This window comes from Lolium rigidum, chromosome 6, assembly GCF_022539505.1.
Source record: "Lolium rigidum isolate FL_2022 chromosome 6, APGP_CSIRO_Lrig_0.1, whole genome shotgun sequence".
Lineage (NCBI taxonomy): Eukaryota > Viridiplantae > Streptophyta > Magnoliopsida > Poales > Poaceae > Lolium > Lolium rigidum.
The window spans coordinates 273,442,259-273,510,252 of NC_061513.1; the positions used below are offsets into that span (position 1 = coordinate 273,442,259).

Below are 67,994 nucleotides of genomic sequence, written 5' to 3' on the forward strand. Positions count from 1 at the left end.
CCGTCCGCCAACGCGCGAAACGGAAAACATTTAGCACATAAAATGACGCGTCACACTTGTACATATATGTTAGGGGCAGATGCAAGTTTTCCAACAATTCTGACGCTCCGGTGATCTGTATCTTGGGAAACCCTAGGGCGGGGACCCCGTAGATCTACCCCTATAGCTTTCTCCGTGCGAGAGTTTACCAATGTAATTTTTTACTTGTTTTGGTTTATTTAGGACATATGTACATGGAAACCATAGGTTGGGCATACTTTACCATAAAATAGGCTCCATTTGAGCCGTGGCGAGAGTTTCCACATACAGATCCTGGATTTTACCAAGTGTTAGCCCATGTATGCGGAAATCGTCAACAACGGGTACATCCAAGGTTAGCCAAACCTTACATCACACTTGTACACATATGTTATGGGCATATGCAAGTTTTCCAGCGATTCCGACGATCCGATGGTCTGTATCTTGAAAAAACCCTAGGGCGGGGACCCCGCAGATCTACCCCTATAGCTTTCTCCGTGTGAGGGTTTACCAATGGACTTTTTTACTTTCTTTGGTTTGTTTAGGACATATGTACATGGAAACCATAGGTTGGGCAGGAGTTTCCACATACAAATCCTGGATTTTACCAAGTGTGGGCCCATGCATGTATGCGGAAATCGTCAACGCCGGGTACATGCAAGGTTAGACAAACCTTACATCACACTTGTACACATATGTTAGGGACAAATGCAAGTTTTCAAGCGATTCCGACGCTCCGGTGATCTGTATCTTGGGAAACCCTAGGCCGGGGACCTTGCGGATCTACCCCTATAGCTTTTTTCGTGCGAGGTTCACCAATGGATTTTTTAATTTCTTTGCTTTGTTTATGACATATGCACATGGAAACCATAGGTTTGGAATGAAATAGGCCCCGGATGAGCCGTAGCAGGAGTTTCCGGCGATTCGGACGCTCCGGTGGTTTGTATCTAGGGAAACCCTAGGGGCGGGGACCTCGCAAATCTACCCCTAGGGTTAGGGTTAGGGTTAGAGTTAGGGTTAGCAATGGACTTTTTTCCTTTGTTTTAGGACATATGTACATCGATAGCAGATGTTGGGCTCTACTCGGATCCCGTCGACCCGTCTACGAAGAGCGTCACTCGTGGGATCTACATAAGCCATCTACCATTTTTTTCTTTAAAAAAGTAACTATTTTTACATAATTCATACTAGTACATAAATAAAACAAACATAATATAAAGTTAATGACCGAGAAGAAAAAAAGAAAAAAAGTGTATGCCGAGGGTGGCCGTCGGCATAGGTGGGTGATGCCCTATGCCGGGGTGGCCCTCGGCGCCTCGCTGACGCCGTGACCGGGCCGTCACGGCCGGAGCGGGACCGGAGCACATGCTAGTGCTACGCCGACGGCCTTTAGTACGCCGAGGGTGGCCGTCGGCGTATCCCTCTCTACGCCGAGGGTATGTCTACGCCGAGGGGCTAGATGGGCCGCTGCCATGGACCGGACGTACGCCGACGGCCCCGACATTTGGCCGTCGGCGCAGCGAGCCATTCCTGTAGTGGAAGTTGAAATATTGCAATACATGGCTTCCGAGTGCAATATATATGGAAACGAATAGGAGTAACATGTGTGAAATTGGGGGGGAGGAAATAAAAAAAACGGTTTGCCGTGTGCGGGGAGAAGGACACACGGTAAATACTGCATATATGCCGTGCGGTATTGTTATTCCACACGGCAAAGATTGCATCTCTGCCCGCCAACACAAGCGCGCGCCCAAATCAAACTTCCGCGGGAAAACATAGCGCGAAATGAAAAAATGAAAATGCAAAATGTCTGCCGTGTGTGACGGCACGCACACGGCAAACAATTTCCGTTACCAGGTTGGGCCGGGGATGTGGGCCGAGCGTGCCAGTATGCCGGTGGTCTGTTTTGCCGTGCGTGTTCTCCATTCTTTGCCGTGCGGTTTGTTTTGCCGTGCGTTTTGCGCAGGTTTTGCCGTGTGCTCATTCTTTGCCGTGCGCTTCAAACTAATGTGCCGTGCGCTTTTTCTATGCCGTGCGCTGTCTATTTGGGCTCACGGCATTATATTCTTTGCCGTGTGTTGCCGCACGGCAAAATTTGGGCGCACGGCATAGACAAATTTTCCGGTAGTGAGCACGAGATACACACAAGAACACATCTTGTTGATGTCGAAGCCTCCTCGCGAAACCACCAAGGAAGGAACAGCCCAGGTTCGAAGGAACCGCCTGCCGCCTTGAGGAAGACCATCGTCTGCAGCACATGATGGTAGGGGAAGCATCATCGACCATTTCCAGCGCCGAAGAGGGACCCTTCCCTCTCATCCTGGCTCGAAGGACGCCGAACCGTCAGACGCTAGATGCACTCCCCTGAGCTATGGCCGATACTGACCACACACCAATCTGGTCAGAGCTAGAGACCCCTCGCCGAAGCTGACAAACCATCGAGGTTGCGCTGCCACACACCGAAGGAGCTGCCGCTGGGAACGTAAACAGGGACCGTAATCGCTGACGTGGAAGGAGCAGGGCACCAAGAAGTCTCGGATACCACCGCAACCAGCCTCCAACCACCAAAGGCACCCTCAACCGGCCAACTATTCCCCAAGCCACGCCCCCAAGGAGGAAACGGCACCCATGGTGTCGTCGTCGCCCAATCCGAAGGATTATAGGTTTTCACCCGGGAACACGACCGGGTGGGGAGAATCGGGACCTCAACAGCGCCTCAAGAGGGATACACGGCGCCCGTGGGCGTCGCCACTGCCATGGTCAAACCAGCCAACCAGGGATTTCTCCCAGACCCGATCTCACACCACCACCACCCCCCCCCCCCAATCGGCACCGAAACCAGCAGGCTCCGACTACCAAACCTGGTGGGGAAGAGGACTAGCGGGAGGGGAAGACTGACCTTCCGATCTGACGGATGGTCGCCGGGGCAGCCACCACGTCGCGACCGCAGTCCACCGCCACCTTGCCGCCCACGCGACCAAGGACGACGGCACGCATCCGCGGACGCCACTAGCCGCCATAGTCGACGCCGCCGCACCACCAGAGGCCGCCGCCTCTTCGCCCGAGCACCCACCGCCTGAAGAAGCCGCGCTTTAGATCGTCGCCGTCAGAGTGGAGAAGCCCCGCGCCACCACCTCACGCGCGGGAGCCAGAGATCCGCCGCCGCCGGCAACTGCACGGGCTTTGCCCGGCGGCTCGCGCCGACGGCGGCGGCGGGGGGAGGGGAGGAGGGGGGCGGCTTGAGCTAGGGTTTGGAATCGCCCTTCCGTCGCCCGCGGGGAGCGACGGGATGGGCCGAAACGTTTCAGTTCAGTTGCTCCTTTGACAGTTCAAGTCAATCATCGAGTCAACTCCTCCGGTGTCTTCATTTTAGATACGAGAGGCTAGGTGATCTCTCCACCTCCTCTCGGCGCTCCGCCACACCATCGTCTCCATGGCCTCGTGCAAGCTTGCCATCAGCGGCCTCCTCCTCTTCATACTCATGCACATGCCCCTCGCCGCCACTCAGCCGATGCCATGGCAAGTTGGCGACTATAGATGCAACGACGCCAGCGGCAACTACACGGCGAACAGCACGTACCGAGCAAACATGCAAAATCTAGCTAGCTCCCTCCCAGATTTCATCTCCACCTCCCGCTCCCTTTTTACAGCGGGCAAATCGGGCACCCCTCCAGACGCCATCTATGGCCTCGCACTCTGCCGTGGCGACTCCAACACCTCCTTATGCGCCGCGTGTGTCTCCTCGGCTATCAAGGTGGCGCAGGAACTCTGCCCGCTCATCAAGGAGGCGACCATATTCAGCGACCCCTGCATCCTCCGCTTCTCCAACGAGGACTTCCCGCACAACCCACTCGATAACAGATGGAAGATCTTCAGTGTCAACGGCAGCAACGTCAGCGCCGCGGTTGCTCCGACTTTCAGGGCGGCCGTCGGCCGGCTTGTCAACGCAACCTTCGAATACGCAGCCGGAGACTCAATTCGGCGGTTCGGCACGGGTGAGGTAGCGCTCGACGAGAGTTACCCCAAGATTTACTCACTGGCGCAGTGCACACCGGACTTGACCGCCCAAGAATGCCGGAGTTGCCTCTGGAACATATCTGGGGAGTACATGCCAAACCCAAACTATTTCGTTGGACGGCGGGGTGGGAGAGTAATTGGCGTGCGCTGCAACTTCCGGTACGAGACGTACCCTTTCTTCAACGGCCGGCCGCTTTTGCAGCTGCAGAGCCCGTTTGTACCACCGCCTTCATCGCCGCCACAGGCGGCCGGAGGTGAGTTCAGTTCAAAGGAAGAGTTTCATTTTTTTCAAGGACATTCAATCTGTAGGATACTTAATGAGCATATAATATATATACCTCAAATAAAGTAGCTCAATTTTTGTTTTTTCAGGTTTTGATTCATCTGCATATAGAAGGAGAGATAAGAGAACTGGAGTTCTAGTAGCCATTGTAGTGCCTAGTGTCGCAGCAGTACTGTGCACCTTGGTAGTAACATGTCTTTATTTCTGGAGGCTGCGGAAGAGACAAGCAGTAAAATTATTACGACCAGGTAAATACTCTGTATTCACTTCAACTCATATAAATTCCGTAGCATAATTGATAAATCACTTGACCGATCATATGTAGGGAAAGCAGGGTGTGCTTTATTTCCAGAAATAAACAGGGTGTGCTTTAACTGAATATGAACTCTGTCTGCTCAATTACAATTAAATACTGTAATCTTAAGGAGAATAATTGCTACCAACTTGTACATGTAAAAAAGCTACCTGGATCTAGATAGTCAAATAATTTCATCAACCTCAAGCTTATTTCATTTGGCCATTTATACTTATGTTAAGGAGCCTATTGTTCCACTTTAATTTGTTACCATGTGTTTCTCATTCTGACTGTTTCATCTCTTGTTACCGTAACTAGCAAGGTGGCCCTCGCAAATGCGAGGGTGTCATTTTTATTGGGTTCCAAGTGTTTGAAACAAAATTATGCTTTTTGGGAGAGCATCATCTTTATTGGGTTTGAAGTGTTTGAAATAAAGTTATGCATTCATGGGTATAACATTTTATGATATGAAATAATTGAGAACTTTATCTAGATAAAAATGTATCTAGCAAACAAACGCATCTAGATACATAGTTGATTCAATTAATTTAGACCATATGGAATGTTATGGGAAATAGAGTACCACATATGGGAGTTACAACTTTAACCAACCTAAATTTCTGAACTAATTATTATATATTAACTCATCCGCCAAAACATTCACACATGTTGTTTATAAGTAATTAGAGCTCTGAGTTCTAACATCTATGCGAAGTTAATTTGCACTGTCAATTTTTCTTGATAAAATTATATGAAAATAAGCCATCATCATTAATAGTTAAGCCAAATTAAACGTTTAAAATTGCTACCTTGGCCCGTATTTCTTCCTAACAGTTAATTATGCAGATTCAAAATATCAAACAATTTAGACTTCCACTGTCTTCATTGTAAAACTTTGACCATTAATTTTCATACCAATATGGTTCAATAAATTAATATAAATAAAATTAACACTATGTTAATGATATTAATTTAACTTTTTGGCGGATCCATTAACTTGTTTGTATGTCGGTAGTGTAAGGTAGAGATGTATGAACCCGTGAGTATTTTATAACACCATTTATTTTTATATATTTTTATTTTTATCTATGTTTTAACATATTTCCATGTTATCTCAATTTCAATTGATGGTTTGTACAAAATTTTATTTATTGAGTGAGTGAAATAATTTGCGCTCTTGTGTTGACTCAGTAAATCATAGAAAATTAAAACTGAAACATATTATGAGGAACTATAAACATTCTAGCATGTTCGTAATCTTGTAGATATAATTGTGCTGACATATTATACATTGGGATATATATTAAGCCTGCATACACCTTTTTTCTTAAATAATCTGAGTTGTTCCTACGGATCGAGCTAGTTATCCGCAAGCTATTTTCCCTGAAAGGATTCTAGTGTATTTCTTTTTTGTTCTGATTGGGGCTAGCTACCTAATTATCGGACCTTTATTTTGTTTATTTTTCTAGCATACCTTAATTTTGTAAATATATATTATTATTTGTATCTATATTTTAATATATTTCCATGTTATCTCAATTTCAATTGATGGTTTGTACAGAATTTTATTTATTGAGTGAGTGAAATGATTTGTGCTCTTGTGTTGACTCGGTAAATCATAGAAAATAAAGACTGAAAAATAGTATGAGGATTTTATAACCATTTTAGCATGTTCGTAATCTTTTAGATATAATTGTGCTGACATATTATACATTGGGATATATATTAAGCTTGCATACGCCTTTTTTCTTAAATAATCTGAGTTGTTCCTACGGACCGAGCTAGTTATCCGCAAGCTATTTTTCGTGAACGGACTCTAGCGTATTTCTTTTCTGTTCTGATTGGGGCTAGCTACCTAATTATCGGACCTTTATTTTGTTTATTTTCTAGCATACGTTAATTTTGTAAATGGACCCGGTTAGCTAGCTGCCTAGCATACGTTTCATGTTTTTTAATGGATCTAGCAAGGAAGTACCTTTTCTGAACGGAGTCCACAATCCGCACGGCACATGCTCAGCAATTTTTTTTTGGAGAGTCCACTCCTTTTAAAAAACATAGACACGTCTCCCTTTCTCTATATATAAACGTGTCAAACGGAACTACACTGTTACGTAAATAATAAGATTTTATTAAATCATAGCCACTAATTTTATATCTAACCGTTAAAATTATTTAGGTGATGTGGATTAATGTGGTGTCTTTATTTTAGACCTCTGTATTATGCTTTTAGTATATAATAATAGATAGACTTATTCGGGACTAAAGTCTTTAACCGGTATTTTTGCGGGATATTCACTTTGGCTCATAGGAGCATTTGCTCCCATTGTGTGAATCAACATTTCGAAGTGTCAAAAAATTCTAAACTAAAATTTTTCATGTACATCTACACATTTTATGTCCATACACAAGTTTTCAAAAAAAACTATAAAAATTTGTGGCTCCAGTAAAAAAGACAAATTTTGATGCTATGACACGACTACGTACAGGACATTTTTTTGTCTTTTTTGTACACGCCACATAAAATGTTGTTTCTCCATGAAAACTTGTGCACTAACATAGAATGTCACGATGTACAACAAAAAAATTATGTCAGAATTTTTTGACATTTTTAAAATTGTTTTTTAATTATTTTGTATAATAGGAGTATTTGCTCCTATGAGCCAAAACGCCACCTCCGTATTTTTGCCTGCTTCATTGTTTACTTGTCTCTTCCAACAGATTCAACTAGTTCAGATGACATTCCTAGCATAGATTCTCTCCTCATTGATCTCTCGACACAAGAAGTTGCTACAGATTACTTCGGTGAACACAAAAGGCTTGGTGAAGGAGGATTTGGCGTTGTTTACAAGGTACCCATCTGCCAAACATATGTATCTCTATGGTTTCTACATTTTCCAATTAGTAAATTCATTTACTTGTGCCTAGGGAGATTTACCAGATGGTCAAGGAATAGCGGTGAAGAGGCTCTCTCAGACTTCCAGGCAAGGAATAGAAGAGCTTAGAACAGAGCTACTTTCAGTTGCTAAGCTGAATCACAAGAATCTTGTCAGGCTAGTTGGTGTTTGCTTGGAGGAACGCGAGAAAATTACTTGTTTATGAGTACATGCCCAACAGAAGCCTCGATACATTCATCTTTGGTGAGTATAAAAACTGCAACAGTTTGAGCAATAGACCTTCCATCTCTAAATAAAGTTGATCTTTATTGTTCGTGCGTTAGATGCTGTGAAAGTCAAGGAGATGGACTGGAGCAAGAGATTCACGATTATAAATGGAATCATTCGTGGCTTGCAATATCTTCATGAAGATTCTCAACTAAAGATAATTCACCGGGACCTGAAAGCCAGTAATATTCTTTTAGACTGTGATTACAATCCTAAGATTTCTGACTTTGGCTTAGCAAAGATATTTGGAGGGGACAAATCACATATTGTTACTCACCGCATTGCTGGGACATAGTAAGTATCCTAAGCAAATCCTAGAAGGCTATTAATTGGTAAGATCAAGTAGTGCCCTGAACTTTCACATTAAACTTTACGCTCTTGTTTCAGTGGGTATATGTCGCCAGAATACGCGATGCGTGGTCAATATTCGACCAAGTCAGATGTTTTTAGCCTGGGTGTTTTGATTTTAGAGATCGTTACTGGAAGAAGAAACTCTGGATTCTACGACTCTGATCAAGATGTTGATCTTATAAACATCGTAAGTTCATATGTATATGCTCATAAAGTCTAACGTCTAATCTTTGTTACCAAGTGAACGTCTTATCTTTGTTATGTAAGACACACTACTGCAAGCTTTCACAGTAAATCTGAACAGTTCAACACCAATTTGTTGCAGACTTGTTACGATCCGTGCTCGGTTCAGAAAATAAGGAACAACCTAAATATGATTTTTTTTTCCAAATTAAAATCAACACACTACTGCACCAGGAGACGAGCAATAAGATTTCACAGTCTAACGTCTAATCTTTACATACGCAGTCGTCGGGATAAGGAAAACTAGAGAGCAGAAAAAAAAAGTCGATAGAGATAGAAGCGAGTGGAGAACTCTTGATATGTTTTGTCTCTCGTATCCTGATATAGCCTGGCAGGGGAGCCGCGTATCTGAAAACGTCACGTGTTGGAATATAGTCGATCATGCACACGCAGGCCGACATGTACCGATTTTTTCTCTTCTCACTCATTTACAAGAGTTAAAACAACAACCCTTATAAACTACTTTTACTCTCTCTTAACTAGCAATGCGAGACTAAACTTTATCTCCCATAACTCTCAAGCTGCCACAAAAAATAGGTCTTAGCATTCTAAAACTTATATCCTACATGGGCTATCTACTTGAGCTGCAGCCATATAATCCAACACGATGTCCACAGATTGAATCGGGTCTTGTCTCCAGCTATGGGAACGGTTAAACGGTTATTAGCAAAACCGCTAGTTTGATGTTCAATTTCACCGAATGGCACTTGCGGTAGAAAATCCACTATTCTGTTGTAAGTTTTCTTTTTTGAAAAGAAAACACTAAGTACAAATTAAACATGAATTGACACAGTTTGTGCTCAATGGGAGCCAATTTGCTTAGGTGGATCTAGGTCTTCTAGGGCCACTTGTCAGTCCAATTAGAAAATACGCATGTCCTAAAAAATAGAAAAAAAAAATAAAAAAAACTAGGAGGTAGTCTGCTTCCTCAAACCCTCCGTTGCCGGGTCCTCGGGCTCTTCCACCGCGCCCCCGAGCTCGGTGACAAGGTATTGACCTGTCAATGCCTACAGATTGTAGACTAGGGTTTTCAAGGAAGTAGAGGGCAAGTAGATCTCGAGGGTTCAGCCGGAAAAATACTCGACTGCTAAGAAACTAGGGTTGTGTTGACAATGAAATCGATCCTCTCTTTCTCCCTCGACTCCCCCTTATATAGGAGGCGGAGCCGAGGGTTTCGTGATGTATAAGTTACAAAGTCCGGGAGACTCTTTGAGTTCGTCCCGTAATAGTTACAAGTCATTATTCCTAATACAACTCTATCTTTCCAAACCATCTCGTAACTGGACTTTCGAGCTTCATAAACTTCGGGTCGTGGGTCTTCATTAAACCCCGGGTACCAACTTCGGCAGGCCCATTGGGGATGCCTATGTCAGTAGCCCACGAGATTTTGCTTGAATCAAAAAATCAGGGAAAATCTCCATCTTTACAATTAACATAAGATTTCTTCGAGTCGGTAAATAACTTTCATAAAACAATCATATATTGTACATGGATAACGGTAGATGGGGCTGGTTCATCTGACGGATCAGGTACCAGTTAACTGCTCTTGTGGCAATCCCGCAAAAACCTACTTCAAGATCACGTCCATGGACATGATCTCGGGATACTGGCGTAATTCGACATGTGCCGCTTAAGGTCTTACCAGGTGCCGAATTCCAGTTATGTTTTATCGGGTACCTAACACGTCCGTTAGAATTTTTCTTCGTATCTGTTGATATGGAAAAAACTAGCAGAACGCATTCAGGGGCGATGCCACGCCACGCAGGACGGATCCTGGGGTCTTACCTTAGCAAAGTATTAAGGCATTCAGAGATTAAATCGCGACTGAGGCGCTCTGAGAATATATTATTGATGACCCACAAGTATAGGGGGTGTATCGCAGTATCTTCGATAAGTAAGAATGTCGATCCCAACGAGGAGCAGAAGGTGTTGACAAGCAGTTTCGATGAAGGATTCACCGTAAATGCTCACAGACAAGTATTCAGGGGGTTTTGATGTAACGGATGAATAAAGTACGAGTAAGTAAAGTGCGAGAGTAATAATTGCAGCGAGTGGCCCAATCCTTTTTAGCATAAAGGACAAGCCGGTTTGTTTACTTATATTAACCAAACGTTCTCGAGGACACACGGGATTTTAGTCTAGTGCTTTCGCTACATACGGCTAATTAATCTTCATTGTTTTGATAAGTGTTGTGTGGGTGAACCTATGCTAATGTACCGCCCTTCCTAGGACTAATACATACTTGTGATTATACCCCTTGCAAGCATCCGCAACTACAAGAAAGTAATTAAGATAAATCTAACCACAACCTTAAACTCTGAGATCCTGCGATCCCTCCCCGCATCGATATACCAACGGGGGCTCGGGTTTCTGTCACTCCGGCAACCCCGCAATTGGCAAACGAGTACATGATGCATTCCCCTAGGCCCATAAAGGTGAAGTGTCGTGTAGTCGACGTTCACACGACACCACTAGAAGAATAACACCACAACTTAAATATCATAACATTGAATATTACTCAACCATACTTCACTACTAACATTTAGACTTCAGCCATGTCCTCAAGAACTAAACGAACTACTCACGAGGCATCATATGGAACATGATCAGAGGTGATATGATAATGAATAACAATCTGAACATAAACCTTGGTTCAACGGTTTCACTCAATAGCATCAATAACAAGTAGAAATCGACACCGGGAGAGTTTCCCTATCAAACAATCAAGATCAAACCCAAATTGCTACAGCGGTGACGAGGTGCAGCGGTGGAGACGGCGGTGATGATGATGAAGATGATGGTGATGGTGATGGAGATGGTGTCCAGCTCGATGATGGTGACGATGGCGTCGATTTCCCCCTCCGGGAGGGAATTTCCCCGGCGGATTCCTGCCCGCCGGAGAGCTCTTTTCTCTCTGGTGTTCTCCACCCCGCAGAGGCGGCTGTGGCTCTGTTCGACGTACCCCTCTGGCTTAGATTTTCAGGACGAAGGAGTGTGCGAAGAAAAGGAGGCGAGAGGGGCTGTGGGCCCCCCTCCTCACAGGGCGGCGCGGCCAGGCCTTGGGCCGCGCCGGCCTATGGGGTGGGCCCACCTCGGGTCCCCTCTTCTCCCCCTTCTGGCTCCCTTCGTCATCTGGAAAAATAGGAATTTTCGTATAATTTCCTTCAACCGTTGATCTTCCGAAATATTGTATTCCGACGGTGCTTTTTCCAGCAGTAATCTCGGCTCCGGTGCGCGATCCCCAAATAATCATGAAACATGCAAAATAGATGAAATAACATAAGTATCATCTCCAAATATGAAATATATCAATGAATAACAAGCAAATTATGATATAAAATAGTGATGCAAATTGGACGTATCAACTCCCCCAAGCTTAGACTTCGCTTGTCCCCAAGCGAACCGAACTTGGTAAACAGGACCACATGTTTATGGAGTGAAGAGTCGATAAATAAAATACGGACAAGAAGCATCATATTCATTCACACAAGACATTCTAGTAAACCACTTCCTCATATAATTCAACTTGAAACAAGTATAAGGTAATCACAAATAAAGGTGCATAAGAAATCATAGTTGGTGATGGCAAACTTCGTTCTTGGTCAGAGAACAATTAACAAATTATACTTATCTATTGAGCAACGCTCTTATGTTAAAGCTTATGGTAAACTTGCATACTCAATCATAATGCTCATTGATAACTTGCAAAGCTATATTCATTCAGATAAAACTTGTACTAAACAAGGAAGAGTAAAAACATGATGAAGCAAATCACAATATAAAGGTTTGATCACAACAACTCAAATGCTTGCTTGAGATGGATGGAAATAGGTTTACTGACTCAACATAAAGTAAAAGACAGGCCCTTCGCAGAGGGAAGCAGGGATTAAATCATGTGCTAGAGCTTTTTCAGTTTTGAAATCATATAAAGAGAATAAAAGTAAAGTTTTGAGAGGTGTTTGTTGTTGTCAACGATCGGTAGCGGGTACTCTAACCCCCTTGCCAAACAGACCTCCAAAGTGCGGCTCCCATGAAGGACGTCATCTCTACCAAGCAAGGTAGATCATCCCTCTTCTCTTTTGTTTACACATGTACTTTAGTTTATTTAAGGATGACACTCCCCCCAACCTTTGCTTACACAAGCCATGGCTAACCGAATCCTCGGGTGCCTTCCAACAATCTCATACCATGGAGGAGTGTCTATTGCAAAATTAAGTTGCTTACTGATGAATCAGGGCAAAACATGTGAAGAGAATTATTAATGAGAGTTGATTAATTGGGGCTGGGAACCCCGTTGCCAGCTCTTTTGCAAAATTATAGGATAAGTGGATGAAGCCACTAGTCCATTAGTGGAAGCTGCCTAACAAGACTGAAAGATAAAACACCACATACTTCCTCATGAGCTATAAAACATTGACACAAATAAGAAGTAATAAATTTTGAATTGTTTAAAGGTAGCACATGAAGTATTTACTTGGAATGGCAGAAAATACCATGCAGTAGGTAGATATGGTGGACACAAATGGCATAGGTTTGGGTTCAGGTTTGGATGTACGAGAAGCATTCCCTCTCAGTACATGTCTTTGGCTAGCAAGGTTAATTAGCAAGCATAAGAGTTGAGGGAAACAAACAAATATACATGTGATAGACATAATCATGCATCTTTCTTGCAAGCACAAACAATTTTAACTTCAGAATAATAAGCTATGAGCTAACAAGAAAGACAATGAAACAACTATATGTATTTCTCTTTTCTACTTAAACCTCAAGGTGTTGTTGCTATTGACCAATGCTAAGTTTGCCAAAACCAAATAGATTTACTCAATGCTCCCAAAGTGGTACCAATATTAAAATCAAGATCAATCATATACTAGAAATTGCAAACTAAAATAAGATGTGCAATATGTAAATGATAAGACTTCTCATTAATATTTCATAACGATAACTCACACCAAGGGATACATAGACAACCAACTAAAGGAGAGATACTTCCACACTCGCAACCCATCTTATATGATAACTTCCCTACTCATGATATGACACTACTTGATAGTAAAAAGTAAAAGGTAGTGATGATGTGATACCGCGGCACTCCCCCAAGCTTGGAACAAACCAAGGGGATGCCAATACCGATGATGAATTACTCCTTTGGCGGTGATGAACTCCCGTCTTCAGACTTCCAAGGAAGAGGCTCTCCATCAACAAACGACATCTTGGTCTCGGGAATCCTGAAACTGGCAAGCATGGCTTATGTGTTTAAATCTGTTTTCATACTCACAATTCTGATTCTGAACGTCATAGAGTTGAGCTTGGAGTTTGTTGGTGGTGTTGTGAAGCGAGAGGATGTCGCCCCATAGCTTTGCAGTTTCCTTCTCGTGTTCGAAGAATGAGTTCGTACACAATCTTGTGGAAGATATCCACTTCACGCTCGGCCATCTTCTTGTAGTTGAAAACTTCTTGCTCTAGCTTCTCCATCCTTGTCTTCCAAGCTTCCTTCTCCCTTAGGACCCTGGACATCTTTGATCTGCAGCTCCCCATCAACGAGCAGCAACTCCTTGGGATGCATCCTCAGCTCGTCCATGTACAAGTTGTCAAAGTCCTTGCAGGAGCTGTCCTTCGGAGTTTCTGACGAAGACATGACACTTCTAGATCTGAAGCAAATCCTGGCAGAAACAGCTCGAAACAAAACACATCGAGAAAACGATATACGGACCTCCAGGGGTCCGGGGGATTATGTAGTAAAAAATTTCACAACGAACGGAAAGTACCAGGTCGAACCGTAGTCGGAGAGGGGCGACGAGGCGGTGTCCTCATAGGGCGGCGCGGCCGGGCCGGGGCCCGCGCCGGCCTATGGGGGCACGCCCTCGTGCGTCTCCTCCACTCCGTTTCGATCTCGTAATTTTTCATATTTTCCAAAAACAGCAAAAACATTGTTCGGAAAGTAAATTGCGAACTTTTTATTACTCCGTACCGTTACCTATTCAAAGTCGGGTTCGGCGGACCGTCAATTTGACCTTTGATGAAAGCCTCCGGTGTTTCCACTCGAATAACATCAACATCTACATTATAAGAATCACCCGAGATATAATGCTTGAGCCTTTGTCCATTCACCACTTGCGTGGCATTGCCTTGGAGAGAGCTAATTTTAATTGCTCCCGAACGATACACCTCCTCAACAACATATGGTCCTTCCCATTTCGAGAGTAATTTCCCGCAAAGAATCGGAGACGAGACCGATACAATAGGACTTTATCCCCAATATTAAACTCTCTTTTGATAATCCTTCTATCATGCCATTTCTTAACTTTCTCTTTAAAGAGTTTAGCATTTTCATAAGCTTCACTTCTCCATTCATCTAGAGAACTTAATTGCAACAACCTCTTATTACCGGCTAGTTTAGGATCTTTATTTAGTTCTCTAATAGCCCAATAAGCTTTGTGCTCTAGTTCTAAAGGTAAATGACAAGCTTTTCCATAAACCATTTTATAAGGTGACATTCACATGGGGTTTTTATAAGCAGTTCTATAAGCCCATAGTGCTTCCTTCAATTTACTAGCCCAATTCTTTCTAGTTTTATTAACAGTCTTTTGCAAGATAGATTTAATTTCTCTATTTGATAGTTCTACTTGCCCACTAGTTTGAGGATGATAAGCGTAAGCAATTCTATGATTAATACCATATTTAGCAAGAGTTTTTCTAAAACCACCATGAATAAAATGAGAACCTCCATCTGTCATAATATATCTAGGAACTCCAAATCTAGGAAAAATAATGTCTAAAAGCATTCTTAAAGAGGTCTCACCATCAGCACTTTTTGTAGGTATGGCTTCCACCCATTTAGTAACATAATCAACAAGCAACAAGTATATGAGTGTTACCTTCTGAAGAGGGAAAATGTCCCATGAAGTCAAATCCCCAACAATCGAATGGTTCAATAACAAGAGTATAATTCATAGGCATTTCATTGCGTCTGGAGATATTACCAACCCTTTGACATTCATCACAAGATAAAATAAACTTCCTTGCATCGTTGAAGAGAGTTGGCCAATAAAAATCTGATTGTAGAACCTTTTGCGCGGTTCTATCTCCGGCGTGATGTCCTCCATAAGCACTACTGTAACACCCCAAATTTCAAAACAAAGAGAAAATGAATTTCCTTTTTCCAAAAATAAGAACCAACAAAAACTTTTCTTATATAGGTTGCTATGCTTAGTGCTCCGACCTAGTACTTGTGTTTTTGCCATGATGAGTGTTATTATGCTTATGTGATAAACCCTAAAACCCTAAAGTGATCAAGTGAAGATCACAAACCAAATGAAATTAAAAGAGAAAGAAATCAAATAAGAAAAACCCTAAACCCTAACCTTCTCAAAAAAAAACATTTGGATCTATTTTGAGAAACCTAAATTAAAGAAAAATACATATGTGGGCCTATAGCCCTAATATGGAGATTTTGAACTCTACTTTTCTTACTTTGCTAAAATGGTGGTGAACCCTTGCAAAACTTATTAAACCCTAAACCTCATCCATCTTGTCATCAATCCTTGAGAAATAAAATAAAAAGGAAAGATCTTATTTAAGAAAAAGGCATATGCAAGCCTATGGATACTTGTTGAAAATGATGAGCTTTGCCTTGTCTACCTTGAGTAGATGAATTGAAATACCTCAACACACTCAACAAAGCACTTACCAACCAATTCAAGTGTGAAACAAAATAAAATCAAACATATGCATAAAGGCATATGTGCCTATGGCTATTTTTGTAAAACTTTACCCTAGGCCTTTCTACTTTATTTAGAGGATTGGAAAACCTTCATAAACCTTATCTAGTACTTCTCAAACCCAATCCAAAGTGAAACAAAAGATTTTAAAAAGAAAGTAATAATGCCATAGAGGCATATGAGAGCAAAATATCAAATTTGTGAAATTGAGGATCTTGATCCTAAGACTTGTAGTGAATGGTTGGATCACTCCTATATACCATTTCAACACTCAACCACATCAATTGGGTCAAGCCTAGTCAAATTAAAAATCAAATGCCACATATGCATAGAGGCATAAGTGACACATAGACATTTTCACCAATTCTTGTCCTATGCACTTCTACTTTGACCAAATGCTGTGAAACCATCTCTAAACCTAATCTAACCCTAAATTGACCCTCAACCTTGCCCAAGTGAAGCAAGGGGAGCACATTACAAGAATAAGAAGAATTGACATGTCACCTCTCATGTGTTATGGCCAATTTTGCAAATCTTTGAGCTAGACCTTTTGGAATGGTTTCAATGGTTGGGAAATGTTCCTAAACTAGTAAGAATCATTTTGGAGTCAAGAAAAATCAAATCAAAAGGAGAGAAAATAAATAGGGAGAAAATCCCATTTTCACTCACATACACATGTAGCCAAATTATCAAATCTTGACCTAGCCACCTCCATTGCCTCAAAATGGTGTGAACCTTTCACCCAACTCAATAGAACACCAAATAAACCTCACTCTTGTCAAAGTGAAGCAAAGAAAAATAAAAAAATAAAAGCTAGAAAATCCCAAAACCCTCACATATGGCTCTATGCCATTTTTATAAAATTTGACCTAGACCGTTTTGGTCTTCACCATTAGTTGAATAATGATACTAAGCACTTATTACAACTTTTGGAATCAAAGAATCACAATTCAAATAATTTTCAAATGCAAAACTAGCTCACATATGATAATAGTCAAAATTGACAATTATAGTCTGATCACTACTTTGAGCCCTTGCCACTCAATTTTCCCAAACCAACTCTTGCTAACTCTTTGCACCATTTCAAGGTCAACATCAAGGTGAACAACTTTGGTAAAGATCACCATGCCAAAATCATTCTTGATCAAGAGCTATGCTCATTCAAAGTCTCAACTTTTTAACATATGCAACATTCTACACTTAGCCATTTTTGCCAATTCTTGAATTCTAATTTTTCCCCCACCACCTCAAACCCTCTCTGGTCATTTACAACTTATATCAACACTCACATTTCAAAAACTTTCACCTTTTGAATTATTTCAAATTTGGATATTTTTGCAAATTTGCAAAATCGGGCACTATTTGAAACTATTACAAATAGTGATTCTATTACACCTAAACTACCCTAACCTACCACATTGTGTTCCCTGGTCCCCTTAAACCTTAAATGGAGCATAGTGAGGCTAAGAGAGAGAGAGAGCAAGCTAGGTCATGCCATGCCGGCCATGTCCCCGAGCTCGTCGACCTCCCCTCTCTCCCCTTCACTCTCTGCCCTGGCCACTTCGCCACCGTGCGCCAACGCACCTCCTACGCCACCCTAGCATCGCCATTGCCACGCTCGAGGACGACACACGCCGGCCGACGCGCGCCCAGCACACGCCCTGGACGCCGCTCGCGTCGCGCATGCACGCCACGGACACGCCCAGTACACGCGCCGCGCCACCACCTCGCTCACCCCCTGGACCCCCTGCGAGCACGTTGAGCATGCACTCGACATCTGGACGCCGCCAGACAACCGCCAGACCGTGACCCGTGCCCACCGCCGCCGGAGAAGGAGACCCTGCTCCGCCGCGGGCGCGACAGACACGGAAGCAATGCGAGCGATTCCGACGCTCCCCGACCAAGCTGTCGCTGCCAGTAGCATCGCCTGGAACCGTAGAGCATCGCCATAGCCTCGCCTAGCTCGACCAGCCGCCGGAGACGCCGCGCCCATGTCGACCACCTCACTGCCCCGCAACCCTCATGTGATTCTATAAATAGGGAGTTCCCTGGACAGAACCAAGCACACCATCTCACTCCCCACCTCTCACTGCTTCTCCACCACCACTCCACTCACTCGATCGTCGCCGGAGCTGCTCCAATTTGGAGATCGGAGCCGCCAGTACCTGGTGGACACCGCCGTCGATTGGAGCCACCTCAGGACGAGCCGCTGGTACCTGGAGCTCCGCCATCGTCCACATCTACCCCGAGCACACTGCCACGCCTTGCTGGAGCCACGGTTAGCCCGCCGACCCCCTACCGCCGCCGCCAGAGCGTCGGGTTCTCGTCGGAGACGACGATGAACCACGGCCGTAGATCTGCGATCTAATCCTACATCTCTGGTTCACCCATACCGCTTCGGCGTTTAACACTCGCTGACATGCGGGACCCTTTGTCAGCGCGCCGCGCGTCGCTGGACCGTGGCTGGGCTGGCTTGGGCCGTTCAGTTTGAATCTGGCCCAGTAGTTTTTCCCGCCGGCCCTTTTATTTCAAACTAGAGTTAATTAATTCCAAATGATTTTGAATACTGCCTCCACTTTGAAATTCAATAGATTCAAATTGGCTAAACCAAATTTGGTGAACTTTATATTGTTGGAAAGCTATTGAAATTGTCTATCAAATGCCACTGGTCCCATGGCCAGATTCTGTGTAGAATTAATGTGATAAAAATAACAAGACAGGGACTTTCCCCTATTCAAATAATTCTTAAAAATCAACCAAAATAGATATTAAGTTAATTCCAACTCTAATAGCTCACATTTGACTTACACTAATTGTCTATGCAATAAAATGGTGTGGTCACTTTGCATGATCATGCCCTAGTTTAATTAATGGATAATTTGACTAGTTTAACTAGTTGATATTGTCCAAAACTATTAAAGTAAATTGTGTGAAGTCTTATACTTCATTTAAACTTGTCTCACAGGCATTCATGGGATGTTTTGTACCTCTGGTCCAAACTCTCTTAGATGAATTGCTTGAGATTTAAATCATATGTAGTGTTATTAAAATGATATGAGGTGAGCTACCTCATTTAAATCATTTTCTCAAATGATGATAATGAATGGTTGACCTAGGTCAATACCCATATCATGTATGATTGTTTGAGAAATTAAATCTTAAGAAGATTTCAATGAGAGGAAAGTATTCCTCAAGAACAATATGGAAACTATCATTTACATATGTAATGAGAGGAAATTATTTTTCCTCAAGCAACACAACCCATGCACCCTAAGTAGATTATTTGTGTGCATAGAATAGTTTGTGTGTTTATATGTGATATGTGGAGTAGCCATTGAATTAGTGAGTAATTATACTTGTATTCAAATTTAGACGGTAGCCCCGGAGAGTACGCCGAAGAAGAAGGATACTACCAAGAGGAGGAGGAGGAACAGTTTGAGAACTACCAAGGCAAGCTAGACTATTGCAAGTTATAATGTTGCAAGCTAATATTCTTGCAAAGTGCAAAGTTCTACCAAGAACAAGGCACACTCATCTTTTCTTATGCTTCATGAACCCATCCCAAGTTTTCGCTTTCAAGTTTTCCAATTTGAATATTGAAGTTACTTTTATAGTTAACTTTGGTTTAGGTCTAGAATACTACAAGAGTATCAAACTTAGCCTAGCTAGCATTACAAGTAGTTAGCACCCCTCATGACTAGTTGCTAGTGCTAATATTAAAACTGGACTACTCTAGATGGGAACATGTGACTTGAAATGAATTTGAAATTTTGGAATGATGGTGCATTCCATTGAATGAATTTTAAAGGTGAATATGACCAAGAGAAGATAGTGATTTTTGATTAAAAACCGATATTGGTTTGGATGCGATACCTTTCCAATTTTTGAGTACCCCCACAATACCTGATTATGGGTAGGGCTTAACTAGGAAGTTTATGTATCTTAGTATGGGTTCCCTCTAAACAAGCGTCATCGGGGTTATGCCGAAAGCTGCCTCTACAACAAAAGAAATGATGAGAAATGACGTGAAACGAGGTGAATGTCCGGCCCAAGCCCTGTGCAGTTCCCAGGTTGACAGTTGGTCTTCACTGGGAGGCCAAGCTCATGGGGAGAGGTGCCTATACTAGGATATGTAAGTGAAAGGTTATGGTTGATGATCCGCGTACTGAGTTACGATTATTCAGGGTTATTCCTGACGGATGAAATCAAATGTTGTGGCACAAGTGTGCAACCTCTGCAGAGTGTAAACCTATTCGAATAGCCGCGTCCACGGTTACGGATGGTTGGAAAGGCCATACTGTTACCAGTGTCAGATTCTTGAAAATATTGATGAAAGGAATGGTGGATTGGTGACTTGTTTTTGAATCACAACGTGAGTTGTGGGAATGACACTAATGTTCCCACTTGAGTTAGTTAGTACATGAAGAGTCTTTATTTCAAATACTTGTGAACCAAAATTGGCTTTATGCAAAAGAAACTAGAGCTTAGCATCCCCTTTACTATAGTTGATAGTACTTACATTAGTATTAGTTTGCGAGTACTTTAAAGTACTCATGGCTTTGTCCCTGGCTATTCAAATGGCCAGACTATGAAGAGGAGGACCAGTACCAGGATGATGGACAGCAGGACGTCTACGACAACTAGGATCACTCCTGACGTCAAGCGTTGGCCTGTGGACTATAGAGTCCCCTTCTATCTACGCTTCCGCTATGTATTTGTGATGTGTGTTGAAACAATAGTTCAACTATTATTGTAATATTGGATTAGGTGATCTATTTGTAAGACGACTATGATTTGTAATGAATGATGACTTATGATATTCAACTGTTATGTCTCGCAACAACAATATTCTTGGGATTGCGATGTATGGCATAACAGGCATCTGGACTTAAAAATCCGGGTGTTGATAAGTTGGTATCAGAGCCATTGTTGGAAAAATCGTCCATGAATACCTCTACAATACTCTCACAAAAGCCATGAAAAATAGCAGACATGCATCTTTGAAAAGTAGCAGGAGCATTACATAAACCAAAAGGCATACGCCTATAAGCATAAGTTCCATAGGGACAAGTGAAAGTGGTTTTCTCTTGATCTTTAGTTTTAACAAGCAATTTGTGAAAACCCGTAATAACCATCAAGAAAGCAAAAATGAGTATTTTTAGATAACCTTTCTAACATTTGATCAATAAATGGTAAAGGGTAATGATCTTTCTTAGTAACCTTATTAACTTTTCGATAATCAATGCACATTCTATAACCTACAACTACTCTTTGAGGGATGAGCTCATCATTATCATTAGGCACAACAGTCATTCCTCCTTTCTTAGGAACACAATGCACAGGACTAACCCATCTACTATCAGCAATAGGATATATAATACCAGCTTCAAGGAGTCTTAATACCTCATTTCTTACCACATCCTTCATCTTAGGAATTAGACGACGCTGAGGTTCAACAACAGGCTTCGCATCATCCTCCATATTAATGGCGTGTTGGCAAATAGAGGGAGAAATCCCCTTCAAGTCATCAAGACTCGTAGCCAATAGCACCTCGGTGTTTCTTCAATATTTCCAATAACCTTTCTTCTTCAAACTCGAAAGCTTAGAACTAATAATAACAGGATATATTTTCTTATCATCAATATGAGCATATTTAAGATTATCAGGCAATGGTTTTAAATCAAAGACAGGATCTTCCTTTGGTGGTGGTGTTGTACCCAAATCTTCCACCGGTAAATCATGCTTAAGAATAGGTTGACGAAGGAAAATTTCATCAAGTTCATCTCTTTATTCCCTAAAAACTTATCTTCAATTTCACAAGAACCAATTTCGTGCATAATCTCCGTGTAAAGCTCATAAGGAATAGCACTAATACTTGCACCAATATCACATAAATCATAATAACAATGATCACCAATTCTAACAGATAGCATAGGAACACTAGCTTTCCTAGACTTATTAGGATGCGAAACAATATTAGAGGCATCTTCACAGAAAATAATATGACCATCCTCTACATTTTCAGTCACAAGATCTTTAATAATTGCAACAGAGGTTCAACTTTTATTTGTTCTTCAGGTTCTATAGGTTTCTTTTCACTTTTATGAACCGCACTATTTATAACAGAGTACTCCTTCATTTTAGCAGGGAAAGGAGTTTTTTCAATATAAGCTTCAGGAATAACATGATCAACAGTTTCAACTACAACACATTTATTTATAGATGAATCAATTTTATCTTTATACGGTTCATGATACTTATCAAAGTTCTTCTTTGGCAATTCATAATGAGAAGCAAAAGCCTTATAAAGATTTGCAGCAACTTGAGAATCAAGACCATAAGTAGCACTCATATTACGAAATTTATCAGTATCCATAAAAGCTTCAATGCATTTATAATCATAATTTATACCTGATTCTCTATCCTTGTCGTTCTCCCATCCTTCAGTATTTTCTTGGATCCAATTAAGAAGGTCCCTTTTAAACTCTTCCTTGTTGCGTGTAAATGATCCAGAACAAGAAGTATCCAGCAAGGTCTTGTCTTGAAAAGAAAGTCTTGCATAGAAATTATCAATAATAATATTACCAGGAAGCTCATGAATGGGGCATTTGAGCATTAAAGACTTCAATCTCCCCCAAGCTTGGGCAATACTCTCTCCTTCATGAGGCCAAAAATTATATATGCGATTCCGATCTTTGTGAATCTCACTTGGAGGATAGAACTTAGAATAAAACCGGGGCACGATATCATTCCATTCAAGAGAATCCCCATTATCCAGTAATTTATACCAATGCGCCGCTTTACCAGACAACGATACAGAGAATAGTTTCTTCCTCACTTCATCCATAGCAATACCTGCACACTTGAATAAACCGCATAATTCATGTAAGAACGAGTAAATGATCTCCGGGGTGGACAGTTCCATCCCCCGTATAACGGTTACCCACTACACGTTCAATAATTTTCATAGGTATTTTGTATGGTATTTCTTCCTTACCGGCGCCTCATCCACTACCTTTGCGGTAGTAGTAGATTTCCCAAATAAACACTCAAGAGAAGATCTCTCCATAATGAATTATAGCAGCAGGCGTGAAATAAAATCAGCACAAACAGTAGAAATTTCCCTTACCAATTCCACTTACCAATAGCGCTTCACTCCCCGGCAACGGCGCCGGAAAATAGTCTTGATGACCCACAAGTATAGGGGGTGTATCGCGATATCTTCGATAAGTAAGAATGTCGATCCCAACGAGGAGTAGAAGGTGTTGACAAGCAGTTTCGATGAAGGATTCACTGTAAATGCTCACAGACAAGTATTCAGGGGGTTTTGATGTAACAGATGAATAAAGTATGAGTAAGTAAAGTGCGAGAGTAATAATTGCAGCGAGTGGCCCAATCCTTTTTAGCATAAAGGACAAGCCGGTCTGTTTACTTATATTAACCAAACGTTCTCGAGGACACACGGGATTTTAGTCTAGTGCTTTCGCTACATACGGCTAATTAATCTTCATTGTTTTGATAAGTGTTGTGTGGGTGAACCTATGCTAATGTACCGCCCTTCCTAGGACTAATACATACTTGTGATTATACCCCTTGCAAGCATCCGCAACTACAAGAAAGTAATTAAGATAAATCTAACCACAGCCTTAAACTCTGAGATCCTGCGATCCCTCCCTGCATCGATATACCAACGGGGGCTCAGGTTTCTGTCACTCCGGCAACCCCGCAATTGGCAAACGAGTACAAGATGCATTCCCCTAGGCCCATAAAGGTGAAGTGTCGTGTAGTCGACGTTCACACGACACCACTAGAAGAATAACACCACAACTTAAATATCATAACATTGAATATTACTCAACCATACTTCACTACTAACATTTAGACTTCACCCATTTCCTCAAGAACTAAACGAACTACTCACGAGGCATCATATGGAACATGATCAGAGGTGATATGATAATGAATAACAATCTGAACATAAACCTTGGTTCAACGGTTTCACTCAATAGCATCAATAACAAGTAGAAATCGACACCGGGAGAGTTTCCCCTATCAAACAATCAAGATCAAACCCAAATTGCTACAGCGGTGACGAGGTGCAGCGGTGGAGACGGCGGTGATGATGATGAAGATGATGGTGATGGTGATGGAGATGGTGTCCAGCTCGATGACGGTGACGATGGCGTCGATTTCCCCCTCCGGGAGGGAATTTCCCCGGTGGATTCCTGCCCGCCGGAGAGCTCTTTTCTCTCTGGTGTTCTCCGCCCCGCAGAGGCGGCTGTGGCTCTGTTCGACATACCCCTCTGGCTTAGGTTTTCGGGACGAAGGAGTGTGCGAAGAAAAGGAGGCGAGAGGGGCTGTGGGCCTCCCTCCTCACAGGGCGGCGCGGCCAGGCCTTGGGCCGCGCCGGCCTATGGGGTGGGCCCACCTCGGGTCCCCTCTTCTCCCCCTTCTGGCTCCCTTCGTCATCTGGAAAAATAGGAATTTTCGTATAATTTCCGTCAACTGTTGATCTTCCGAAATATTGCATTCTGACGGTGCTTTTTCCAGCAGAATCCTGGCTCCGGTGTGCGATCCCCAAATAATCATGAAACATGGAAAATAGATGAAATAACATAAGTATCATCTCCAAATATGAAATATATCAATGAATAACAGCAAATTATGATATAAAATAGTGATGCAAATTGGACGTATCAATTATCGAGTGCCTTTTTCGGCTGCTGGAATAGCACATTTATTCGAGTCAGCGGATGAATTGTATATTTTTATCTTGTTCTCCCGATGGGAGCATATGAAGAGTTATGAAATAGCTCGAAATATGCTCACCATGACTTCTTCAATTTCATCGGGTACGCGAACAGCGTTCCCGATGGGAGTAGCCCCCGAGGCTACAACCAAGTGCTTGTACTTGGTTTTAGGCTCACCTTTGTAGTATCTCTTTTGCTATATTGTCAACTTTTTCCATTACTTCCATCTTTATCGGGTGCGCGACCAGCGCTCCCGATGGGAGTAGCCCCCGAGGCTACAGTCGAGTATTTATACTTGGCTGTAGGCTCAATTTGCATAACTTTTGAACAACTCTATGTTTTTGTCATCCACATTACCCTCTTATCAGAAGTACAAACAATACTTCTCATAAGAGTAGCCCCCGAGTATATGAACAAATGCTTGTATTTGATCATAGGCTCTCGTTTTTCCTTTGTTGAAATACTCGAAAATTTCCCTGTCGATATCTTTGATGAAGCTACTCGAAGTTCTCTTTCAATGACGTTGTTGCTGATGATGGCCGTAGGCTAGTGCTTGTCAATAATACTCCTCTGCCGCCAATCCTTGAAGCACCGCAGTCGAAGTTTTCCTTACAGTGACATCAGTGCTGACGATGACCATGTTCACTGTATCGGGAAGACGCGAGTTCTGTCCTGTCACGGACTTGTAGGCCCGAAACTCTGCGGTTTTTGACACGTTACGCAAGTGGGGGACACACGTCCTCCACTTTCCCTGGCACGCGCACTGTAGCGCATGTCTAGTTACTTCATAGTAAAAATACCGTTTTACCCCTGGAGACACGTGTAAGGTCTCAGATCTCTTTCCCCTGCATCCAACGGCACGACGGTTCGGTTGCTCACTATAAATGACCTTCTTCTTCCTCAGAAAATCCCCTTCGTTGCGCCGCTCCAAACTCCCATCTCTCCTCCATCGCCATTGTCGTCGCACGCCCTCGCATACTTACACCACCAAACCCTCTCTTTTCCCTCAAGATTACGCTCTATGCCGCCGCGCGTGAGGTTGACGAAACACACCGCCGCCGGCACAGACTCTGCGATGGAAGACACTGAGATCTATGGATGGGAGAGGTCCAAGCTCACGAACCAAGATAAGAAGAACTTGAAGAAGCTTGGATTGGTGCAGAAGAACTCCCTCATCTTCCCCGGCGACGAGACCGCTCCCAAACCGCCGATGGGCTACCGGGTAACATTCGTTGACCATCTTATCTGTGGTCTTTCCGCTCCCCTCCATGAATTCCTTCGTGGATTGCTTTTTGTTTACGGGATCCAGCTGCATCAGCTGACCCCAAATTCCATCCTCCACATTTCAATCTTCGTCAACCTCTGTGAATGTTTCCTCGGGTCCCATCCTCATTGGGGCTTGTGGAAACATATCTTTTATCTCCAGCGCAACAATTCTCGCAGCGCTGTCTACAATGTAGGCGGCGTTTGCATCTGCGTTCGATCCGACGTAGATTATTTTGATGTCAAGTGATGTCTACGGGTGCTTCTATTCTTGTAGACAGTGTTGGGCCTCCAAGAGCAGAGGTTTGTAGAACAGCAGCAAGTTTCCCTTAAGTGGATCACCCAAGGTTTATCGAACTCAGGGAGGAAGAGGTCAAAGATATCCCTCTCAAGCAACCCTGCAATCACGATACAAGAAGTCTCTTGTGTCCCCAACACACCTAATACACTTGTTAGATGTACAGGTGCACTAGTTCGGTGAAGAGATAGTGAAATACAAGTGGTATGAATGAATATGAGCAGTAGTAACGGCGCCAGAAAAGTGCTTGCTGGCGTGCAGTTGATGGCAGTAATATTGCAGGAAGTAAAGATGCAGTAAAACAGTAAATAAGCGATGATTCGATGTTTGGAAACAAGGCCTAGGGATCATACTTTCACTAGTGGACACTCTCAACATTGATCACATAAATAAATAAGTTCTCTTCCTTTGTGCTACATATACTCTTGTTTGATAATGAACACCATTCGTTGTGTAGGGCTACAAGAGCACCTCAATGCCGGAGTTAACAAGCTCCACAACATTCGATATTCATGTTTAAGTAACCTTTAGAGCATAATAGATCTTTGCAATCTAAACCGAGTACTAACATAGCATACACCTCTGTCGCCTTTACACTATGAAGGGGGAATAAATCACATCAATACTATCATAGTAATAATTAACTCCATAACCTACAAGTGATTATGATCATAACCTACGCCAAGTACTACACGATGCACACACTCGTCACCATTACACCGTGAAGGAGGAATAGACTACTTTAATAACATCACAAGAGTAGCACATAGACTAATAGCGATACAAAGCTCATCATATGGATCTCAATCATGCAAAGCAATTCATGAGATCATTGTATTGGGGTACAGAGAAGAGAGATTAACCACATAGCTACCGGTACAGCCCTTAGCCTCGAGGGAGAACTACTCCCTTCTCATGGGAGACAGCAGCGTTGATGAAGATGGCGGTGGTGTCGATGGAGGAGCCTTCCGGGGGCACTTCCCCGTCCCGGCGGTGTGCCGGAACAGAGACTCCTGTCCCCCAGATCTTGGCTTCGCGATGGCGGCGGCTCTGGAAGGTTTCTCGTACCGTGGCTTTTCCGTATCGAAGATTTAGGTCAGGGACCTTTAAATAGGCGAAGAGGCGGAGTCGGAGGGCTGACGAGGCGGTGACACAATAGGGGGGTGCGGCCCAGGCCCTGGCCGCACCGCCCTATCATCTGGTGGCCCTGTGGCCCCCCTCTGCTGGCTCTCGGGTGTTCTGGAAGCTTCGTGGAAAAATAGGATGCTGGGCATTGATTTCGTCCGATTCCGAGAATATTTCCTTACTAGGATTTCGAAACCAAAAACAGCAGAAAACAACAAGCTGGCCCTTCGGCATCTCGTCAATAGGTTAGTTCCGGAAAACGCATCAAAACGATATAAAGTGTGAACAAAACATGTAGGTATTGTCATAAAACTAGCATGGAACATAAGAAATTATAGATACGTTTGAGACGTATCATCAAGCTTCCCGACTCCATCCAAGGATGGCGCAAGAAATGGCTATACATTCAGGACAAAACCATCGGCGGCCAAGAATACAGTAGGGATTTCTATTTTCGTGCCCTCGGTTCCTTAGTTGTGCTCAGTTTTCCCCAGACCCTTAGTTTTTCCTCAGTTTTCCCCAAGCCTTTGTCTGAAACCCGCAGAAAGAGCTCAGACGGAAGGAATCCGTTTATTTGAACGTTCCGTGCTGACGTGTGGGGCCGCGTTGTCTATGGGGCCGCATCGTGTGGGGTTGGTAGGAAGGGACCGCGTGGGACAGCACGAGACCGTGTTTGGTTGTACGTGAGAGCTGGGTTTTGTCTCTCTCGGCCCAAATTGGCATTTTTAAGAGCACCTTTTCCCTCTTTCTCTCTCTCGTCTTTTTCACCAAATTAGTATCAAATCTAGAGAAGCTTCTATTTCTGTCTTTCTTCAATTATTTATGCCTTTTGGCCCTCGTTTTTTGCCCAATATGGCAGCAAATCTAGTAGCAAATCTAGAAGCTATTATATGATAAATTCACAGCAGCATAATCAGAAAACTAAGTATAATACATAAACTGCATACATCAGCCAAAACCAGCCAATAACATTGTTAATGTTCACGACAAACTAAGCTGAAAAAAAATACAAGATGCACGCAATGTATGGCCAACAAGAAGATTAGGATACCCCAGGATGAATGAATTTGTTATGCATTCCTCATATATTTCTGCGTCGCTCCATTCGTGCATTATCCCAAGGAAATATTCATTGAATTCCCGCCGTCTGCAGTGTGCAGCCAATACATCCTCCAAACGGTATGGCCTGTGTTCATTTCTCAGACCGTAGCTTCCTAATCTATGCACATATTGTGGCCACTCATCCCAGGACTTTGTATCATGAAAGTACTCTCTGGTATAACCCAAATCCGCGTAGTAGATGCAGCCAGGTCGAAGTGTCGGGTGCACTCTGGTGTCGACGGAGATACACCGGATATAATGCATGAAGAAGGCATGAATGCCAATGTTACTGACCAGATGGAGAGAGCGGCTCTGAGTGTCCACACGGTACACCAATGGCATGTTGTGCATCAACACAAGCAGCAGATCACCATCCGACTTCACAAGGTAGAAGTTGTCACTTCCAAGTTCTGAAAATGAAATTAGTGTCTCCATCTTGACAGTGCTCGCGCGCTGCTGCAACTGTACATTGGTGCACACTATTCTTCCGGACTCAAAATTGTCCACAGCTATTGCATACAGTTCACCATTGAACGGGGTAATGCAGCGCATACTATGGTTCTCGATCGAAAATCTTCCTTCTCTCCAATCTTCAGATATATCCTTAGTTGGAGTGCTCTCATCGACCCAACCAAGTTCCTCTGGGTAATGTCCGCAAGCGAAGACCATAGTCGGGGAGTTGATTACAGCGACTGAATCCAAAAAAAATAGATGGCATCTGCGCCTCAAACATAGTGTTCGATGTCTTTGTGAGAGGGTTCAGAAGCCGTATCTTGTGCGGCGGGTTCTTCTGGGCAAGCACGATGATGTCACGGCAAAGCCGACGAAGTAGTATCTAAAATATATTGATGAAGATAACATTCAGCACTAAGATTGAAAATAAGAATAGATTAACCCTATAGATATGGAGGAATTTGAACCTTGCACGAACTTCAGATAGATCTATGGTGACGTAGCGGGATGTGCCGAGTTGGAGGAAGGTGAACTCAGCGGCGCGTGGAAGGGCGTGGTCTACCATGATCCATTCGTGCAGGTGCACGTCAGGCTCAGGTAATCCTGAGCGCCAATTTCTACAGACTTGCCTCATAGCAGAGTAGGTGTCCACGTACTCCTCATTCGCCAGTAAGCATTTGGCAATCTTGTGAAGTGGTCCGTCAGGCGTGAGAGAGGCCCAGTTCACGGAGGCGCCGCGCTTGGATGCGCCGCCCTCGGAGGGACGGGCTCGGCGGCGACGGGCTCGGATGCGACGGGCTCGGGGGCGATGGCCGCCGGCGCATTCTTCTTCTCCATCGCCGACAGGGGAGCGCTCGTACGGCGGGGGTTTTTTTGGAGAAGTTGATGGGACGTGAGAGGGGTGGTTTCGTGCGTGAGCGAGAATGAGACGTACTGTGTGCAGAGGGAGGGAGAGAGGGGCTTACGTGTCCTAAATGCGACCCGCGTCCTACGCATCCACTATTGCACGTCTGCACCGCGACACGCGTCAACAATGGCACGTCTTCCACTTCTGCACCGCAACACGCGTCCTCGAGTCTAACCCTGGAAATTTAGATATACTCAGGTATACCCTCGAGTCATATACTAGCATTTTTTGTGTGCTCAGTTTTCGCCTTGAGTGCTAATACTGGCTAGTGCAATATACTCAGTTTTTACCCTCAAGTGGCTGGTCAACGGAGAGTCAACAAATGGGATTAACTAGTTAAATGAGTTATTTAATGTGCAAAAAATTCCGAAAAAGAGTGGCACTTACTCATGGAGTCTTTAGCACAAATTGCCACTTCTCAAATCATAGATAAATCATAGATAAATCAAGTTTTACCACAAATTGCCACTTCTCAAATCACCTAGTAGCTATGAAGGTGCATGGTTTTCCACAATAAGCCCTACCCAAAACAGCTTTCCCCAAAACATACTTTGTCTGAATGAGGCCATAATTGTCACACTCATGTATATTTGTATTGCAAATAGTTTGAGGTAGGCCAAGATGGGTTTCATTGTACCAAACACGCATTTTCCATTTTTTAAATCTCATATTTGAATCCCTTAGTCTGTTTACTACTCACTTGCCCTTGGTTTCTTGATACTACTCAGCTTTGCCCTCTCCCTTCACAAATTCTCACAGACGCCCAACATTGCCCCGATTGGTCTAGCCGATGTCACGCGGATCGTGCCCGCCGACCGTTGATCGTAGGATTTAACGGGCAGGATAACCCCTATCTCTCTCTCTCTGGTCGGGGCCACCACCCTCTCTCTCTGTCGGCGGTTAGCTTCCACCCTCTATGTATGCTTAAGGGCGGTTACCCAGTACGCTAAAGTTTGGTTTTCTGCATTATTTTTCACGAGCTAAATTATAAACTATTTTAGGCATTATTTTTCATGCAAAAAATGATACACCATCACCATTTCTTGTAGCCATTACTTTGCACGCAAAAAATCCCAAAATGATAAACCATCATCAATTTGTTGTAGCCATTACTTTTCACGCAAAAAATGATACACCATCACCAATTTGTTGTAGCCATTACTTTTCACGGAAAAAATGATACACCATCACCAATTTGTTGTAGCCATTACTTTTCACGCAAAAATGATACACCATCACCAATTTGTTGTAGCCATTACTTTTCACGCAAAAAATGATACACCATCACCAATTTGTTTAGCCATTACTTTTCACGCAAAAAATGATACACCATCACCCATTTCTTGTAGCCATTATTTTTCACGCAAAAAATGATACACCATCGCCCATTTCTTGTAGCCATTACTTTCCACGCAAAAAATGATAAACCATCACCGATTTGTTGTAGCCATTACTTTCCACGCAAAAAATGATAAACCATCACCGATTTGTTGTAGCCATTACTTTTCACGCAAAAAATGATGAACAATCACCGATTTCTTGTAGCCATTACGGTAAAATGATAAACTATCACGAATTACCATTTCTTTTAGGCATTACTTTTCACGGTAAAATGATAAACTAAATCACGAAGTTCCATTTCCGTCAAGATAGTCCGCATTACTTTTTTGTTGAGATATATACCCCCACAACGGTCATCTCCTCCTTAAATTATGTAAACCCCCCACAACGGTCACCTCCTCCTTAATTTATTATGTAAACCCCTGCAACGGTCATCTCTCCCTTATAAACACCCACAACGGCCATCCCTTGTGTCAATAGGTTCCACCTCTCTCTTCTTCGTTCACATACACTTGATCATCCATTGCCATGGCTTCCACGTCTCGGACGCGGACCGGAAGGGGAAGGGGAAGGGGCGGCCGGGGTGGTGGATCATCATCATTGCCACCACCACCGTCGTCAACGCTGTCATTGATCATAGAGGAGTTCTTCATCGTCATCTATGAAGACCCTTTGGTCAAGAAGGTACGTACGCATTCCCACATATATGATGCATGTGATTAATTATGGGCATGTTCTAAAAACCCTTTAATTTCAAACGATCGGCGCTCGATCTCTTTGCAGGCACTCCCAAAAAAGTTTGCGGACTATCTTGACGGCCAGGAGCTAGCTAAGGTGTATCTGCGAGCAGCTGACTGCGGTCCTCGTCTCTGGACCGTGGAGGTCCTATTTGACGGACAAGGCCGGATGTATCTCGACAAGGGCTGGGAGAATTTCGCCATCGCGCACGGTGTGGATTTCGGCTGCTATGTACACTTCAAATATGAAGGCGATGATGTGCTCACAGTGAAGGTGTTCGACGGAACAATGTGCAGGAAGTACTACTACTCAGACGACGAAGATATTGACGATGAAAGTGACGACGATGTGAAGCCATGCATCCATCCCCTTTAGATAAGGGGATTATGACCAAGAATATATATGTAGCTTCATATGCATCGATTTAGAGATCTACTAGCTATTTTCTATATATTTAGAGATCTAGCTATTTTCTATATATTATGCACAATGTTTAGCATAAGAGTCACTTTAGATTAAGCTACGAAAATAGTCACCTGCCATGGGCTGAGGCGGCCCCACAGAGCGGCTCTATATTATATTCTCTAAATAAATAGACAACCCCAGCGTTCATTGGCTGCGGAGGCCCCATAGAGTGGCAATATATGATTTTCTATAAATAAATAGATGACCCCACTAGTCATTGGCTGCGGCAGCCCCACAGAGCGGCAAATATATGTCTTTTCCTAAAAAAATAGACGACCCCACTGGTCATTGGTTGTGGCAGCCCCTCAGAGCGGCAATATATGACTTTTCCTGGAAAAATAGACCCCACTGGTCAATGGCTGCGGCAGCCCTATAGAGCGGCCCCATTTGTAAGCACGAGACGGGTCAGAGAGGAACTGCCCTCTGTGCAGCCCCACCCGTCAGATTAACGGTAACGGTAAGGCCTCTGACCTGACGGCAACCCTCCCGTCCGAGCGTCTGCGAGGGGTTTCAAAGTAGAGGGAGGGGAAAACTGAGGAAAAACTAACGAGCTGGGGAAAACTGAGCACAACTAAGGACCCGAGGGCACGGAAATAGAAATCCCAATACAGTATTGCTCCCATCGACAGTACCGCTAAAATTCTGAGGCGCAAATCTTCGGATGCTGAAGCTTCTGCCGAAGAAAAGGCCACAACCGATGTTCTGATGAAGCGCATCCACCAGCTCCAAAACACCCGCGGTAAAGAACTGTCGGGTGTCCAAATTACTGCATACTTCCTTAGGATTCGGGTGCAGCCCCTGCAGGCTCGCAAAAACCCCCTTTGGGCGTACACTGGCGAAGAAGACGTTGATCGCCTATGCGAGGATCTTTCGACAAAGGATCTGGAGAAGCTTATTCGACGTTTTTCCTCGCTGAGCAAAAAGGATGAGGTCCCTACCTCCTGCCGCGTGGAGCCATATAGTGGCAACCACGCGCTTCCCGAAGTAAGTGCCTTTTCATCGTGTTGTGCTTGTAATTGTCGACTGTTATTTTGTTTCCTTGTTGCTTTTTATATTTACTCGCTGCTTTCTCAACAGAACCACCAAGTTCTTTCTTCTCTTCCTCCCCTTCCTGAAGGTGGAGAGGTGGATGAGCGAACCATCATTAATGATGAGTCGCAAGAATCCACTCCTCCTGAAACTGAAGTTGTGGGATCTCACAGATCCGCGGCTTCTTCTGGCAGAATCACGGAATCAGATGCTTCTGAGTCCATGCGCTCTCCTCCTTCCGATGTTTCTCCCAGGAACAAAAGAAAGAGGAATGAAACTGAAGACTCTGGCGCCTCCAAGCCTACTGAACCTGCTGCCGAGGAATCATCTCCCGATTACGGAGATGACCTCGACCCTTACTGCGATGCAGGCTTAGTTAGCTCGTAAGTTTCCTTGTTCCTATATTGACATGACATCTGTTTACTTGTCATATTCATATTCATATATTGTCAGTGGCGGCAAAGAGGAAGAAGAGGAAGAACTCGCGGTTACTGGCGCGGCTCCCACGAGCACGTCCAATACCGCGGTTCTTTCCGAAGAAATTCGCTTGACCGCAGATTCTTCACCTCCCCTCCAGCAGATGGTGGATACGTCGACTCCACCACCCAGCCCCCGAGCACCTTCTCCGAAAAGACTTAAGGTCGGGGCTGGCGATGAGCAAACGCTTATCTTGGGGAGTTCCTCGACTCCTCTGGTGAATGATGTAAGTATCCCCAGAACTTTATTTTGCTGCATCTTGTCGAATTTTTCCCGATTTTTCCCGAACTTTTTACTTGGTGCAAAAATATTTCCCTTTATAAGTGCCTTTTTTGACACTTTTCTCTACCAACCCCTGATGGACCAGTTCATCCGCCTCGGCACCCAATCCATTGGGTTTCGCGACGAGGCTGACGCTCTGAGAGGTATCTGTTGTATAACTTTGTTTAGGATGCTATTTTTCTTTTAGGGATTTCTATTTTCGTGCCCCTAGCTCCTTAGTTGTGCTCAGTTTTCCCCAGCCCCTTAGTTTTTCCTCAGTTTTCCCCAAGACCTTGTCTGAAACCCGCAGAAGGAGCTCGGACGGAAGGAATCCCGTTTAGTTGACGTTGGTTGGTGCTGGCAAGTGGGGCCGCTGTTGGTGCCCCGCAGTGGACACGTCTTCACTTATCCAGATCATCGTGGGGCCCACAACTTGTCCACGTTAGTGCGCCGGACCCACAGCTTACCCGAGTGACCGTTGCAAAATGGGAGCCCGAGCCAGCCCGTGCCCGTGCCATTGCTTCCCCTTTCTTTCCCCGCGCCCCATTGTTCTTCTTCTCCGCCAGCGGCAGCCCTTCTCCGGCAGGCGGGTGATGTCTAGTTTTTCTTCGACCTTCCGTTCTTCATGGCCGCAGTATGGACCCGTGCCTTTGACAAGATGCCCTGACTGCCCACGCCAGGAGCCTCTGAAGCGGTCGATCTGTAAGACCGGACGAGAACGGCAACCGTGGACGTGAGTTCCTTGCATGCGAGAGCTTGCCATATAGAGAGGGGGATAAGGTTAGATCTCGCTCCAATTTCTCTCGTTTTCTCTCGATTTTCTTGCTATTCCCTCGAATTTGGGATTTAGGGTTCCCGTTGTTGTTTTCAGATCCTGAAGAAATGCAGGCATTTCGAGTGGATCGATGTGTACGTTCGGAGGCTTCAATTGCAGGAATCAATTGGCGCTATTGGGGAGCGCAATTTGGGAGGGGGGGACTTGCTGTTCCGATTATGCCTAATGCTCGGCGGAGAGAGGAGCCGTTCCGATTATGCCTAATGCTCCCAATGTAGGACTGGAGGAAGTGAAGGGAGAACTGAAGAAAATGAACAAGCAGTTAAGGCAGCTGATCGAGTTGAAGAAGCAAGATAATCTGATGGCTGGTTGTTTTTTCTGTTGTATAATTGCGATCGGATTCTTATCATTGCTCACTGAGCGCTAGAAGTTGTTACAAGGGATACCTTGTTACAAATTCATTATTCAATTACATGTACTTGTAGTTGTTTTCATAGTTAGTGTGTGCATTCACCGAAATTACCAACTATATTGGAATGCTAAAGAAAGTTGATAATTAGGGCTCCCAATAATCTATTCACCGAAATCCGCAAATATGTATGCCTCATGTTTATACAAAAATTATACCACTTTTGGGCCGTTTCAAATTACTAAAACTATATGCCAAAACTATATCCCCTAAAAGAAAAAGGAAAGCGAAAGATAGTTGATAATTGTTAGAGGGGTGACAATAATGCATTCACCGAAATCCGCAAATATGTATGCCTCATGTTTATACCGAAATTATACCACTTTTGGGCCGTTTCAAATTACCGAAACTATATGCCAAAACTATATCCCCTAAAAGAAAAAGAAAAGCGAAAGATAGTTGATAATTGTTAGAAGGGTGACAATAATGCATTCACCGAAATCCGCAAATATGTATGCCTCATGTTTATACCGAAATTATACCACTTTTGGGCTGTTTCAAATTACCGAAACTATATTCCAAAACTATATCCCCTAAAAGAAAAAGGAAAGCGAAAGATGGTTGATAATTGTTAGAGGGGTGACAATAATGCATTCACCGAAATCCGCAAATATGTATGCCTCATGTTTATACCAAAATTATACCACTTTTGGGCCGTTTCAAATTACTAAAACTATATGCCAAAACTATATCCCCTAAAAGAAAAAGGAAAGCGAAAGATAGTTGATAATTGTTAGAGGGGTGACAATAATGCATCCACCGACAGAGAGAGAGAGGGGTGGCCACGAAGAGAGAGAGAGGGGTGACCACGAAGAGACGGGGAGGGGTATACTGCCCGTTAGATCAGTTGATCAATGGTTCGTGGAGTCGATCCGTGTGACAACGGCTCAACCAATCAGGATAAGTTTGGGCTTCTGAGAGCATTTGTGACAGAACTTGAGGGCAAAACTGAGTAGTACTAACAATCCAAGGGCACATAAATAGTAAATAGACTAAGGGATTCAAACAAAAAGAATTACAAAATGAAAAATGCGTGTTTTGTACAATATAATTCATATTGGGCTACATCAAATTATTTGCAATTCAAATATACATGAGTGTGACAATTATGGCATCATTTAGACAAACTATGTTTTTGGGGAAGATGTTTTGCAAAGGGGTTTGAGTGGAAAACCATGCATCTTCATAGCTACACTAGTGATTCCGAGAAGTGGCAATTTGTGGTAAAACTTGATTTATATATGTTTGTTAAGGTTTTCTTGGTGGCAAGGTTGCGTAGGAAGACTCCATGAGTAGGTGCCACTATGTTTTTATTTTTTTGAATTTTTTTGCGCATGAAATGACTCAATTAGATATGTTAATCTCATTTGTTGACTCTCTGTTGACTAGCTACTTGAGGGTAAAACTGAGTATATTGCACTTGCCACTCTAAGTACTCGAGGGGAAAACTGAGTACAGATAAAATTTCTGTATAAGGCTCGAGGTTATAACTGAGTACACCAAACGTCCCGTGGTTAGACTCGTGTCGCGGTGCACGCTGCAGCCGTGCATAGCGGACGCGTGTTGCGGTACACGCCACCTTCGTCTTTATAGAGCCCTTTTTCTCTCCTGCGACGCACGTTCTCACTGCAACCGCCTCTCCTGTCCCATCATCTTCTCCACAACCGAAGAAAAACCCCGAAGAAAACCGTCGGCGATGGAGAAGAATGAGATGCCCATTGTCGGCGCATCAGCCGCCGGCGCATCGGCCGCTGCCCCCGTCCAGGCCCCTGTCGCTGCTTCCAACGTAGCAGCCGGCGCATCGGCCGCCGCCACCGTCCAGGCCCCCGTCGCTTGGGACCCGTACGAACCAGCGCCGTACGTCGCGCCGGAGAACCCCTACGACACCAAGCATCGTCGACGACGAGCCGGAGGTAACCCTTTGCTCCCTTGTTCTTATCCCATTTCAATCCTTTTGTGTTAGATCTAGCGTTATTAGGGTTCGTCTGTTCCTAGTTCAATCCATTTGTGTTAGATCTAGCGTTATTAGGGTGCGTCCTGTTCCCTAGTTCAATCCATTTGTGATTTGCTTTTGTTTAAGATTTGTGCCGATGATGATGAATATTTGGGCACAAATTGATTCAGGGTTTGGTCAGTAAACAATTGGTGTGTACAAATTTATTGTGCATGATCTTTGGTTTACTGACTCAAATCCTGGATATAAGTGTGTCAAATGTAACTGAGGCTACCTCTTTTTTTCGAGCCCATATTATCATGCATGATCTTTGTTCACTCTCTGTTCCATCATCGTTGCAATTGACTCCGTGTTTTTTGCACGATCTTTGGTCCTACGTGACAGGTGCAGAGCAGCGACGTCGACAGCGACGACGAGTCCTTCCACACACCAAGACTCGTCACGTCCTCAGGAGGCTGCAGTCCGGCCATTACGATGGCCCCTTTGCTCGAGGCATTTACAAGTGCCCCTTCTGCAACAGGAAGCTCCGCGCCACCGACTTCAACTGCCTGGTGAACCATGCTGAATCCATTGGCGGATGCGGCGCTAGAGTTGGAACGACGGTGAACGTGCATGCGTTCATGGCCAAACACAAAGCACTTGGGATTCACTCGCGCAACCTCCGGGCGAGTCACGAGCGCAACCTGGAGGCGTTGAACATGCCTACTCGCACTCTTCGTATGTGATCTGCTCTATCCGTAGAGCAGCTTAAATTCATGTAAAATGTAGCTTATGTTGTAGGGTTCTATCGGTACTACTGTTGGATCTATCGTGAACATATCTATGCTATGTTGGCTGCTTGTATGCAGCTTATCCTATATTTTTTCTGGATTTGTGCCCTAGATTTCCTACCTGATTGGGTAAAAACGAAGGCATAAAGAAATGAATGTCGTTAAAAAACAGAAGGAGAAGCTGCTCTAGATTTGCTACCAATTTGGGCTATCAAATATGAATGAGATCGAGCGAGAGAGAGGAAAAAGGTACATTGAAAACTGCTAATCTGGGCGAAAGAGACAGAAACCACTCGTGCCCACGTCCCGGACCCACACGCTACGGCCCCACACGCTACGGCCCCACACGCTATGGACACACACGCTACGGCCACACAAACATGGTCTCGTCCTGTCCCACGCGGTTCCTTCCTACCAGCCCCACACGACGCGGCCCCACAAACGACACGACCCCACTCGTCAGCACGGAACGGTCAACTTAACGGAATCCTGCCGTCCGAGCTGCTTCTGCTCCTTCTGCGGGTTTCAGACAAGGTCTTGGGGAAAACTGAGGAAAAACTAAGGAGCTTGGGAAAACTGAGCACAACTAAGGACCCGAGGGCACGAAAATAGAAATCCCTTTCTTTTAACCCTTGACTAATCGATATTGCTCTTGTTCTTTATTAGCTTCTCTTCAGCAAGCCGAGGAACGCGCTGAAGCTCTCGAAGCCAAGCTAAAAATTAGCGAGGAGGCTCACGCGAAAGCTCAAGCTGATGCCGATTCTATTGAAGAACTTCGCCAGCACCTCTCCAAAGCAGAAAATGCGCTTAGCGACAAGATCGCTGAGCAAATTTCGCGGGAGCAAGTCATCATAGATCGCCTTGAGGCCCAAAGCCGACGCTTTGTCCGTAAGTTCTTCCTTTATCTGGAGACTTTCCTTCATGCTCATTCTCGTGGTTGATCATAACAATGTGTTTTGTTGCAGCAGGAAGGAATGATGAGAGGTTTGAACTGCTAGCGCCTAAGGATGATCGTCTTCTCGACGCTCTCTCCATTGTTGAGTTGCAGGGCGATCTAGCGTGCACCAACCTCTCCGACTCAAGGGCTGCCTTTTCGTGGCTCTTCCCTCATTTCTTCCCCAAGGAAACCGAGCTAGAGATCTTCTCTGCCCTTGTCCACAGCTTCTTGCCGGAGGAAGACCTCGCACTGGCCTATCGACGCGAAAATCTGAAGATTGGTGTCGAAGGGACCATTGCTCTTGTCGCTAACAGCGGTCAAGAAGTCGACTGGGCCAAAGCTGGGAACCCCGGCAAGATCAAGAAGGACAAGTGGAAAACGCTGGTGAAGGACGCCAAGGCGCACTCGAAGAGCATCCTTGACTTCTTCAAGCCCAAACCCGCCGGTTCCACCAGCACTGCCAAGACGGAGGTCAAGTAGACCATCCTGTCTCTGTGTTTTTCTTTTTCCTTTTCTTTTGATGTTGTCGCCGTATTAATGGCCTGCGACAGCCTACCATTGGTTCACTAGGAGCCGACTTTCGTAATGAACATGTAGATATCTGAATGATTAATGGAATGCTATTTTGCAAAATGATTGATGTCGAGATTTTCTTTCCAGTTGGTTTTTGACAACTATACCGCGGCACCTGGTCCTTCGGATGCTTTGCCTGCTACTTCCTACTCGAGGAGAACTTCCGTTGATGATTTCATTGAAGATTCTTCAAACGCCGATCCTTTACGGGATTTGGATGAACTTCGACAACAACTTCAATTGATGAAGAAGCAGACACTTGTGATGATGGAACAATCTCGAAAATCATCCGAGCGAGAAAAGATTGCTCTACAACAGGCTAAAGAAGCTTTAGCTTTGAAAGAGGCTGCAGTCGCTGAAGCTGCACAGGCTGCTTCTCGAGAGAATTATATGCTTGACTTGATGACCGATGCTAGTCTGGATATGGCGGGTATGCTTCGCAAGTTTGATGTTCTTCCCCTTTAATTGCTTGTTTTCATCTCATTGTGATACTCCTGTTGAATAGGCTCTTTTTTGGATGCTGCTGCCGAGGATCAGCGGGTTGACGCGAGATCAAACTTGCTTGTCAAATTTGCTGTTGACCATGGCTCCAGCTTCTGGGTTACACCGGATCGTACCCGACGGATTGTCCGATTTCAAGACTGCGCAGGCCAAGTTCATGAATATCTTGATTTCTGCACAAGGACGATTGCCCTAGTTTATAATACTATGTTTCCTCGGAACTCGCAGCCAAAAACCCTTCCTGATTTGATGGACAAATTCAAGAGTGCTTCTCGAATCCATGATTTTGTAAGGGCCTAATTGACTGCTGGTGCTAGATTTGCTATGATCATGCTGCAGATCTGCTACCCGAAGTTGGATATGACCAACATCGTTGAAATTTGCCACGACAAACTGAGGAGGCGGAGGAGGAACGTCGACAAAATCGACGATGTTGTGACACCCGTGGCCGAGAAAATAATGGATGATTTAATTCGGATGGATGCTGAATTCTTCGTGAAAGGTAATTATGCTGACTTCATGGGTGCCACTACTGTCGATGAAAGGGTAAACATAAAATCGACTAGACCAGTTTCGATCTGTTTACCTCTGTCCATCGCGTTGCTTGCCACCGAAGATGTCGACGATGTTGAGTGTGCCATCGAGATCAGCTCCTTGTCGCTTCTAATTCCCACAGACGGTGCCAATTGACAAGGTATTGACCTGTCAATGCCTACAAATTGTAGACTAGGGTTTTAGGGGAAGTAGAGGGCAAGTAGATCTCGAGGGTTCAGCCGGAAAAGTACTCGACTGCTAAGAAACTAGGGTTGTGTTGACAATGAAATCGATCCTCTCTTTCTCCCTCGACTCCCCCTTATATAGGAGGCAGAGCCGAGGGTTTCTTGATGTATAAGTTACAAAGTCCGGGAGACTCTTTGAGTTTGTCCCGTAATAGTTACAAGTCATTATTCCTAATACAACTCTATCTTTCCAAACCATCTCGTAACTGGACTTCCGAGCTTCATAAACTTCGGGTCGTGGGCCTTCATTAAACCCCGGGTACCAACTTCGGCAGGCCCATTGGGATGCCTATGTCACTCGACAACCCTCGACCATCCTCCTCCATCAATCTGGCGGCAGCGCCCTACTAAACGCCCCCTTGTCTTAGCAAGGGAGACATGGTAGAACGCCATCCATGCCTCCGTAGCGCCACCACTAGCGAAGAGCTTCGGCCGCGGCGGGATAGGTACAATAGCGGTGTGGTTCTCGTCCTCCACGGCGAGGCTTTAGATCATGCCAACAATGAGGTCCCGTCCTTCTGGGTGGCCAATCGGGAGTATATCGACAAGTGGCGCCGCCGCCGTGTTGACCTGGAATATCGTGTCCTCGGACAACAACATCGGCCGGCTTCATCCGCATCTCCTTGCTCTCCCGAGTCGCTTGCTGCGGCGAAGCCATGGTGGCGGCCTACACCGGACCTGCAAAGAGAAGTGGGATAGAGAGAGAGATAGAGAGAGAGAGAGGACAAAAAGGGACGTGTAGCAGGCTCGGATGAGAAGAGAGGGGAGGGCAGTGGGTGATGCGACACACCGGAGTGCAGTCTCCGGTGTGGTAGAGATAGATGGGGAAGAGGACTTTTTATTTTTTAGATAATTAGATTTTTTTAATTGAGGTAACTAGTGGGCCATATGTCCACATCAGCAAGTCCACTAGGTTTTATACCACACAACCTAACTGGTGGGCCTCACCGGCCAAAAACTATTTCAATTTGTGTTTAGTATTTATTAATTATCAATTCTCAAATGAAAAAGGTAAGGGCGATACCTAGATCTCACAAGACTGAGCTTTATTAATTCTCAATTGGCTGACGTCATTCTATTATTTGTGACATGGACCATTTTTCTTTGTCAACCATATTTTTTACTGGATGCACATTTTTTACGTCATGAACAAAATAATTTGTATTGAATGAAAAAAGTTAAGTACGTCATGAAAAATATTTTTATACTACCTGAATGATTTTTGAGTTGCAACCCACTTGAGGCAAATTCAATGGTTTAAATAGTCTACTACAACTTAATAAAAATCAGGCGCCTAATTTCCAGCAAAACCGAAAAAAATAAACGGGTACACAACTTAGTCAAAGAAGGTCTTGGTGGGCTTGGCTGTCTTAGAGTCCTCATGGGCACATAAGCGGCACACAACACCGACCCTAACCAGTGATGCTTGGAATTATTTTCCGTCTAATTAGCGTTAAACTACCAAATCCTCGAGGGTAGAGCCAAGTCTAGCATTGACGCTAAATTATGTGGTGGGCGCTTGACCCTAATTTCATTTACGGCGGTCAGCGGGCGCCGGCTGCAAAAGACAATTTAGTGTGGATAGAGGAAGTATACAGGAAAATTTTGACGGAGGCTGAGCTATAGATAACCCTTTATTTTTCAACACCTAGAATTCGTATTTTAAAGTTTTAGAAAGTAAAAAAAAAACTAGAAGCAGCTATTGATCTACACAACGTGTAAAATTCCAGGACAAACTAGTTTGTATTCTAAGACACACAAAATTGACAAAATCTGATAAGTTTTATAGTGAACAATGCACATCTCAACACTATATAACTTGTGAAATTTGGCATAGAATATAAATTAGTTTATATCAAGATTTTACAAGTTTGTGTAGTGTACACCATTGGCTAACTCTACGATTTTTTTTCCAAATTTGTAAAAATTTAAATAAAAAATTCAAATATTTAAAAATAAAGAGCTGCATGTAGCCCGGTCTACATTTATCCACTCTCAAGTTTACGTGGTTTTCTAATTTCACAAATATTTATTTTTCTCGCCATAACTCCATAAGCGCCCGATACAAGCAGGACTTGGGGGATGCCGTGTAGGAGGCCCAGCGCTGGCTTCATCCTGAGGCCCCTTGCGATCGCCCATGGCTGGTGCAACTCCAGCCGCTCCGGTCGCTGGTGTCTCCCCACTCCTCAATGAAGCTTCGGCAATGAGTGCCGAGGTCAAGTTATTCAGGGTCATTGATCATTTTGAGAGGGAGTATCGGTTTTGCAATCGAATTTCTATGCTGCACATTTGGTGAAGGCTTAGGTGAAGAGGGCCGGTTGGCTGAGACCACCGAAACATACTGTGAAGATCAATGTTAATGATGGGTTTGACGCCGAGTCTCTGCAAGGGAGTATAGGAGCAGAAGCGAGAGATTATAAGGGCCAGTGTCAGTTCCTCGCGCCCTGTAAATCTTGACTTGATGTTGTCCATGAACCATGATGCGGTTTCTGCAAAATGCCATGCACCGAAGCATGCCCTTTTGTTAGATGGAAGTTTGGAATGCAGTAGAGTTTTGTTCAACTCTGATAATCAAGACTTGTGATCATCATGAAGGAAGGCGGGAACTCAAGTGGAGTTGCGAATGACATCTTTGATGATTGCTAGCATGGCTAAGGAGCTTTTTTTTTTTTTGAGAAGGATACGTGTACCATTCATCTCATACGGCTGGAATACAGGACACGTACGCACACAACCAGAAGGGACCAGAACAGACTCGTGGACGCACACAGATGCAAAAAAGACCCCAACAAAGAAAAAATTACAATGAAGCCCTTGGAGGTCCCTGCATCACATCCGACCTGCGCCACCCATCTCCGGCGCCGCCGCAGCACCCGCCAGAGAGAAGAAGACCGGAAGCCATCAAACCCGAGCTCGACGCGACTCCTTCGCTGCAGAGAGCTTTTAGAACCTCGAAAGTGGGCCGTCGAAGACGACACCTTCACCGCTGGGGCTCGTCGGTCGGGGCCTCGCCCCAAGCCATTCATCAAGCTCCGGATCCAGATCACCCCGTCAACGTCGTCGAGGAGTGGAACCAGATCCGCCGGCCGCAAACCACGCCATCCGAAGCAGATCTCACCGTCCTCTAGTCCTCTGCCGTCAACGCCGGCCCGAACCAGCTCCTGTACAGACTCCAAAGCTCCACAGCGGCGCCGGAGCACGCGCCGCCACGACGGCGGAGCTGGAGAACAAAATCCCACGCCGAAGACGCCGCCGCCGCCGCGTCGACCTCGACCGGAAGACCTGGCACCCAGATCCTTCACCGACCCCAGAGACGAACGCCTCGCCGGGAAGAGATTTGGGGCATACTTATTGACCCAAGCTGTCACCGGAGACGAAGCACCACCGGGGACAAGCAGACAAACCCTACAGCTAGATGGCCTAAAACCTACAGCTATACATGGCCGAAGACGAGATCCGGTGCCTCCCCAGCCCTCCAGCGACCGTGAGGTCACCGGGGGAAGGGGAGCCGCCAGAAATCGCCGCCGGAGATGGGCTCTCTCGGAAGTCTCTCTCTTCACGTGGAGGGGAAGGGAAGGGACGAGAGAAAAGTCCGGCCATGGCTAAGGAGCTAGCACAGATCAATATACTTAAATGCTCGAGGGTTCATGGAGATGGAATCATGAAACCATGCATCATGTAGACAATTTTCGTCAACTAATAACATGATGACCCATACCAAGTACTTCCAAAATAATATTAATGACAATATACCTAGATAAAATCCCTCAACTTCCACTGATTAGTTTCGTCTTTAATACCATAGGATCGTCATGCAAAGCCTAGCTAGTAGGACAAAAGGGCATTATCTCTCCATCAGGTCATGAGGTAAAGATCTAGCCATCATTGGATGACCCAACGATGGTTAAATCTGCCTTCACAATGCAGTTCGATTCTACAAGATAGCCTTCAGACGGATCCTTGAATTTCTTGAGTGGAATGAAGTTGGGCCAACCCCAGCCCCAGGACCCTGGGAACACCACGAGACCTGTGATGGCAACGTATATAAGTAAGATCAACTGTCAACAGGTGGGTTTCAAACGATACTTTATTTGAATTATACACAGTACTATAGAGTAGAGATGAACCTGTAGTTAGGTTGACGTGTTTCCCATTCTTTTGGCCCTGTATGGATAGAGTCATCTTAGCGACGTTCTTAGATTCGTGAGGCACATCGTTTGAGGCATCCAGGCATAAGTGCAGGGAGAGGCAATCGGTGCTGCACCTGTCACCTCGTGGATACATACGGATATACCTGTTGAAAAAGATGTGAAGTGACGGTTCAAATATTTTTGGATACGTGGGAAAATGTCTTTCAATAATTTGGTAGGTTGCTGAAATTGAAATTGGCTGCTCCTTATCTCTCGATAAAGAGTTGTTTAGTTCCATGCTTAGAAATAAGGCAACAGAGATATATAAGATAAAATGTCTCCTAAGCAATAACAGGTGTGTATTATTTATATTAATAATTTATGAAAATGAATACCATTTATGTCCACCGACTTCAAATGTGGGAGAACGGAAAACATTCTTCAATTCCAATTCATGAAAGTTGTTCACGGTCCAAGTGTATGTCCCTTCCACAAATCCTTTCTTCTGGACAAAGAAGTTCTGGACTGTCGTAGCCTTGTGCTGTACCACAACTTCTTTCTTTTCAGGAGAAGAGACATCAATTTTTAATATCTCCACACCAAATACACAGCTATCATCAACAAGAAAAGACGACGATTTCAGTAGCTCCTGAAGAGGAATCAAGCATTCCTTCTTCGAGTAGCTATTCTTGAAATCAAAGTTGTAGTCAGCTGCATTTAGGTAAAGGTTAGATGACTATAGAAAGAAGAACTTGTATGTAAGATGCAAATATCGAAAGTGATATATAACAAACTTTTTAAGCAGAGATCAAAGTAGTGAATTCCATCAATGTAAAGATTATCAAATTACAAGAGAACATTTATATGTAGTTTGTAATGTTTGTTCGAACCAGAAGAGTATCAACTGTGACAAACACTGGAAAAGATCCACGGAAAAACTTGAATTGCCAATGTGAAAACTATTGGTCGTATGACAGAACTTATTATAGACTTGTAACGATGGAATTTCTATCAAAAATTATAACAAAAAGAAGACTATGACCACCCAGCTGTAATGAGATGAATGTGCTTGAATAAATAACTTCATATATAAGACTACCTTTGCATCCACAATACATTCGATTTGAATGGTTGTATATCGAAACTTCAAACACTGCATGCACTGTGTGACCTTGCTCCAACTTATATGGCCATAGCATAAGAGCAAGAGCAACATACGGAGTTTCATCATTATTTTTTTTATGCATTGGACTCACTTGCAGGTACCTGGTAAATGAATTGATGAGCAGAAAATAACGTCAGTCTCGAATTCATAACTGAACTAAGAATAAAACCTAATTTTCTCATTCAATGCCTCATATCTACCTTCAGTGTATGAATGTTTGCGTATGAGACTGTGATTGGTTATTTGATTTCACTGAAACATGATTTCTTTCTAAACAACATCACACATGAGACTATTGTGGATATGGATAAATGCTTATTACTTTATTTAAGTTCTACACAAACTATATAAGTTATTTATACAATATAATAAGCTAATTTTGTAAAGTTCTTCTTTAAACGGAAACCTCGAGTAGAGGCTGGCTTTAAACTAATGAAGACAACACAGCAACAGCAAGGTTCAGGTTTACAGTTGCAATTGTGATGCGTACCACTTATAACCTGAGAGGTCAAAAGGAGCAGATTTCGCTGATGTAGCTTTCGTCTCAAGCAGCGCCGAGAAGTCATGAATCTTCCATTTAAAATCTGGAACATAGGTCTTCCCTAGCCGTGGAGGAGCTGAAATTTGGTCAAGTGCATAACTCGTAAGTACATAACAGAGAAGAAAAGGGGGAATGTGCTATGTGGGAATTCATGTGCACGTTGTGGTTCCAGATAAACTGTTTACAATATCTACCAGGGTCCAGGGGGGGAATGTAATGCTGCAGAGTAGTTCTCTATGTTCTGATTATATGAATGAAAATACTGAATATACTACAGTTATTTGTGAGAAGTGACCATTAATCTATTACAGTAGTTAGTCATGTCACCAATCAGGAGTACATGAATACAAAAGGCACACTCTTTACTCAGATATGAATAGCCTCTACTATCTATTCTAATCAATAAGCACTGAGACCAAGAAACAAAGGGGAGTGCTATATTCAACACGTGCATAGGTAGCTAGTCAGCCACGCTAATTAATAAACACGATGGTGATAAGTGCTTCTTCAATCTCATATTTGTCATCAGAGATTGCTTCAGTTCAGAGATACAATCTCATACTTATAACCTGAGTTTGCTTGAGAAGGAATTGTTCAAGATTACATCTGACTATTGTTTATATGAGATGTAGTGATGTACACTTCAGGATTGGTAAACATACCTCTACTTCCAGAATTTCCCATAGCTCTCCACCTTCCTCTTCTCTCCTATGTCGTCTGCAAGTAATATTACTAAGGCATAGTGGAGAGATATGTATTGATCAAAGAGGTCAAGAACTAAGGGCAGAATCCTCAAACAGATAAGTTAAAACAAACGAATTAGCTTACGAAGAACGCAAATAACTCTTACAGAAGTTGAAAGCCTGTAGGGAGCGGAGGAGGAGAGACCTGGATTTCGGCGCAGATCGGGCGGCGGGTACAATGGCTTCCTGGGACGGGGCTCTGGAGCTGCGAGATGAGGGTTTCCTTTATATACGGACGTTGATATATCCTAACAAACTCCTGGATCGGGGCGACTGGTTTCCTTCGCCTTTGTGCGATCAGTCCAGCCTTAAAGGTTACAAACTCTCGCTAACTGGATATATGCTCCTAAACCATTGTAAAATCAAAAACCGACCTTAGCTCAGTTGGTAGAGCGGAGGACTGTAGTGTATGCAGATTAAATCCTTAGGTCGCTGGTTCGAATCCGGCAGGTCGGAATTCTTTTTAATGTTTTGCTTCCTTTCGAGGCAATTTCTGCTTCGAATTTCTTTTATCTGCTGAGCATTTTAGTTTCTACATTTTTCAGAAATTCTACTCCGGATTATATCCGGTTCTCAAAAAAAAAAGATATGACAGGATTTCGAATCCGGCAGGTCGGAATTCTTTTTAATATTTTGCTTCCTTTTGAGGCAATTTCTGCTTTGAATTTCTTTTATCTGCTGAGCATTTTGTTTCTGCAATTTTCAGAAATTTTACTCCGGATTGTATCCAGTTCTCAAAATAAAAAAAGATATGACAGGATTTCGAATCCGGCATGTCGGAATTCTTTTTAATATTTTGCTTCCTTTTGAGGCAATCACTGCTTCGTATTTCTTTTATCTGCTGAGCATTTAGTTTCTGCATTTTTTCAGAAATTCTACTCCAGATTGTATCCTGTTCTCAAAAAAAAAAGATATGACAGGATTTGGAATCCGGGAGGTCAGAATTCTTTTTTTATATTTTGCTTCCTTTTGAGGCAATTTCTGCTTCGAATTTCTTTTATCTGCTGAGCATTTAGTTTCTGCATTTTTTAGAAATTCTACTCCAGATTTGTATCCGGTTCTAAAAAAGATATGACTGGATTTATAATCGCATAGATTATGTAAACTTTTGCATTTCAGTCCAATTCAACCAAAGCCCCTGCCAATGCCACAAACCCCAACCATATTTTTCATCTAGGTAAAAATTGAATCACTGGTCCTTCAGATATGTCCAACAAGCAAGCCACAAAAGGGAAAAAACCACAAGACATACTTGTGTTCGCCGCCGCCCAACTACAACAATAAAAATAAAAATCACACAAGTTTGGTCTTCGGCTGGTTCAGATCTTGGCACGATTTCTACCATCCCATAAGGCAGGTTTTTTCTACCCATCGGGGCCACCAGTTTACTTCTGCGACTCCAGAGCCTTCAGGACTTCCATTCCCATTCGCTTACATCCAACCAATGTCTGCAATGAGAACGTTACCTCGTAAATTTCAAAAGAAGAGGAAACCAGATATAGCTAAAGTAGTAGTGTTTTGCTAATGAGTACTCCACAGTGAGTGTTCACAGGTCATATATTTGACATGGCATGAACCAGAGGATCAAAGACTTGGTGTCCTTTCTGTCAATCAACCAATCCAAGTGCATGATATTTAAGCAGACAAGTCCATACTTGAGATGTAAATAGGTTTTAATTATTTGTTTGGCAGAAACATACAATGTCGCTAGTATACACTGAACTTTCCCATAAACATAAATCTAGCAATTATTAAATGTGGACATGATATCCATTGACAATGTTGCATAATCTCTAATCTTACCGTTCCATGAGAGTATATGTCCCCAGTTCGGAACCCATTGTCCAATGTCTGTTCGACAGCGGTTTCAATCCTCTTTGCAGCATTTTCGGCACCAAGGCCATATTTCAACAGCATCGCTCCACTAAGAATTGTAGCTATTGGGTTTGCCTTGTCCTGCACTCAATAAATAGTTGGAGGAAGCAAATTTTCAAAACAGAGTTGCCAAATAAAAGAAAATGTAGTAATACCAAATATATCTACTAAGGATTGTTCTAGTTTCTACACACACACACACACAAATGCTCTGAAATTAGAAGCTATAATAACCTGCCCAGCAATGTCAGGAGCAGAGCCATGAATAGGTTCAAATAGACCTGGTCCCTGCAAAGGAAAAGAAGATTCTTAAGCACTTTCTTCCAGTATTTTCAGCAGAGCTAGAAACTTAAAAGGGAGTTGAGAGACATTGAAGGGCCTCACCGCTTCACCAACACTAGCAGACGAGAGCATTCCAATGCTTCCTGTGATCATTGATGCTTCGTCCGATAATATGTCACCAAATATATTGTTTGTCACTATTGTGTCAAACTGTGATGATACAGAGGATTCAGAAGGTCAACACATTCTCATACTACTCAACTCCCGTGAAATAAATTACATACAAAGAAACACACCTGCTTAGGATTCCTAACAAGCTGCATTGCAGCATTATCAACGTACATGTGTGAGAGCTCAACATCAGGGAATTCGGAAGCTATTGCAGTTACCCGCTTCCTCCAAAGCATAGATGCCTACAATAATATTAGAGTAAAATGATAATATCGGCTATGTGTTGAATGAAATAATCAGAACTACTCTGAGCAGTATAGCAGCACCAGCAGAATGATAGGCCATAGTCCATGGATCAGTTCAAAATAGTTACAAAAACATTAAAATCATGGTGTCTCAAATATAACTCCATGGATCAGTTCTAATTTCATTCAGTTCGAACAAATCAAGAACATATTTGGGATTCATATAATCAAGTACCTCGAGCACATTCGCTTTGTCCACGGAACATAGTTTCCCTCCTCTCTTGCGGGCAACCTCAAATGCAACCCGTGCAATACGATCAATCTGGGGATAGTCATTCAACCTATTATTAGTTATTAATACACAACTCAGTAAAAAATGGTATCAAACAAATAGTTCTTAATTGATTACACAAATTCGTCCAGGAAATACATTCTGACAACATAGAGGAAAGTAACAGCCAAATAAAAACAGTCAGCAGCTCTAATCATGCTTATTCCTTTGGGGACAGCAAGAACTATCACACAATCAAGAAATAGTTTATCAGGGGATGGTTAAAATATTTGATGAACACTGCAGTTACCTCAGAAACTGAATATATTTCAGTGTTGAAGCCAGTTTCCTCTCCGTTATCATTGGTACCAAAACCTCTAGGTCTGCCAAAGTAGATTCCTGCCACGCAAAATAGTAGAATAACAGTAAAAATTTCAAGTTTCATCACAACGCACCTAGCAATACATAAATCAGCAAGGAAAGAGGAACAACCATCCATGGCTCGTTGTAAATTTAGTCAACAATACCTCCAGTAAGCTCTCTAACAACCATGATGTCAACTCCTTCAGCTATCTCTTTCTTCAAAGGAGATGCATCTACTAACTAAAAAAGTGTTAGTTTATAACCAGCAAAAATTAAAACAAACAAGTCCATCCATCCCAAATCTTGTAGCTATGACTTCATTTGCTAGTATTTTGTCGTTCAAACTATGTACTCCTAGTAAAGGTTATCAGAAACAGGAGACGCTTTGATGCCTGGACTTGGTTGCAACTAAGTGCTACAGATCATATAGCCAATTAGCTAATTTAATTACGAAAGGCAGTGTTGTAGAGTAAAGCATAGTGCATATGTGAAAAGCATTGAAACTCAAAGGAGATATCCATATACCTGCGGAAACACAGTGACTGGCCGCAGATTGGCGAACACACCAAGCCCCGCACGGATATCGAGCAGCCCGGTCTCGGGCTTGAGATGCTTCTCATTGTTATCCCATTTATACCTGAAAGTGCAGCATCACATCCAATTACTGAAAATCACAAACGCACCAACACTGAGCCTAAGCAAGATTCAATCCCATTTATTAACAGATCGTTTCACTCACCCTCCAATCGCGCCGAGAAGTATGCCGTCCGAGGATCGCGCCGCCGCGAGCGTTTCGTCGGGGAGCGGCACCCCGACCGCGTCCAGAGCCGCGCCGCCCATCAGCATCTCCTGGAAGCGGAGCTCGACGCCTGGAGCGCAAGAGAAAAACAATGGGTCATCATCATCCTGCTAGTAATCGGAGCTCGGAGGGCTGGACGGCGCAGGGTTCAGCTTAGCTCGCTTGCCTTCTTTGGCGCCGGCGACGTAGAGGACGTTCTTCGCGACGTCGACCACCTCCGGGCCAATGCCGTCGCCCGGGAGCAGAGTGATGCTGTAGCTGCTCCGGGCCGAGGCCGAGCACCGGACAGTCACCATCGGACGCCGCGCCGCCGGGCCGAAGCTCCGCCGGCGGGACTGGCATAGGGTTTGGGGTGGTGTCGCTTGGAGCTGAGCCATCGTGCTTGCCAGGTGGCCGCGTCGTCTCTTGGGCCTAGCCTGAATATAATCCGTCGATGGAATTGGGCCCAAGTAAGTTAGTAGCTTCAGTGTAACGGTCCAAAGTTCCAAGTTTTTTTTTTGGTGGAGTGAAGTCCACTTTAATTTTTAAACCTTCTTAAACAGATGAAAGTTACATAAATCAAACCTGGTGTTGGTACTCTTGCTAATGTTGATTGACTACTTTAGTGGTTAAGCATGTACATGTTGTCTTGGCATCGCGGCTCAAACTGAAATTATGAAAAACATTCGTTGGTAGCCGTTTTCATAAAAGGATAAAATTGTGTCTTGGAAGAAGAAAGCGTTTGAAGACGTGATATATTTGCTAATATATTTTAGAGTTTATTTTATAATTGTTGGAGATAGCTCGTGTATTTTCTACCATGTACTATTTATTACTATAAATATATGTTGTATTGATTGCCAAAAACAGAAAAAAACCTCGGCCTTTGAATACCGGAAGTTGGTAAATTGAACTTGTAAATTGCGGTCTATCCCGAACCATTAATTTTTTTTAACACCAGGTTTTTTTCCCAAACAAGATAAGTCACCACATGTATCCTCGGCCTCTAGTCTCTCTCTTTGGTTAGTGGAAAAGCAAATTTTAATGGGGAGAGCAAGTATGGGTAAAAGGACAGAGGAGTGGCACGAAGCAGAGTATTATTTACAAAATAATTGTGTATGAGGTAATTCATGGCTAACTAAAATTTCCAAAGATTGACTATTGTGCGGCCTGACCGAATCATCATCGGCTTCTCCCGGTTGAGAACACTACTAGCATTAGTGTACTCCGCGGCAATGTCCAGAGCATCGGGATCTACATTGCTTGGTTCTTCACATGTGATTTTATTGTCAGGGTCCATCGTCTCCTCAATGACACGACAACCGCGTCAAAATCTTTCGTCATCTCGATGAGCGAGTGAGAGCTGTCGGGACGAACTCAAGGAACATATGGTACTACTCATCTTGTCCAGCATGGCGGTAGATGTAGGAGACAACACACGGAGAACATAGGTTGTGCTCCCTCCTCAGTGCCACTACGTCAGATTCACTACTAGCATTATTGTGTGTGTGCGCACGTGGGTGCGTGTGTGTGTGTGTGTGTGGCTGCCAAGTTTTTGTGGGTGTATTATAGCGACCAAGGTTAGAGCAACTCTAGCAGACTTGCGGTACATTCGGTGGCAGGGAATGATTAGACTAGCCCCAAATATTGGCAATAAATTTCATATCAAGATCCTTCCACCCGGAATCTCAAGTCTCTCACAAACAAGTGATCAATGATCTCGGACAAATATAACTTGTGGCCAACATGTGTTCAACAAGTGGATCGCCTCAACCGGGTGAAGCACAGCCTATATATTAGGAGATTTCCCTCATGTCATGTTCATTTGATGTATATTTGTTGCAACCATTGTGCAAGTTCAATCACTAGATGTCACCTAGGGAAAGTCCCAACAAATACCCAAGTCTAGAGGCGAGGCATTCACCCTATAATATTGTTGTGAGTTTTCCAAGGGCCATCTCAAATGGGAGTTGAGGAATAATCAGGGCCTAAGAGTTTGCACTTCATCTTCATCAAGAACATGATTATGTTGATGATGACAAGCGTGGAGAAGCAAGATGAATTAGGAGTCCTACTCGAGGATCAAGCTAAGGTAGGCATGAGGGGAGAAAGGGGCCAAAAAGAGGCTAAAGAGAGAAGCTAAGATGGGTAAATAGCTATATGAGATGATCATGATAAGGAAGGTGATGGCCGAGAAGGCTCTCTAAGATCCGTTGGAGTTAGCTAAGAAGAAGAAGTTAAGGCGCACATGGATGAATTGGAGGCAATGAAGCTGATGTTGAAGTGGTAGGAGTACATTGGCGGTATATAGGCATCGAGGTGCCCAAGACTGCATTTGAGGAGCGTATGTATGCGCTCGAGAAGATGAACTTGAAACAAGAGGGAGATAGGGATATGGACAATAGGATACACAAGGAAAACAAGATCATGACTCATGATATGATGTATCCAAGTGGGATGGATGAGAAGGCCAGAGATCATTCCTAGAGAGACCATGGAGGATGAGTGGGGATAGAGGGAGTGCACCACCGTGCGACGACAATGGTGAGGTGTGATGCTCATGAAATTGTGCAACGTGGATGAATTTTCTTCTTTGCGATTTTAGATGCTTTTTCTTGTTTTTTACATATGCCTTTGATGATGGATGATGATAGTTCGTGTGAACATGAGCATGTGTGCTGATACGATGTGTACTCTCATCTATTTAATGCCTAAATTTTAGTAAAACTTAAAGTTTAAAATATGGAAATACGGATTTAGAAAGTTGTTAAGTGAATTTGTTCCAAACCTAAAAAGTTAAACTATTTTGGTTTGATTTTAGATGCCAAATACAAATTGGACAATAAAATAAATGGTGTTATTGTACATTTCTCATAATGTGCGTATGTACAAGTATTTATGGGCATAGTGTTCTCCTTATTTTCGAAACCTCAATAGTTCAAATGTATCAAAACCTTTTTTTTCTTCGGTCGAACCAATGGTTCGGTTGGTTTTTTTACCGCATGTTTATAATCTAGAACCCATAGTTTAATTCTTTAAACACCGGTCTAAGACATGTACATTATTATTGTTCATTTGCTATATTATTCTAGTAAGATAGGTCCCATTTTAGAATTTCGCATAGGACCCCGATTTCCTTATGAAGTTATTTTCTTGTAATTATTGTGCTTCTAGACGTGCTTGTCACAGATATTCTACTTTCCCCATAACCACATTTTTCTCTTGTGTTCATCTATTTTAATTTTCAAGCTACCCAAGCATCTTTTAGTGAAGTTACAAAATCTTAGTCCCAAAAATTACGTATGGAGATAATCTGTCTTTTGCTGACAATGTGATAATCTGTCTTGTAGTGGTAGCGGAGGGAGCACGCCACCTTTGTGTATGATCCCGGTCAAAAGGGTCTGAAGCTGTTCCGGTGGGCCCATCCTGCAGAACCCAATCGCCTGCAAAGGTAACAGGATTCGCCTGCCGCTCGCTGCCCACATCCGGCGATTTGCACAAAATTAATCCAAAAGTGAAAGAAAAGCACAGACTAACCCTCCGGCGAAACTATTTCACCAATCTAACCCTTTTGTGTGGCGCCCCTTCCACGGGCGCCACACATGCACATGTGGCTCCCTCTGCCGGCGCCACCGACCCAGCCGACGTGGCCCCTCGCCGCCGAGCCGGTGCGCCCATCCGACGTGGCAGCATGTGTGGCGCCCCTCCCAACGGCGCCACACATGCACTTGGAATTGCCCAACCATACCGTGAGACAAATGCTCGGGACTTAGCCGTTTTGCGAGGCTCGATGTGTGGCGCCGACTCCACGCGGCGCCACACTAGCATATGTGGCGCCGATTCCACGGGCGCCACACATAGAGGCTCGCGAAACGGCTAAGGACTTATCGTCCGGAGCCCCCTGGATGTTTTCGACCCAATGTTGATATAAGTTGGCATGTGTGGCGCCGATGCCACGGCGCCACACAAGCACTTGTGGCGCCGCTTGGAAGGGCGCCACACATTGACTTTGTTAAAAACATGAAAAATCCTACCAAACTCCAACAGATTACAGCAGTACAACATTGGACACAACAAGTAGCAATTTCATGACATACACATATAACACTTCATAGGTCACATTGGAGCACGTAGATTGAAACAACAAGTAGCATTACAGACCATGGTTCGACATGACATAGGGTTCACAAATCGATACTTATGAATATAGAGTTCACAACAACACGTGGGCACATCCTAGTAGCGTCCTCGACGTGCCGTCCTCGCGGGTTGCTTCCGGACGGCCATCCTCTTCGTCCGCTGCCGCTGCTGCTCCTGCTGCTGCTCCTGCTCCTGCTCCTCCTCCTCCTCCTCCTCCTCCTCATCCTCCTCCTCCTCCTCTGAAGAGAACGGCTCGTCGTTCCTCATCTTCGACAAAGCTGATCTCCGCCGCGGCCCCTCGTCCTCCTCAGTGACAACCTTCTTTCCTCGGTTGACATAATCTTCCGGAGTGTACCGGTTTGGACCCTTGCCCCTTGGCTTCAACTGGTAAGCTGACCGTGAGGCTTGCTTCGAGGTACGCTTTGGAAGTATGGCTTGACTCAGAATTAGCTCGTCCTCAGGAATCTTCACAGACACGAACACATGAGATTACAAAGTTGAAATTAGTAAGAACATGTTTGACAGCAACAAAATAGTCCATACCTCCCGCTCTTCTGAAGAGGAAGATGTAGCGATTTCGGCTTCCCGGCAACCAAGCAAGTTGGCTAACCGCCGCATCTTTCGTGCAGTGTTCTGCGTCATCCCGTTCATGGTTACAAATCCACCACATCATAGTATCGTACATTCAAAGTTGGTGATCATACCTTAATGAAATATCGCAACGGTCGGACAGGCTTGTCATCTCTCCCGCTCTGCTCCCACATAACCTCGCACTCCTCAGCTGTTTTTTCGATCTCCTTCCGCTGTGACAAATATAGCATACACAATTGAAGCGTTCACATGGCAATGTAGATGATGTACTAGTTAGTGAGAGAATAGAATACCACGAAGTTCAGCTCGGAAGCAATAGAAGTCGATCTCCTCTCGCGAGCAAATGCTGTCGTGTCTGGCTTTGCCCAACCTCATCGAACCTGGATGGGGTCGTCCAAGATCTCCTCAGGATACGCGTGCTTAACTAACTCGATACGCGTGTTCTCATGGAACCACTCGAGGTAGTTGTTGAAAGCGGCGAAGTTGTGAGGCACAATCTGCTCAGGGCCAGCATTCCGTGCCGCTTCCAAACACTTGTTGGAACGCCGCGATGTGGCCGCTATGATGGATCGGCCAATTTGTGATCTTCCTCTGCCGCTGCCTATCAAGCCTGCAAGAATCAACAAGTTAGTTTGTACCTCTTCTATCAAGAATCTTCCATCGCATGATTCCGGAAGTTTACCTATGAAGCGCCTTGTCCGTGTCTTGCCACACCGGTGGGCACTCCCGATACAGCCCAAACTGTCTCATCACTCTTTGCGGCTGGTGGTGTTCAACAAGCCACATGCATATGAGTGGGCAGCGCATACGCCGGAACCGCGCCTCCTCCGTGCACTTGTGGTTGAGGTCGGGTCATCGACGCGCCAATACGGTAGTAGCTACCATATGGCTCCCATTCCACCTGCAGAGCATACAAACATCTCGGAATTTAGAACATGCCGGTAGAATCAATGAAAACTAGGATTGCAAAAGAGTGATCGGTTACCTGCTCAGCGGTAAGAGTGTCCAACTCCGCGAGTGTACTCGCATGTACATGATCTTTGGATCGCCCGACATCTCCGAGACATTGTCCCAAAGGTATGCCCAAGTGGGCTCCCGATCAGGAAAGTGAGGGTAATGAGGCCATGGCCTCTCGTTGAGTACCCTAGGCCGCCCAACTGATAGGCGGTCCCAGCTCCATACGGAAAGTAGGAGCATGCATCCACCAATACCGCCGCTCCCAGTCCTGCTCCCAGTTCTGCGACAAGCTTCGTCCAACTGCGCACGTAAGACATTTGGTTAGTACTCTGTCTAGCACACTACTATAGGAAAATAGTACATATAGCAAATCATCACCTGCCGGTAGAGGTAGGCAAGTGCCGCTGTTCCCCAACTCCAACGGTTATCCAACACCGTTAGCGCCTTCGACCAACACCAATGGGCCAGCCTTCCCCCACCGTCGGGAAAGAGAGTCCTCGAAATCATGTACCATAAGTACACGCGGGCGTACGTCCTCCGAGTGTCCTCGTCGGCCTCTTCCGGGCATTCTCCAAAGTTAGTCCTGATCCATTCGAACGACGCGCCGGCGGGAGCTCTCTTCTTTGGTTCTGTTGGCAGCGGAGGAGCCATGCCAATAAGCACCTGCATCTGCTCGCGCCACCCATCAGAAGCTGTGTTCATACACAGTGGCTCGCCCTGAATAGGTAGTCCAAGGATCATGGAAACATCCTGGGAGAGTAGGGGCCATCTCGCCGGCCCTCAAGTGGAAGGTGTGAGTCTCCGGCCTCCACCGGTCGACAAGGGCGGTGAGTGCCGAGGGGTTCATGAGTGGCCCCCACGGCTTACAAGGGATATGAACGGGAGAAGACCGGTAGGCCGGATGAACTCCGTGTACCTCTCGTCATACGGTATATCCGATGTGCCATGGTAACGAATCTTCAAAGGTTGAAGATCCGTTCCCTTCTCCGTCATATGAACAGCCCGGTGCAACCTGTCGTACTCTTCATCCAGAAGCCACACCATCCTACATGTATGAGCAACACATACAACATATTATGAGCCATTCTATATCAACATATTATGAGCCAAAATATGAGTTATTCCATCACAAATAATAGACATTTCAATACATACATACATAGAATTTGAACACATACATAACCATTTTATATCTACATAGCCAAATCTAGGGTTCATATCCAAATCCACCAACATATCCAAATCTAGGGTTCATATCCAAATCAACTAACATATCTAGGGTTCCTACACATACACATTCAACACTTACATATCCATTTCAACACATACATAGCCATTTCAACACATACATGTAAAATTTCATAATATAGTCAAGAACAACATATCAATGGTTCATATCTAAATCCACCAAAATCTTGCACCAACATATCAATGGTACATATCTAGGGTTCCACCAAATCAATGGTTCATATCCAAATCAATGGTTCATATCCAAATCTACCAAATCCACCAACAATAGTGGACGAATCAGAGGGAATCGAAGGGGAATACCTTGAGGAATGGAGGAGGAAGGACTTGGCCGGCCTGATCTGACGATTGCTTGGTCGATTTGGTGGGGGGACGAAGGGGAGTCGGGCGGCGGCGGCGGTTTCCAGGGAGAAGAGAGGAAACAGAGAGAAGAACTGGCTGGGTCGGGCCGGGCGCGGGCGCGGGCGCCACACTTAAGTGGATGTGGTGGCGCCCGTGGCATCGGCGCCACACAGGCTAGTGTGGCGCCCGTGGTGTCGGCGCCACACATCGAGCCTCGCAAAACGGCTAAGTCCCAGAGGTTCTGGAGCCCCTGGATGTTTTCGACCCAAAACTTGATATAAGTTGGCATGTGTGGCGCCGTTGGGAGGGGCGCCACACATGCTGCCACGTCGGATGGGCGCACCAGCTCAGCGGCGAGGGGGCCACGTCGGCTGGGTCAGTGGCGCCGGCAGGAGGGGAGCCACATGGGCATGTGTGGCGCCCGTGGAAGGGGCGCCACACAAAGGGTTAGATTGGTGAAATAGTTTCGTCGGAGGGTCATTCTGTGCTTTTCTTTCACTTTTGGGTTATTTTTGTGCAAATCGCCCCCACATCCGTCCACCTTCCTTCGCTGCCAACTCAACAGAGCGAGAGAGAGAGAGAGAGAGAGAGAGATCAGGCGCGCGGCGGCCATGGCGGAGGAGTCGGCCCAGCCCCAGCTGGGCAAGGAGGGGCTAGCGTGCATCCTCATGCAAGTCATGTGCGCCGCGAAGAAGCTCAGGGCGCAGCGCGACCGCCTCCTGCAGCTCCGGCGCCGGCTGCAGCAGCGCGACGGCGACGGCGACGCGGCCGTGCCCGAGGAGGTCGCCTCCGGCCTCCACAAGGTCTGCTTCGAGGGCCTCGCTGCCTGCGACCGCTACATCACCTCAGGCCTCCTGATCACGGACGAGCACGGCGCGCGCGACTCCTTCAGCATCTCCGCCTTCGCCGTCATCCCCGAGGACCAGCTCTACGGCGTGCTGCACAGCCAGTGGCTCCCGCCGCGCGCGGCCACCCAGGCCGACGCCTTCGGGCGCATGGAGTCCGCCCTCTACGCCGTCAGCCTCGCCCAGGAACACCACGTCCCGCGCTGCATCGAGCTCCTCGTCGGCGTCCGGCCTCCGCTCGTCAAGGCCAAGCCTTTAGGCAGCGTCGCCGGCTACGCTGACGACCCGGTCCAGGGCGTCAACGAGCACCTCGCCAAGAACGGCTTCCCCGATCCCGAACCGCCCACCGCCGCCGCCGCCGCTCAGGCGAACGTCAGCGTCGACCCGGACCAGGCGCTCACCTACCTCCACCGCGCGTGCTCCCTCGCCGGCCTCGCTCTCAAGCACATCGACGTCGCCGTCGCCGCCATCTCCGGCTGGCTCGACCCCGAGGAGGTCGCCGAGACATCCGAATGGGTCGCCGACATGTCTGAGGTTTGTTCCTAGCACACTCTGTAGTCTGTACTGCCTTTACTGCTACCAGATCTGTTCAGCGGTAATACACTTCTTCTGTTCCTCATTCATTCTGAATTGCTGGTAACTTCACTGCAGGATGATTCGGATTGACCAGCTCACCTGATCGAGGCTCTCAAAGCGGTGGAACGGGGGTGGGATCTCTTTGCATTGTTTATCCAAGCCGTCTCGCATCACAGTCGTTTAATTTGTCTATGCCCTCTAGTTCATCCAAGCTGCAACCTTTTCTGATTTCAGTTCTGTTCAGCCAGTCAGATTAATGTGCTGCTAGTACTGCTCAAGTTTAATTTCTGGACGGCCGTGGCTATCTTAGTGGTTTAAAAATCTAGTAGTGGACTACTGTAATGTCATATCTGCATCTTAATTTTCTGAGGACGATCAAGTTTAATTGCAGCAGAATTGGGAAATTTTGAACAGGCTATGTTTTCCAACAGTGCTCGGTGATGTCGTCCTTTTCTTCGATCCTAGGAGAGCAATCCGTATTAAACCCTGCAACCCCACTTTGTTATTCGTGTGTTCCGCATGGTATAACAGTATTCTGGTCTGGTTGTCAACTTGTGATGATCGATAATTTACTGCATGCTACATGCTGTATATCTTGAAACATACCAGGCTCCCTATACTATGGCCCTAGGTATTTCTTATCCCTCATCTGAAAACTTGGTAAAATTTGTATTTCTAAGTTCCAAAAAAGATCACGTATCTATATCTTGAGTTGAAGCTTATTCATTTAGTTTTTTTTTTTTGTAAGATAATGACCTTATGCTACCTCCAAGAAAGTGAGAAAACGGAAATGCTACATTGTAAGTCATGTGAATGTTATCTCGGACATTTTCTAATTTTTACACATGTTGCATACAGTATTGTTAAAATTTAATAAATAATGAGATGTTTTGCTAATATTGAAAGTCATAATTAGGTGTATCCGGGTTCCCAAAATTCTCTTGTGTCCATTTTTTGATTACTGCATTTGTCTCAAGGCACGTTCAGACCCATATGCAGTTGCAAGATGAACAAAATGATAGAACTAATTTGGTCAAACACAAAAAAGAGAGGATTGAACAATGGGGCCCTAATAAACAAAACATTTTTTTTGAACCTCTAATAAAGAAAACATGATATAACACCGGTTGTTTGTCATATAAGGCATCAAAATTTACACCTAGTGTCAAATAGGGAACTGGAAATATTTTAGGACCAATTTGAAGTAGCGTCAAATAAGGAATTCTTTTATGACTAAGGGCAACTTTAGCTGCTAATTTATTAGGCTTTAAAAGTGGTTTAGAGTGCACTCATTTTAATTAGAAGATTTGGAGGCTATATGCAAAGTCAGACTCCCTTAACTTGAGCATCTAAAGTTTATTATTATTTTATATATCAGACTTTCCAACAAATTTATAAATTAAAACTGTTGTGATTAATTATTTAATTTAAATATGAGAAGTATCATGATGTCTTAGTTTTGTTTGAAATGGCATAAGACTTATTTGAATATGAGAAGTCTAGAGCAGCTTGTTTGACATGGCATAAGACTTATTTGAATATGAGAAGTCTAGAGCAGCTTCGTGTTGGGATGTCTAAGTTTTGTTCATTGTTAATTAAATGAATAATTAAATCAAATATTAGTGTCATAGACATCACTTGGAGTAGCAAAAAGACGGAGGAAGTAAAGGAAACCAGTAGCTGAAGGTAGGAGTCCATCTTGTACCCTGTACGGGCGCTCAGGCTGAACTCCTGCGGATCCGAGCCTGAGAAAAATTAACAATGTTTTAGTCGTATGGCACGATTGGCAGTGGCGGAGCGCCCACCCATCTCATGAACATTAGTGAAGAATATGTAGGGGGCCACATCCCCCCCCCCCCCCCAATTTGGCCAAAATAGAGCAATTTACCCTCTCTCATCCCCCCCCTCCCAAACTCAAACGATAGGGTAGGAGCGAGGGTGTGTATGTACATCACTTTTCCTAGATTTTATTTCTAAGTCATTCTCACTTTTTAAAATTTCACATTGGAAAACCTTAGCGAAGACTTGGTCCAAAATGATATGGTTGTTATGTGTTAGTAGTACGTGACACGAAAGAAGGTTCAATTAGGCAGCCAAAGAATGCAGGGCAATATCAAATATATGGTTTGAAGTGCGTGATTTGAATTTTGGGAATGACGGATGTGTGTGGGATCATGGGAGGTGACTCGGCCTAATCACCAAAGGAAGCTCATTTTCGATAGCACAAGAAGTTAACCTCACAATGCTACTAGAGAAATAACACTCGATGCATCCACACCATGTGATCTAACGACGACTGTAAAACATGCCTTTTAATGATTAAACTTCACCAAGTGGAAGATATCACCAAAGATAAATATACCTTGGATGTTGATGAGAAGAATTTTCACACTCCAATCTGCAACAAGCTGAGCCGGTCCTTCTTTGGAGTCCGCCTCATTATGGATGAAACAAGCTTAATATAGATGGTTCATATACATAAAAAACAGTAATTCAAAAAAATTTAAAAATCCAAATCCTTTTGGGAACCAAAGATGATTAAGTATTGCACCTCTACAAAAAAAAATCGAGAGGGAATTACTATCATTGTATCCTAGGTAAAAAAGATAAATGAAAAAGGCCCATGTCCATGTACTATTCGCGCTATATTCGTTATAAATTTCTCTTTTTTTGCCCAGGATATCATGGGAATCATTGGAGGCCAACATTTAATATAATACTTGATCCTCTTTTGTTTACAGGAGGATTTGTTTTTTTCTTTCAATATTTAAAATTACTACGAAATTTAGGGTTTATGACGTGCATAGCACCCATGTGCGAAAAAAGCGCGTCCTTGATGTTTTGCACAATATTCTGAGTATTTTGTTTTGTTCAAAAACTCTATTTGGAAATGGTTTTAAAACAGTAAAAGGTAAATTAAAAGCAAAAAAAAGAGGAAGACAGCCAAACCGGCCAGGCTGGCAACGGCCCAGCCGGCAGCCTCCTTGTGCCCCAAATCCGGCCAACCAAGCCCAACCCATGTGTCCCCACCGAAACCCTAGCTTCCCATCGCATCCCCTGGGTGTTTCTATACCTAATAATAAAGGAGCTAAGGTTTCGGCCAAAATTTTCGTCCAACTTTTTATTGGACGGATTTATCCTGCCACCAAATCGTATAATACAAAGAATTGCCATATACGGGTTCGGCTGTTTTGTTTCGGACCGTTTTCTTTCATCCCTCTTCGTATGGGTGGCTTCCTCCATCGCTCAGCCCCGCTTGCGCCATTCTGGGCCACGCAACAACACTGCTGGGCCACAACGCCATAATTTCTTCTATTACATATGATGCAAACTTTCTACAAAATACAGAATCAGCAAAACTCCTAACTTCAGGCCCATCCTAAAGCTAGGACAGCTGCATGAGCTAACGCAAAACATATGAGTTTTTACCTACCTACATTAGTCCCACCTCGATCTCTTTTACCGATTCCCACCGATTTATATAGGTACTGGGTAGGATTGTTAACAAGCCGCGTTGGGAAACAACACAAGAGACCAAGATTCAATGATAAAGGAGAAATTGCACGCTGGCAATGTGATGGATCAGACGAATTTGAAAAGAGAAATATACAAAAGGTGTGGAACACGATGGGATCGAGGAGGCTTTAGAATACCAATCGTCCCAGCGCCGCCGGCTCGACGAGTGCTGACTGGACGTGCCGCCTCCATGTCGGCCGGAATTGTTACGGGGAAGGTATACGAGGGACGGACGTGTCCATGGCGAGCGCGGGGCAGCTCCCCGCGGCACGAACACGCGATGATGCGGTCCCCGACGACACCTGCAGAGAAGGGCGGTCGCGGAGAGCGGAGGAGGCTCGCACCCGCGACGGCGAGAATGAGACTGCCCTTGAGGAGGCGGTCACCAGCAGCCAGCAGGGAGCGGTGGCTGGCGTAGGGGGGGGGAGAAGAGGTGGAAGGGTCGACCCGCGAAAACAAGAAGGCGAGGGGGGTGGGAAAGAATGCCAGGGAGGCTCTAGGGTTTCTCTACCGGTTAGGCCGTAGGCTTGGTGGGCTCGATGGCCGCTGGCTGGGCCACTTGGCCTGGCTGCATGGTTTTCCTTTTTTTTAATATACAAAACATTTTCTGTTTTTATTTCCTGGTTCTTTTAAATCCATTTTAAAAATAGTTTTAGGAACAAAAAAAATACCAGAAAATATAGTTTTAGTTTGGGGATAAAGAGGGAATAATTTTGGCAATAAAATAATGTTTTAATAAATAATTTTGCTCTGCGGTATTATAAGTCGGTGCAGCGAGAGCCTCACAAGTTAATCTTCTGAGAATTAACATGTTTCACCGTTGATTCACTGGAGTGTTCGAGTTTTTTTTCCCGATGCAACGCACGGACACTTTTGCTAGTAACACGTTTTTTTCCCGATGCAACGCACGGACACTTTTGCTAGTAACACCAAAAAGTATAGAGTTCTATTAATCGAAACTAGAGCTGGATGCGGCGGTTTGATCAACAAAACTCGGGTGCAAGTTACAGCAATATTGGTAACGTACTAACTTATACATGCGTGCATAGTGTTAAGCTGCATGCACTAGCCACTTGAACCAAAAGTCCGAAGCTGATGGAAAGGGCTAGGCAATCCACATATACATTTCACAACACCCCCACTCTCGTGTGACGGGAGAAGAGAAAGTCAACACGTGAAAGAAGAAGAGCACATCGAAACAGGGCATCAACGGTGGCTAAAGAGGGGGGCAACAACAATTTTTAGGCTTAATTGCGAAAACCATGTGAAAGCCAGGATTTGAACTCAAGACCTGGGGCTCTGATACCATGTTAAGCTTCATGCACTAGCCACTTGAACCAAAAGTCCGAACTGATGGAAAGGGCTAGGCAATCTACTTGTACACTTCACAACAGTTAAGCTTCATGCACTAGCCACTTGAACCAAAAGTCCGAACTGATGGAAAGGACTAGGCAATCTACTTGTACACTTCACAACACCCTCACTCGCGTGTGACGGGAGAAGAGGAAGTCAACACGTGAAAGAAGAAGAGCACACCGAAACAGGGCATCAACGGTGGTTAAAGAGGGGGGCAACAACAATTTTTAGGCTTAATTGCGAAAACCAGGGGGCAACAGCAATTTTTAGGCTTAATTGCGAAAACCATGTGAAAGCCAGGATTTGAACACGAGACCTGGGGCTCTGATACCATGTTAAGCTTCATGCACTAGCCACTTGAACCAAAAGTCCGAACCGATGGAAAGGGCTAGGCAATCCACATATACATTTCACAACACATAGGACTTCAAGTCACTCGGATGAGGGAGCCAAATAAATGAATATGCCCTTAGCTTTGGTAGTAATCCAGAATAGGCCTTTAGAGCATCTCCAGCCGCGTCCCCCAAACCGCGTCGGATTGAGCGTTTGGGGGACGTGTTTTGTTCGTGCCGCGTTTGGGGGATGTCGCTCCCCAGCCGCGTCCCCCAAACGCCTCCCCCAAACATTTAAAATACTTTTTTTTGGCATTTTTTATTTCAATTTCCACAAACTAATACATAATTGGGTACGTGGTTTCCACAAACTAATACATAGTTGGAACTGTGGTGGACACAAATATAAAATATTGCAAATAAACTAAACCTAACTAGGCCGTGTATCAAAGGTTTCTTGTGTTCGCTGCTAACAAAGAACACTCGAGGGCACACCCAATCACCCAAACTGGAAAATCCAACGGGAGGATGGTGCCCTTGTTGGTTCTACCGATGAGGCGAACATCCAGAAACCTCCGTGCACGTATTCACTGTGAAGAAACAACACTAGTCGTCTTCCTCGTCGGTGTTGTCGCCGTGGTAGTCCCGGCGGCGGCGCGTCTCGTCGAAGACCTTGACGCTCAAGTCCCCGTCGCCGAAGTAGGAGAACGAGGAGGATGAAGCCGGCTCGAGGCTGTGGTGGTGCGCGAACTTCTCCCAGCCGATGTTGAGGTACATCTTGCCGCGCGCGTCGTAGATCGCGTCGACGATCCACCGGTAGAAGCCGCACGAAGCCTCGCGCAGATGCATCGTGCGCGGGCGGTCGTCGCCGGCGGCGTACTCGGCGAAGGAGTCCGGCAGCCTCCGGATGCCGCGCGGGTCGCCCTTGAGGACGAGGACGAACTCGAACAACAAGTCCGGCTCCACGTCCATCCCCGACGATGAAGACGACGGCGTGGGAGGCGACGGCGAGCGTTCAGCTCTGCCGCGCCACGGCCACGACCACGACCACGGCCGCGAGGACGGCTGATGCCTACTTTCCCCCTCCTTTCCTGTAGACAGTGTTGGGCCTCCAAGAGCAGAGGTTTGTAGAACAGCAGCAAGTTTTCCCTTAAGTGGATACCCAAGGTTTATCGAACTCAGGGAGGAAGAGGTCAAAGATATCCCTCTCATGCAACCCTGCAACCACAAAGCAAGAAGTCTCTTGTGTCCCCAACACACCTAATAGGTGCACTAGTTCGGCGAAGAGATAGTGAAATACAGGTGGTATGAATATATAGGAGCAGTAGCAACGGTGCCAGAAAATAGCTTGATGGTGTGTAATTGATGGTGGTAGAATTGCAGCAGTAGTAACGCAGTAAAACAGTAAACAAGCAGCGGTGATAGCAGTATTTAGGAACAAGGCCTAGGGATTACACTTTCACTAGTGGACACTCTCAACATTGATCACATAACAGAACGAGATAAATGCATACTCTACACTTTTGTTGGATGATGAACGCATTGCGTAGGATTACACGAACCCTCAATGCCGGAGTTAACAAGCTCCACAATTTGTTCATATTTAGTAACCTTATAGTGTAAGATAGATCAACGAGACTAAACCAAGTACTAACATAGCATGCACACTTTCACCTTCATGCATATGTAGGAGGAATAGATCACATCAATACCATCATAGTAATAATTAACTCCACAATCTACAAGAGATCATGATCATAGCCTACGACAAGAACCACACGGTGCACACACTAATCACCTTTACACACGTGCGGGAGGAATAGAACTACTTTAATAACATCACTAGAGTAGCACATAGATAAATTGTGATACAAAACTCATATGAATCTCAATCATGTAAAGCAGCTCATGAGATTATTGTATTGAGGTACATGGGAGAGAGATGAACCACATAGCTACAGCGAAGCCCTCAGCCTCAGGGGTGAATTACTCCCTCCTCATCATGGGGGCAGCGATGGCGGTGAAGATGGCGGTGAAGACGGCGGTGGAGATGGCAGCGGTGTCGATGGAGAAGCCTTCCGGGGGCACTTCCCCGCTCCGGCAGGGTGCCGGAACAGAGTTCTGTCCCCCGAATTGGAGTTTCGCGACGGTGGCGGCGCCCCTGGAGTCTTTCTGGAGTTTCGTCAATTGGTGTCGAGGTTTTAGGTCACGACGACTTAAATAGGCGAAGAATCGGAGTCGGAGGGGGCCTGGGCTGGCCACACCATAGGGGCGCGCCCCCCTTGGGCCGCGCCACCCTAGGGTGTGGGGCCCCCCGGCACTCCTCAGACTCTCCTTCGGTGTTACGGAGCCTTCCGGGAAAAATAGGAGGTTTGGCGTTGATTTCGTCCAATTCCGAGAATATTGCCCGAACAGCCTTTCCGGAACCAAAAACAGCAGAAAACAGCAAAGCGGCCTCTCGGCATCTCGTCA

General features: G+C 44.6%; 2 protein-coding genes, 1 non-coding gene and 1 pseudogene across 4 annotated transcripts; 2 read left to right on the forward strand and 2 right to left on the reverse strand.

Moving 5' to 3' along the window:
- The first annotated feature begins 3,451 nt into the window (after positions 1–3,451).
- LOC124664158 lies at positions 3,452–43,148 on the forward strand (annotated as a pseudogene).
- A 1,631-nt stretch (positions 43,149–44,779) lies between these two features.
- Positions 44,780–48,015, reverse strand: LOC124659162 (ubiquitin C-terminal hydrolase 12-like). Of its 2 annotated transcripts, none has more exons than XM_047197096.1 (7): positions 47,780–48,015; positions 47,554–47,608; positions 46,841–46,967; positions 46,285–46,451; positions 45,581–45,896; positions 45,183–45,349; positions 44,780–45,082 (listed from the first exon to the last, which is right to left on the reverse strand). In XM_047197096.1, exons 2-7 carry the CDS (start codon positions 47,573–47,575, stop codon positions 44,931–44,933), a joined length of 951 nt encoding a protein of 316 aa, XP_047053052.1. In that variant the 5' UTR covers positions 47,576–47,608; positions 47,780–48,015; the 3' UTR covers positions 44,780–44,930. The 2 variants fall into 2 exon arrangements, with proteins under 2 accessions (XP_047053052.1, XP_047053053.1); XM_047197097.1 differs by having other exon boundaries at positions 47,742–48,015.
- On the forward strand, positions 48,004–48,090 carry TRNAY-GUA. Its single transcript is given in 2 exon segments — positions 48,004–48,040; positions 48,055–48,090. It is a non-coding gene; the product is annotated as a tRNA-Tyr (tRNA).
- A 712-nt stretch (positions 48,091–48,802) lies between these two features.
- On the reverse strand, positions 48,803–52,017 carry LOC124665856 (3-isopropylmalate dehydrogenase 2, chloroplastic-like). Its single transcript, XM_047203222.1, has 11 exons — positions 51,807–52,017; positions 51,581–51,710; positions 51,367–51,478; positions 51,006–51,081; positions 50,789–50,877; positions 50,443–50,529; positions 50,088–50,204; positions 49,894–50,001; positions 49,744–49,797; positions 49,438–49,590; positions 48,803–49,082 (listed from the first exon to the last, which is right to left on the reverse strand). Exons 1-11 carry the CDS (start codon positions 52,015–52,017, stop codon positions 49,020–49,022), a joined length of 1,200 nt encoding a protein of 399 aa, XP_047059178.1. The 3' UTR covers positions 48,803–49,019.
- Positions 52,018–67,994: the final 15,977 nt, after the last annotated feature.

Bases quoted from the DNA above. Each gene is read 5' to 3' on its own strand.
- LOC124659162 (XM_047197096.1), bottom strand. From the start codon at position 47,575: ATGGGAAATTCTGGAAGTAGAG. The intron at 46,968-47,553 runs GTATGTTTACCA...ACCAAATTTCAG, and splicing joins GGGAAATTCTGGAAGTAGAG to CTCCTCCACGGCTAGGGAAG. The intron at 45,897-46,284 runs GTAGTCTTATAT...ACCTAAATGCAG, and splicing joins AATGTATTGTGGATGCAAAG to CTGACTACAACTTTGATTTC.
- LOC124665856 (XM_047203222.1), bottom strand. From the start codon at position 52,017: ATGGCTCAGCTCCAAGCGACACCACCCCAAACCCTATGCCAGTCCCGC. The intron at 50,205-50,442 runs GTACTTGATTAT...ATATTATTGTAG, and splicing joins ACAAAGCGAATGTGCTCGAG to GCATCTATGCTTTGGAGGAA. The intron at 49,083-49,437 runs GTAAGATTAGAG...TTCTCATTGCAG, and splicing joins ACATATACTCTCATGGAACG to ACATTGGTTGGATGTAAGCG.